The 70,572-nt window shown below is 44.7% G+C and overlaps 4 protein-coding genes and 2 pseudogenes across 4 annotated transcripts; all 6 read right to left on the bottom strand.

Annotated features, from left to right (window-relative positions):
* Window positions 1–4,803: 4,803 nt before the first annotated feature.
* Window positions 4,804–11,204, bottom strand: LOC128400759 (vomeronasal type-2 receptor 26-like; annotated as a pseudogene).
* A 2,924-nt stretch (window positions 11,205–14,128) lies between these two features.
* Window positions 14,129–23,008, bottom strand: LOC128399711 (vomeronasal type-2 receptor 26-like). The gene is made up of 5 exons (XM_053361400.1): window positions 22,632–23,008; window positions 20,833–21,687; window positions 20,037–20,264; window positions 15,651–15,777; window positions 14,129–15,027 (listed from the first exon to the last, which is right to left on the bottom strand). The coding sequence occupies exons 1-5, from the start codon at window positions 22,941–22,943 to the stop codon at window positions 14,129–14,131; spliced, it is 2,421 nt and encodes an 806-aa protein (XP_053217375.1). The 5' UTR covers window positions 22,944–23,008.
* A 3,567-nt stretch (window positions 23,009–26,575) lies between these two features.
* Window positions 26,576–32,411, bottom strand: LOC128400960 (vomeronasal type-2 receptor 26-like). Its single transcript, XM_053363712.1, has 5 exons — window positions 32,100–32,411; window positions 30,363–31,217; window positions 29,573–29,800; window positions 28,099–28,225; window positions 26,576–27,474 (listed from the first exon to the last, which is right to left on the bottom strand). The coding sequence occupies exons 1-5, from the start codon at window positions 32,409–32,411 to the stop codon at window positions 26,576–26,578; spliced, it is 2,421 nt and encodes an 806-aa protein (XP_053219687.1).
* Window positions 32,412–35,821: 3,410 nt separating this feature from the next.
* Window positions 35,822–43,354, bottom strand: LOC128400299 (vomeronasal type-2 receptor 26-like). Its single transcript, XM_053362452.1, has 5 exons — window positions 43,043–43,354; window positions 41,230–42,084; window positions 38,865–39,092; window positions 37,338–37,464; window positions 35,822–36,720 (listed from the first exon to the last, which is right to left on the bottom strand). The coding sequence occupies exons 1-5, from the start codon at window positions 43,352–43,354 to the stop codon at window positions 35,822–35,824; spliced, it is 2,421 nt and encodes an 806-aa protein (XP_053218427.1).
* A 10,258-nt stretch (window positions 43,355–53,612) lies between these two features.
* LOC128399710 (vomeronasal type-2 receptor 26-like) lies at window positions 53,613–59,996 on the bottom strand (annotated as a pseudogene).
* Window positions 59,997–62,936: 2,940 nt separating this feature from the next.
* LOC128399315 (vomeronasal type-2 receptor 26-like) lies at window positions 62,937–68,483 on the bottom strand. Its single transcript, XM_053360619.1, has 5 exons — window positions 68,172–68,483; window positions 66,442–67,296; window positions 65,660–65,887; window positions 64,457–64,583; window positions 62,937–63,835 (listed from the first exon to the last, which is right to left on the bottom strand). The coding sequence occupies exons 1-5, from the start codon at window positions 68,481–68,483 to the stop codon at window positions 62,937–62,939; spliced, it is 2,421 nt and encodes an 806-aa protein (XP_053216594.1).
* Between the last annotated feature and the right edge of the window lie 2,089 nt (window positions 68,484–70,572).

Below are 70,572 nucleotides of genomic sequence, written 5' to 3'. Positions count from 1 at the left end.
GTGACTAGCATGGAGAGAAAGGGCTTTGAACCCCCCTCCCCCAGACAATGATCTCAGTCGCTTGCCGGGACAGTAAGGAGGTGGGTCTGGACAGCAGGAGGCCTGTCCTCTGCAGGTGCACTGCTGTAACTCATCTCCATCACCACCCAGGTAATCCAGTGATAGAAAACCTCTGGCCCATGGGGCCATTTTTGCAAGTTACACCTACCGGCCCTGTATCTGATGTCATCTCTGATGTTAGGTGTAGGGCAGGTAACAGTGTGCTTTGTAAACCCCAACCATCATCTGATCATTCGGGCTTGCAAAGCACCTCTCTGAAAAAGCCGGGCCTCGTTGCTGGGCCATCAGCTGGTTGCAATGAAGAGCTCCAAGTTTGTGAACTTCAATTACTATGGAAATCAGAACTACATCAATAGCAGCAACTGTGACACTTTTCACATTGACACAGACCCTAATGTCTCCTACCTTTCTGGTATGAAATCTTGCCTTCTGAACACGGAGCACAGTCATAGCAGCAGAATTTCTCCCCTTCCTTCTTTTTTCTCCTAGTACCAGAAGGGCAATTTTTGTTGCATTGAGAGAGGGGTGGCACCTGTGAATTTTAATTAACCATTAGGAAATATTTAGCACAGGGGAAATAATGGACAACACCAAGGCCAGAATTTGCTGATAGTATTTTGGTACAACGCTGCAATGAGAGTTGGACATCAAAACGTTTTGCTGTGTACCATTTTTTGTCAATCTGTTTAAGGAAACTTAGGTTCCCTGCCTTTCTGTGCTAGGGAGCAACAAGGCAGCTTACAGGCAGATTTAATTAAAGCAATAAAGAATTTGGTTTAAATACACACACAGCAAAAACTGCATCACACCTTTGACTCAAGTGAAGCTTGAGTTCCACTAAGATTGCTAGATCCTAGTAAGCCATGTATCCTTCAGCTTATATTTGTGAGGTAGGTACTTCCTACCTAAGTGCAGAATCTTACATTTGTCCCTATTGAAATTTATTTTGTTAACTCAATTCTCCAAAATGTTAAAGTAATCTTGAATCCCGATGCAATAGTGCAATTGGTCGGACCTTACAGTCTTGGCAGAGTCTAAGTTCCAACAGATATTGGGGAAGTTGAGGTCTCCTATGACCACTATATCTCTTCTTTTGGAATGCTTCATAATCTACTCTAAGAAGGCATCATCCAAGTCTTCAGTCTGGCTTGGAGGTCACTGTTATTTCTCTCTCCTACAATGTTAACCATATACTTTCAATCTGTTTTCCATGCTCCAGGTCATGGATTTATTCACAAGTGTACACATCCTTTACATATAATGCTCCTCCTCCCATCCTGTTTGGTCTACACCTTCAAAACAGATTGCCCCTCAAGTCCTACATTTCAGTCATGAGTCTCATCCCACCAGTTTTCAGTAATGCCTACTAACCTACTAGGTCATATTTGCCATCCTGTATTAAAAGCTCCCATTCATCTTGCTTGTTTCCCATACTCTGTGCCTTTGTGTAGAGAAAAATGAAACTAGAAGTCATTCCCTCCAGCTGCTTCCTCCTTGTAGTTTGTTGCTCTCTTGCAGGTTTCTGGAGCCTCACCTCAGTATCCCATGCATCAATGAAGCTATTGTCCCCGATACCAAGCAACCTTCTGTTGCCTGTTATGTCTTGACAATTACTCTGTGTACTTTTGGGTGGGACGCAGGTGGCGCTGTGGGTTAAATCACAGAGCCTAGGACTTGCCAATCAGATGATAGGCGGTAAAGATTCTGAAAAAACCAATGGTAGAGCATCTGGTTACGATACAGGTGGGGCTGGGGCAGACGCCTGTCTGAAATCCTGGAGAGTCACTGCTACTCTGTGTAGACAGGCCTGAGCTAGGTAGCCCAATACTGGCCATTCATCCATTTCCTGTTGACATCAGAATGCTGGGCTCTCTAGATTATGACACCCCTGTGACTGGTCGTGGCCATGGCTCCTCCTCTCCGTTAAGCACTGCTCAGGAAAATGGGATGGGGGAGCTTGGGGGTGAGAGAGAAACACACCACCAAGAACATCCTGTCATATCTGACTGGAAGACTGCTCTTTCTATGCTTCAAAGCTGGATCCTAGATAATACACCTTCTTCCTACAAACCTGACTAGAAATTTATTGTCTGTCTTGATCATGTTAGATGTTAAAATTCAGGTGGTGGAGAGGGTTAAGTCTAAGACTGATGCTATGTTCTGTGGGAGGAGGGGATATTTTGCACCCCTCCCTATAAGTAATAAATCCCCATAGCGAAAATAAATATGAAGCATTTCTAAGCCCACATGGTAACTTAGGAATTAATATCACATGGGAATTGAAAAATTTAAATACTTACAATAGATTAAGAATCTGATGGATGGATGGCCATTGTATGAAGGTTTCATAGTCAACAGAGGACACGATGTGAGAAGCAAGTGCACCAATCATAAGGTCACCTGGCTGATAGTACTTGTGTGGGATATGGAGGTGACTGATGCTCCGATTGACATTTGACAGATTCACCATTTGAGGCAGCGAGAAGATTAACAGCATCAACCCTGCCATACTAGGAACAATACATTTTCATAGACAGAGATTTCCCTGTTTACAGCTAATCAGCATTGGCATTAGAAACAGCCTCAGTACAGCAGCTTGCCTTAAATGGCACTCTCCGAATGCACCAGCTAAATTCCCAAGACCTAGGATCCAACTCCAGGGGAAAGCTCACTAAACGAGTCAGCAGCACCTTAGCATTTGCTGGGGATGGCAGAGAGGATTTAATTCTTTTTAGACTGAATTCCTGAAAGTCTATGGAGGTCTAATCAGAAGCAGATTATTACCATGTAATTGATAATAACAGGGGAGAGAATAATGATCCCTTTGCCTCAGCTGGTCCATTGGAAGAAGCAGAGACAATGATCCACCCAGAATAATCCCTCAGCAGCCTCCTTCAAGTCTTTTCAAGGCATTGTAATGAGGGGGGAGCAGGAATAAGCCTGTTGCCCCTTCTCAACCATTGCATCCCTGCTGCCAGTTTCATCACCTACTGTGTTCTCAGAAGAGAGCCTCTGCAGTTTTCTCTACTTACTGTACTTTCTTACACAATCCAGAACCCTAAAAGTTGTAAATCACTCAAGATAGTCTGCGCAGGTAGAGAAAGCTCCTTGCGGGGAATCAACAAGGACCTCTGACCTGCAGCACTTAGGCCAACCAAGTCTCTCCATTGGGCTGATGGTCCAAACCACATTCACATGTCCATCAGCTGATGTTACGTGAGGCCAGGCATGGGGCAGGTAAACCCATGGGGCCAAGATGAATTCTAACCACTGGTAGAATTTGACTGGAAAGGAACAATTGTGAGCAGACTCTGAGTGACTTCAAGGCATGGCTGTGATGATAGACATACGGTCCGTTGGGCCTTGTCTTCAGGCCTTTTTAGGGCCCCTATATATTCACCTAAATAAACAGAGAATTGTAGGATTGAAAGGAGCCCCCAAAGGTCATCAAGCTTGACCCCCTTGAATGCAGGGGTCACAACTAAAGCATCCATGACAGGCTGGGTGGGTGACATGAGGAGGACGCAGCAGGAAGGGCACATGCCCATTACATTCTCCTGACGCCCTGCCAGCCCCATGCTGCTTTGAGGGGCTGGAATGTGGGATCGCACTTGAAAGGAGAAGAGGGCTGGCATGGGTGGTGTGAGGAGCAAAACATGCCCTGGAAAAAACTGTGCCCAGGGCAAAGACTACCCTTGTGATTTCACCTAAACCCTCTTTTCTCACATGCTGCTTTGTGAAGAGGAAAGTGCATTCAAGAGCAGAGTTTGAGACACAAAGGGTATTGTGAGCTCGGCCCTGACTCTCGGATTCCAAGGATGCAGCACTAGACTTCAGAACACAGGCCTGTAAGGGAGGCAAAATTTTAAAAAAAACTTGTGATAGGGAATTTCTGTCCTGGCTCTTCTGCAGGTACTCCTTCATACACACAGAGAGCTGCATGTACAATTCTGAGCTCAGAATATGTATATGTGAAATCTCTCACTCTTTCTGGGAAGATGGGTATTTTCCTCATTTTCATTTTCTCCTCATAGCATAGGGATACTATCTCTTGATGCCACAGATGTGCCAAAGGGTTCTGTCCTGAGCCTGTTGTTGTCATACCAGACCAATCTCATTCTTTTTCTTTTTTATGGCATTACAAGTGTGGTGGATCAGGAGAATGCTGTGGTCATAGTCTATTTAGAGTTTGGTCAGACTTTTCTCAAAGTCCACCATGATATTTTCATGAGGTAAAATGTGTGCTGAACATGTGCAGAAGAGGGCGACCAGGAAAATGATGGGTGGGAAACCAAGCCTTATGAGCAACGGTTGAGGGAGCTGGGTATGTTTAGCCTGGAAAAAGGAGACTGAGAGGAGATATGATACCCATCTTCAAATATCTCAAGGGCTGTCACATGGAAGATGCAGCAAGCTTTTCTCCTGCTACAGAGAGTAGGACCCAAACCAATGGATTCAAGTTACAAGAAAGGATGGAGGTGGAGTTTCTGGGCATCTCCACACTTTCTTCTGTGCAATTGGTGGTTTTTTGTGTCCACAAGAGTTCCTCAGTTTTCCAATTGTGCCCTTGGGCTCCCAAAGGTGGGGACCACATCTCAGGGTGGGGTAGAACCATCTGATTTTTTTTTTAATGCACATAGCAAGTTCAATAAACAAATAAAATGAAATTATATCAAGGAGTCAGCAGCAAAATCATTATCCATGTTCTGGGGTAACAGAAAAGAGTGACAACAGGGTACTTTGCTATTTCTTCTTTATTAACTGCTGTTTGTCATTCAGGTCAGGCCTCAATATGATAATGTAGCATTTGGGGAAAAAGATGGAACCCAGTAAACCAGCACTGGAGACCAAGATGGAGAAGATCTCCACAGCCACCATGTGTTTTCCCTTGGAGCTCAGGTAGACTGGAACAAAGGAGATCCAAACACTACAAAACAACAACATGCTGAAGGTGATGAATTTGGCCTCATTAAAGCTGTCAGGCAGTTTCCTGGCTAAAAATGCTACAACAAAACTGACAATGGCCAGGAGGCCCATGTAGCCCAGGACACAGTAAAACATGGCAGCTGACCCTTCATTACATTCCAGAATAATTTCTCCCGTCACAGAGTGCTTGTCAAAATGGGGAAATGGGGGAGAGGTTTCCAGCCACACAGTGCAAATACCAGCTTGGATAATAGTACAAGTCAACACAATGGCGCTTGCCAGTCTTTTCCCCACCCATTTCCTCATTCTGGATCCTGGTTTGGTGGCCATGAATGCCAGAACAACGGTAATGGTTTTGGCCAACACACAAGAAACAGTCACTGTGAAAACAAGTCCAAAAGCCATTTGTCGGACAAGGCAGGTCACTCTGTCTGGTCGGCTGAGGAAGATGAGGGGACAGAGAAAACAGAGAAGGAGAGACAGGAGGAGAACGTAGGTGAGGTCCCGATTATTGGCCCTGACAATTGGTGTGTCCTGATGCTTCATAAAGATGGCGAGGGACAATATGGTGAGGAAAGAGGAGAATACGGAGCCAAAAGCTAAGCTCATCCCAAGCGGTTCTTCCAAAGTCAAGAAGCTGATGGACTTTGGAATGCATTGTGTTCGGTTCCTGTTTGGATAGTAATCTTCTGAGCATCCGACACAGTCATTCATGTCTGAAAAGAAGAAAGGATTCCCTTCAAGGGTGCAACTTGAGAGTAGGTATGCATCCTCCTGGCAGTATGGGACTTACCAGTTGGATGTGGAAGAGACAATCCTTTTCAGACACAGGAGTGACTAGCATGGGGAGAAAGGGCTTTGGACGCCCCTCCCACAGACAATGATCTCACAGTCGCTTGCCGGGACAGTAAGGAGGTGGGTCTGGACAGCAGGAGTCCTGTCCTCTGCAGGTGCACTGCTGTAACTCATCTCCATCACCACCCAGGTAATCCAGTGATAGAAAACCTCTGGCCAGGGGGCCATTTTAGCAAGTTACACCTACCGGCCCTGTATCTGATGTCATCTCTAATGTTAGGTGTAGGGCAGGTAACAGTGTGCTTTCTAAACCCCAACCATCATCTGATCATTCGGGCTTGCAAAGCACCTCTTTGAAAATGCTGGGCCTCGTTGCTGGGCCATCAGCTGGTTGCAATGAAGAGCTCCAAGTCTGTGAACTTCAATCACCATGGAAGTCAGAACTCCATCATTAGCAGCAACTGTGACACCTTTCACTCTGCCACAGACCCTTCACAGGAATTCTAATATGGCACATATCTGAAAGCTACCTAATGTCTCCTACCTTTCTGGTATGAAATCTTGCCTTCTGAACACGGAGCACAGTCATAGCAGCAGAATTTCTCCCCTTCCTTCTTTTTTCTCCTAGTACCAGAAGGGCAATTTTTGTTGCATTGAGAGAGGGGTGGCACCTGTGAATTTTAATTAACCATAAGAAAATATTTAGCACAGGGGGAATAATGGACATTTGGAGAATCTGAACTCCATTTTCTGGGCTGCAAGGGATCAAGTGGATGGGAGAAATGGCCTGCTGAATATTAAGAGAATTTTGAAAGCAATGAGCTGTCAACAGCCATTAATGGCATCGAATGAGATAGAAGATGTTTTTGTGGCTCTGAAAGTGAAGTAATGGCCATTTTGATGTGTTTTTTAAAAAATAAAAATCAAAAGGAGGGAGGGAGGGATGGAGGGAGGGAGGGAGGCAGGGAGTCCAACTGTAGAGTAATATTATTATTTGGAAAAATACATTTCTTATAAAACTCAAAAGGATTTAAAGTAGAGTTGAAAAGGTGTTTTGACATTCTAAGTGATTTAAATAAGCAGCTACCACATACACTGTCAGGTTCCTTCAGTTTTTCCACCTGAAAAAACACAGATGTTGGGGACTGAAAACCCCAGACTAAATACACTGGGCCAAGAGACAATTGTCACACAAGTTAAGGTAAAGGGACCCCTGACCGTTAGGTCCAGTCACGGATGACTCTGGGGTAGCGGCGCTCATCTCGCTTTATTGGCAGAGGGAGCCGGCGTACAACTTCTGGGTCATGTGGCCAGCATGACTAAGCCGCTTCTGGCAAACCAGAGCAGCGCATGGAAACGCTGTTTACCTTCCCGCTGGAGTGGTACCTATTTTTCTACTTGCACTTTGACATTCTTTTGAACTGCTAGGTTGGCAGGAGCAGAGACCGAGCAATGGGAGCTCACCCTGTCACTGGGATTCGAACCGCCAACCTTCTGATCGGCCAGCCCTAGGCTCTGTGGTTTAGACCACAGCGCCACGCACATTCCACAACTTAAGCAGCCTCAAAAACAAGGATAGTGCTGGACTCTGCCAGACTTCTGCTACTATATCTTGAGAATTACTAGCCTCCAAACAAGCATTCTCTGCAGAATTCTGCCTCGTCTGTCTCCAGGGTCAGCTCCCTTTTCTTTCTCCCCAAAGAAGTTGGTTGGAGGTTAGGCTTAGGTCACACTCTGCTGGCCTAGAAATCTTTAAAGAATGTGCTAGACAGGGGAGTGGAAGACCAGGGTTCAAATGAAACTCATTGGGTGACCTTGGGCCAGTCACTGCTGCTCTCAGTCTACACTACCTTACAGGGCTGTTGGTTGTTAGGATAAGATGGGAAGTAAGCAAAGGAAAGGTGGAATAAAAATGCAATAAACAAACAAGTGTATAATAATGAACTATGTCCTGGCCTGCTTCAAGGCATCAGAGCCTGAAAACATTCATAGAGGTTTTCATAAACAACAAGTGAGAAAAAATACAGGATCCATGTCTCAGGTAGGCTTCCAAGATGCAAGCATCACATTTAGGACACACTGGAGTTGCAATTTCCTGAAATCATGCCCCACCTGGTCAAAACTCCTGTGCCACACCATTTTGTCTTCATTGATGGAAAACTCTTTTCCTGGGGGAGCATCCAAATTCATCCATCCAACCTTCATTCTGATGAAGGAGTTATTTGGGAAAGTGACCAAGTTGGTAATATCGAACCCAGCTTCTAATTCCCTCTTCTCACTAAAAGACACTTCTTCTCCCGCACTGTTGTTAAATGAGACACTCCTAAGAAATGGGTGGAGCTGCATCGAGATGGCAGGAAGAGGACAATTGTTTAAAACTCAAACGTATCTTATGTTCAGCATCACCTTTTAATGTGCCATTGCCTCTTCCAAGGCAGTAGACAAGATTTCATATAATCACAAAATAATAACAATAGCAATAATAACAGTAAATTTTGATCTCTCTTTCCTCTGTAGATTCCTCCGTATAGGACTAAGGCACACTGTATATGTATTTCAAAACTTAAACAGGACTTGCAAAATCATCATGCAAACATCCATGAAGTTCAATGCAGAAAGGGTATAAATGAAAGAACAGGAAAATGGGGAGAGGGTAAGACTAAGGGAGCAAAAAAGATGTTCCTGTTAAGACTCTAGTTGAGATACAAATTGCCATTGACAATATCACACCTAGCTGTTTTGAAGAGCTGAAGCTCAGGTGAGTGGGTTGTATCCGGTTTTCTCAGAAATGATCAGAAATGATAAATATTACTATAAAAAGATGGTTTGTTGTCCAAAATGAATGTCACTGTGTATTTCTGATGATACCATTGTAAATATGTTGCCAAAAAAATTGGCAAGATTAAAGTGGCAGCATTCATAGTAATTGCAACTCAATAGAACACAGCCCAAAAATCTGATGCTGGACACTTTGTACCACTCACTCTGGAATATAGCTATAACAAAGATAATCACAAATAATTTGAGATTTTGACAAGGACTAGACACGTTTCATATGATTTGGCATATACAGCAGAACCAACGTTTTCAAAACAACCCCCTCGCCCAAAACCTGGCAAATCTGGAACTATGCTTGGTGACCTGATACAATTGGACTTAATTTGGACTTTAAAGTCTTTATTTAACTCACGTGCAACTACACATCCTACCTGCCTATTTTTCAGTTTGGGTATTCTTCTTTCAATTTTTGTCTGTTATTAAAATTGCATTATCTTTGCTTTATCAACAATATAAAATGAAATAATTATTAAAAGATATACCCCCCAAAAAGAGCCATTACCTGCCAAGGCTGCAATTTCTGAAGCTGCGGTCTCCATCTTCTCACAATTCCTCTGTCTTTTGCCCTGGATCTGTACATGGCATCATGTAGGGCATGTGCCACAACATAGACAGCATTGTAGATGCTGTAGCTGTGGCCAGTCATGCTCATCCTCAAAGCCAGACGAGGGAAGGCTGTCCAGCTTCTCCAGTCCAGTGCAGGGTTCACTGAACTCAGTACTGGATTTTGAAAAGAAACAATAGAATGTCTGGAGCCAGAACTGCTGAAGAAAACCATCTTCACCTGCCATGAAAGGATTGAGGGAGTCAAGAAGGGTCTTGAATCCTTGCACCTCATTTGAGTGTACTGTGAAGCAGATGGAGCCATGAAATGGTTGCATACTCTGGCTCATTTGAAAGGCCAGTGCTGAGAAATCCAGTTGAGCAGTCATAATCCATACCTTCTCCATAGATGTCACGTTTTCTGCACCCCCTGCCGCTAGCCATAGTTGCAAAAAACCCATGGACTTGGCTTCTCCATAGACAATGACAGCATTGGCTTTGCTTTCCGCAATAGCAAGATAGGCTTGGAGCCACTGGGAGATCCTGTCATAATACTCTTCAAAATATGTGCCTTTTGAAATTCTCTCTGAAAAGGCCAAGCAAATGCCTCTCTGGAAAAGCAGAGTTTGCAGGATTTCCATAAATTTCTCTCCACTCTCACTATCCGCAGCGAGCAACCCAACCCACGTCCATCCAAACTGCAGAAGTAATTCAACAATCCCTGTGTACTGATGGGCTTCATTGGGCACCATCCGGTAGAAGGGAGTGGATTGGCTTTGAGCAGCATCCTCTGGCGCAAAGGAGCCATAAGTGAGCTAGAAGGAAACGGATACTTAATTCCCATTAATGCAGTAGAAACATTGATTATGTGTGGATAGCAATGATGAAACCATTGTGCTTTGGACGCACTGTCTTAGTAAGCCCGTCAGGGAATGGGCAGATGAGGAGGAGTGGTACCCCAATAACATTCCAGAGAGAAGGAAGGGGGGAGAGTATGGTATGGTGGTTTGAGATGGGTCACACCCGAGAAGGAAAAATGACCTGGGAAACAATAGGTGATGAAAAACAGGAGCAAGGTAGCAGTCAGATGCATTAGAAACAATACAGTAGCAAAGTGACATTCTCTCTCAAGAGAGTTTGTCAGAGCCCCCTCCTTCCACAAGGATCAGACATGCTCTGCAGAACCCAAAAGAGAATTGTCCTGAGCAGCCACCATAGGCAGCAGGAGGCGTCTGGTTTCTAGGCAGAAATTGTCAGGGGTTGGAGTGATACTCTGAGCAACATTAGCTCAAGGGTGAGAGCATACTTTCGTGTCTTCCTGTGAATTAAAATGAATCCATTGAAAAGCTCTCTCTGATTTCACTAGGTAGATAACCAGTGAGCTGTTGACGGCACCCCTGACAGCCCCAAATTGTCCAGGTCAAATTAATTAAGGTAATGTACAAGGGACTGATGAGCAGCCTCCGTAATTCATCCTGGTTGGAGTCTACCTGAGGCCGGCAGACCAAGCTGTTCGCATACATAGAATAGGTGTGTACAACTGTATACGCAAACTGCTCCATTCATACCCCCTGAAGAATATACACACGTTGGGAAATGGATGAAGACGGATGAAAGCTTTTATTGAATACAATCTGAAATTGTCAAGAGGGCTATTATGGAATTGAAAACTTTTCTCAACAGGACAGAGGAAAGAAGAATGAGGGGAAATCACCATGTTTGACTCTTACCTGGGGAATCTTGTAGACACCTAAGATGGCTGCCATGTGGAGGGAAACCTCAAAGTCAAGTCCCCCAATGACGGCCATCAGATATTTCTGTTTGTCACACTGGTAGTTGGGTACAAATCTATAGTGTGTAGAGAGCAGCTCCAAAGTGGCCCAGTAGGTCATCCTTTCACTGAAGTAACTATCAAAGATGTGGAATCCTAATGTGACATTAGGTAATAGATTGGAATTCTTGTTGATTTCCTTGACAGCAAACACCAAGGCCAGAATTTGCTGATAGTATTTTGGTACAACACTGCAATGAGAGTTGGACATCAAAGCGTTTTGTTGTGTACCATTTTTTGTGAATCTGTTTAAGGAAACTTAGGTTCCCTGCCTTTCTGTGCTAGGGAGCAACAAGGCAGCTTACAGGCAGATTTAATTAAACCAATAAAGAATTTGGTTTAAACACGGACACCGAAAACTGCATCACACTGTTCACTCAAGTGAAGCTTGAATTCCACTAAGATGGCGAGATCCTAGTAAGCCAGGTGTCCTTCAAGTTATATTTGTGAAGTTGGTGCTTCCTGCCTAAGTGCAGTACCTTACATTTGTCCCTATTCAAATTCATTTGTTAACCCAATCCTCCAATCTGTTAAAGAAATCTTGAACCCTGAGGCAATGCCTACTCGCCTTCTAGGTCATATTTGTCATCCTGTATTAAAAGCTCCAATTCATCTTGCTTGTTTCCCATACCCTGTGCCTTTCAGTAGAGACAACTGAAACTAGGAGTCATTCCCTCCAGCTGCTTCCTTCTTGTAGGTTGTTGCCCTTTTGCAGGTTTCTGGAGCCCCACCGCAGTTTCCCATGCATCAATGAAGCTATTGCCCCCAATACCAGGCAACCTTCTGTTGCCTGTAACGTTTTGACAATTGCTCTGTGTACTTTTTCTTTGAAGATTCTGTAAAACCCAATGGTAGAGCATCTGCTTAGCATACAGGTGGGGCTGGGGCAGACCCCTTTCTGAAATCCTGGAGAACCACTGCCACTCTGTGTAGACAGGTCTGAGCTAAGTAGACCAATGGTTCCTACTGGCCATTCACCCATTTCCTGTTGACATCAGAATGCTGGGCTCCCTAGACTATGACACCCATGTGACTGGTCGTGGGCATGGCTCCTCCACTCCGTTAAGCACTGCTCTGGAAAATGAGGTGGGGGATCTTGGGGGTGAGAGAGAAACACACCACCCAGAATACAATCTCCTATCTCACTGGCAGACTGCTCTTTCTTTGCTTCAAAGCTGGATCCTAGATAATCCACCTCGTTCCTATAAGCTTGACTAGAAAATTCAGGTGGTGGGGAGGGTTAAGTCTAAGACTGATCCTATATACGGGGGGGGGGGATATTTTGCATCCATCCCTATAAGTAATAAATCCCCATAGAGAAAATAAATAGGATGTATTTATGAGCCCACATGGTGACTTAGGAATTAATATGACATGGAAACTGAAAATTTGAAATACTTACAATGGATTAAGAATCTGATGGATGGATGGCCATTGTTTGAAGGTTTCATGGTCAACAGAGGACAGGATGTGAGAAGCAAGGGCACCAATGATAAGGTCACCTGGCTGATAGTACTTGTGTGGGATATGGAGGTGACTGATGCTCCGATTGACATTTGACAGATTCACCATTTGAGGCAGCGAGAAGATTAACAGCATCAACACTGCCATACTAGGAACAATACACTTTCCTAGACAGAGATTTCCCTGTTTACAGCTAATCAGCATTGGCATTAGAAACAGCCTCAGTACACCAGCTTGCCTTCAATGGCACTCTCCGAATGCACCAGCTAAATTCCCAAGACCTAGGATCCAACTCCAGCGGAAAGCTCACTAAACTTAGTATTTGCTGGGGATGGCAGAGAGGATTTAATTCTTTTTAGACTGGATTCCTGGAAGTCTATGGAGGTCTAATCAGAAGCAGATTATTACCATGTAAGTGATAATAACAGGGGAGAGAGTAATGATCCCTTTGCCTCAGCTGGTCCATTGGAAGTAGCAGAGACAATGATCCACACAGAATAATCCCTCAGCAGCCTCCTTCAAGTGTTTTCAAGGCATTGTAATGAGGGGGAGCAGGAATAAGCCTGTTGCCTCTTCCCCTCTATTGCACCCCTGCCGCGAGTTTCATCACCTACTGTGTTCTCAGAAGAGAGCATCTGCAGCTTGCTCTACTTACTTTACTTTCTTACACAATCCAGAACCCTAAAAGTTGTCAATCACTCAAGAGAAACTACACAGGTAAAGAAAGCTCCTTGTGGCGAATCAACAAGGACCTCTGACCTGCAGCATTTAGGCCAACCAAGCCTCTCCATTGGGCTCAACAAAACATGAGGTAGGGAATTTATTTCCTGGCTCTTCTTCAAGTACTGCTTCATACACACAGAGAGCTGCATGTACAATTCTGAGTTCAGAATAGGTATATTTGGCATCTGTCACTCTCTCTGGGAAGAGTGGTATTTCCCTCCTTTTCATTTTCTCCTCATAGCATAGGGATATTATCTCCTGATGCCACAGATATGCCAAAGGGTTCTGTCCTGGGCCTGCTCTTCTCATACCAGACCAATCTCATTTCTTTTCTTTTTTATGGCATTACAAATGTGGTGGATCAGGAGAATGCTGCGGTCATAGTCTATTTTGAGTTCAGTCAGGCTTTTGGCAAAGTACCCCATTCTATTTTCATGAGGTAAAATGTGTGCTGAACATGTGCAGAGGAGGGCAACCAGGAAGATGATGGGTGGGAAACCAAGCCTTATGAGCAACGGTTGAGGGAGCTGGGTATGTTTAGCCTGGAAAAAGGAGACTGAGAGGAGATATGATACCAATCTTCAAATACCTCAAGGGCTGTCACATGGAAGATGCAGCAAGCTTGTCTCTTGCTACAGAGAGTAGGACCCCAACGAATGGATTCATGTTACAAGAAAGGATGGAGGTGGAGTTTCTGGGCATCTCCACACTTTCTTCTGTGAAATTGGTGGTTTTTTGTGTCCACAAGAGTTCCTTAGTTTTCCAGTTGTGCCCTTGGGCTCCCAAAGGTGGGGACCACATCTCGGGGTCGGGGAGAACCATCTGATTGTTTTTTATGCACATAGCAAGTTCAATAAACAAATAAAATGAAATTATATGAAGGAGTCGGCAGCAAATTCATTACCCACGTTCTGCGGTAACAGAAAAGAGTGACAACAGGGTACTTTGCTATTTCTTCTTTATTAACTGCTGTTTGTCATTCAGGTCAGGCCTCAATATGATAATGTAGCATTTGGGGAAAAAGATGGAAGCCAGTAAACCAGCACTGGAGACCAAGATGGAGAAGATCTCCACAGCCACCATGTGTTTTCCCTTGGAGCTCAGGTAGACCGGAACAAAGGAGATCCAAACACTACAAAACAACAACATGCTGAAGGTGATGAATTTGGCCTCATTAAAGCTGTCAGGCAGTTTCCTGGCTAAAAATGCTACAACAAAACTGACAATGGCCAGGAGGCCCATGTAGCCCAGGACACAGTAAAACATGGCAGCTGACCCTTCATTACATTCCAGAATAATTTCTCCCGTCACAGAGTGCTTGTCAAAATGGGGAAATGGGGGAGAGGTTCCCAGCCACACAGTGCAAATACCAGCTTGGATAATAGTACAAGTCAACACAATGGCGCTTGCCAGTCTTTTCCCCACCCATTTCCTCATTCTGGATCCTGGTTTGGTGGCCATGAATGCCAGAACAACGGTAATGGTTTTGGCCAACACACAAGAAACAGTCACTGTGAAAACCACACCAAAAGCCATTTGTCGGACAAGGCAGGTCACTCTGTCTGGTCGGCTGAGGAAGATGAGGGGGCAGAGAAAACAGAGAAGGAGAGACAGGAGGAGAACGTAGGTGAGGTCCCGATTATTGGCCCTGACAATCGGTGTGTCCTGATGCTTCATAAAGATGGCGAGGGACAATATGGTCAGCAAAGAGGAGAATACGGAGCCAAAAGCTAAGCTCATCCCAAGCGGTTCTTCCAAAGTCAAGAAGCTGAGGGACTTTGGAACGCATTGTGTTCGGTTCCGGTTTGGATAGTGATCTTCTGAGCATCCGACACAGTCATTCATGTCTGAAAAGAAGAAAGGATTCCCTTTAAGGGTGCAACTTCTGAGTAGGTATACATCCTCCTGGCAGTATGGGACTTATCAGTTGGATGGGCAAGAGACGATCTTTTTGAGACACAGGAGTGACTAGCATTGGGAGAAAGGGCTTTGGACGCCCCTCCCCCAGATAATGATCTCACAGTCATTTGCCGGGACAGTAAGGAGGTGGGTCTGGACAGCAGGAGGCCTGTCCTCTGCAGGTGCACTGCTGCAACTCATCTCCATCACCACCCAGGTAATCCAGTGATAGAAAACCTCTGGCCCATGGGGCCATTTTAGCAAGTTACACCTACCGGCCCTTTATCTGATGTCAACTCTGATGTTAGGTGTAGGGCAGGTAACAGTGTGCTTTGTAAACCCCAACCATCATCTGATCATTCGGGCTTGCAAAGCACCTCTTTGAAAATGCTGGGCCTCGTTGCTGGGCCATCAGCTGGTTGCAATGAAGAGCTCCAAGTCTGTGAACTTCAATCACCATGGAAATCAGAACTCCATCATTAGCAGCAACTGTGACACCTTTCACTCTGCCACAGACCCTCACAGGAAATGTAATATGACACATATCTGAAAGCTACCTAATGTCTCCTACCTTTCTGGTATGAAATCTTGCCTTCTGAACATGGAGCACAGTCATAGCAGCAGAATTTCTCCCCTTCTTTCTTTACTCTCCTAGTACCAGAAGGGCAATTTTTGTTGCATTGAGAGAGGGGTGGCACCTGTGAATTTTAATTAACCATTAGGAAATGTTTAGCACAGGGGGAATAATGGACATCTGGAGAACCTGAACTCCATTTTCTGGGCTGCAAGGGATCAAGTGGATGGGAGAAATGGCCTGCTGAATATTAAGAGAATTTTGAAAGCAATGAGCTGTCAACAGCCATTAATGGCATCTAATGAGTCAGAAGATGTTTTTGTGACTCTGAAAATGACGTTATGGCCATTTCAATATGTGTTTTTTTTAAAAAAAAAAAGAAATCCAAGGGAGGGAGGGAGTCCACCTGAACAGTAATACAATCATTTGGAAAAATACTTTTCTTATAAAATTCAAAAGGTTTTAAAGGAGAGTTGAAAGGATGTTTTGACATCCTAAGTGATTTAAATAAGCAGCTACTGTATACACTTTCAGGTTCCTTCAGTTTTTCCAGCTGAAAAAGCACAAATGTTGGGGACTGAGAACCCCAGACTAAATACACTGGGCCAAGAGACAATTGTAAGACAACTTAAGCAGCCTCAAAACCAAGGATAGTGCTGGACTCTGCCAGAGTTCTGCTACTATATCTTGAGAATTACTAGCCTCCAAACCAGGCATTTTCTGCAGAAGTCTGCCTCGTCTGTCTCCAGGCTCAGCTCCCTTTTCTTTCTTCCCAAAGAAGTTGGTTGGAGATTAGGCTTAGGTCACACTCTGCTGGCCTAGAAATCTTTAAAGAATGTGCTAGACAGGGAAGTGGAAGACCAGGGTTCAAATCCCCACTTGGCCATGAAACTCATTGGGTGACCTTGGACCAGCGCTGCTTCTCTCAGTCTACACTACCTTACAGGGTTCTTGTTAGGATAAAATGGGAAGTAAGCACACAGCCTTGAGCTCCTTGGAGGAAAGGTGGAATAATAATAATAATAAATAATAATAAATTTTATTTATATCCCGCCCTCCCCAGCTAAAGCTGGGCTCAGGGCAGCTAACAACAATCAAAATAATCCAACATTAAGCAAAATTCTGTGCAGATTGCCAGGGGAGGGGGTCAGGCTGCGCCCTGACCAAAGGCCTTGTGGAACAGCTCTGCCTTGCAGGCCCTGCGGAAAGATGTCAGGTCTTGCAGGGCCCTAGTCTCTTGTGACAGAGCTTTCCACCAGATTGGAGCCGCAGCCGAGAAAGCCCTGGCTCTAGTTGAGGCCAGCCTAACCTCTCTGTGGACTGGGATCTTCAGGATGTTTTTATTTGCAGACCGTAAATTTCTCTGTGGAACATACTAGGAGAGGCGGTCCCGTAGGTACAAGGGTCCTAGGCTGTATAGGGCTTTAAAAGTTAAAACCAGCACCTTAAACCTGATCCTGTACTCCACCGGGAGCCAGTGCAGCTGGTATAGTACCAGATGAATGTGATCTCACAGCGAAGACCCCATAAGGAGTCTCGCCGCGGCATTCTGCACCCGCTGGAGTTTCTGGGTCAGTCTCAAGGGCAGCCCCACGTAGAGCGAGTTACAATAATCCAGTCTGGAGGCGACCGTCACGTGGATCACAGTGGCTAGGTCAGGGCGAGAGAGATAAGGAGCCAACTGCTTAGCTTGGTGGAGATGAAAAAATGCCGCCTTTGTTATAGCTGTAATCTGCGCCTCCATAGAGAGGGAGGTATCGAAGATTACACCCAAACTCTTAACGGACGATGCTGGCACTAATTGCACCTCCACAAGAGATGGAAGTTGCCCCCTCAATCCCATATTACCCCGTCCCAGCCAGAGGACCTCTGTCTTCGAAGGATTTAACTTCAACCGGCTCCCACGTAACCATCCAGCCACAGCTTCCAGACATCTGGTCAGTGTGTCTGGGGCCGAGTCAGGATGGCCATCCATCAACAGATAGAGTTGGGTGTCATCGGCATACTGATGGCAACCCAGCCCAAAACTCCGGACAAGCTGGGCGAGGGGGTGTTGGCTGTTTGCAGCATGGTAGCGCTGCAGAGAGCTTGCTTGGGAGACCATGCATTTAAAAAAAAGAACTCAAAAATAAATTAAACAAGGTTTTAATAAGAAAAACAAACTCCTTATACACTAAATACATCAACAACAAACCAGACCCAACCACCAACCCATCCCCCAGGGGAATGGGAGAGCTAGGTTCTGCTCCTTATATACTACACCCAAATGCTGACACACCTTAATCAAATACAACTCAGCAGCACCTGCTATGTTTCACAGCTGTAAAGCTGGGTCTCGTTATCTTGCTCTGGCCCTTGCTCTGGCCCCTTAAAGACATACACATCGGGTGGAACAATGATGAACCTTTACATTTAAAGAAACCATTCAACAGGGGGCGCATAAAGATGTTAAAAAGCATCGGGGAGAGAATCGCACCCTGAGGCACTCCACACACCAAGGAGTGGCGCTATGACAATTCCCCCCCAAGCACCACCCTCTGTCCCCGACCAGAGAGAAACGAGCGCAGCCATTGAAGGACTGTGCCCTGGATCCCCACGTCGGCAAGGCGGTGGTCCAGGAGTTTGTGATCGACCATGTCGAAGGCTGCTGACAGGTCTAGAAGAATCAGCAGCCCCGACCCGCCTCGATCCAGCTGCCTGCGGAGATCATCTGTTAGGGCGACCAGAGCTGTCTCAGTCCCATGACCAGCGCGGAAGCCGGACTGGAATGGATCAAGAGCCGATGTTTCATCCAGAAACCTACCAAGCTGTTCAGCAACCGCTCTCTCAATCACCTTACCCAGGAATGGTACCCAATAACCGGGCGGTAATTGGATAGATCTAAGGGATCTAATGATGTTTTCTTTAAGAGCGGACGCACCACTGCCTCCTTCAGTTCCCCTGGGAATATCCTGGTGCCAAGGGACAAATTGATGATATCACCCAGGGGGGCCCGCACCTCGTCTGGACACGCTCTAATCAGCCAAGACGGGCACGGGTCAAGAGGACAGGTGGTGGGCTTTCCAGCTCGGCGGAGTCTGTCCCCATCAGCTGGGGATATCCGGTCAAAGTGGTCCAATACTGGACCCGAGGACAGTCGAGGGGCCTCCAGTTCCTTTATTGTATCCAAATTGGCAGGGAGGTCATGGCAGAGCAACAGGACCTTCTCCGCAAAAAAGCTCGCAAATGCCTCACAGCTGTGTGTCAAATTGTTATTTAAATTTGGCTGTCCTTCAAGGGACGTTGAAGACCTAATTATACTAAATAATTGCGCCGGGCGAGAGCTAGCGGAGGCAATGGAGGCCGAGAAGTAGGACTTCTTAGCGGCCTTCACTGCCATCTCGTAGGTTTTCATAAAAACCCTTTAAGATGTTCTTGAGGCTCCGTCACGGGCACCCCGCCATACTCACTCTAGCCGTCTGAGGTCCCGCTTCATTTTCCGAAGCTCCTCGGTAAACCAGGGAGCCCGGTTTCTGCGGGTTTGCAGAGGGCGCCTAGGTGCGATCTCATCGATGGCTGCTAGGAGCTGGATATTCCAGCCCTCAACAAGCTCAGTCAATGAGTCGCCAGGGGGAGCAAGGTCCCGCAAGGCCTGACGGAATCTATCAGGGTCCATTAGCCTCTGCGGGCAAGCCCAAATTGGCTCGCCACCTAAGCAGGGTGGGGGTGGAAAATCAATCCTGGCTTTCAGAGCATAGTGATCAGACCATGGCACCTTCATCGAAGGAGACATGATCACATCTATACTGACGCCAAAGATCAAATCCAGCGTGTGGCCTGCTTTATGTGTGGGGCCCGAAACAAACTGGGAGAGCCCTAGTGTCGCCATGGAAGACACCAGGTCCAGAGCCTGTGAGGAGGGAGTGGCATCAACATGGATGTTGAATAAAAATGCAATAAACAAACAAGCATGTAATAAAAACAAAAAACATTTTTCTTTCCAGTAGCACCTTAAAGACCAACTAAGTTAGTTCTTGGTATGAGCTTTCGTGTGCATGCACACTTCTTCAGATACACTGTGTGTGTATCTGAAGAAGTGTGCATGCACACGAAAGCTCATACCAAGAACTAACTTAGTTGGTCTTTAAGGTGCTACTGGAAAGGGAAAAAAATTTTGTTTTGACTATGGCAGACCAACACGGCTACCTATCTGTAACTGAAGCATATAATAATGAACTATGTCCCAGCCTCCTTCAGGGCATCAGAGCCTCTTGATATTCATAGAGGTTTTCATAAACAACAAGAGAGAAAAAATACAGGATCCATGTCTCAGCTAGGCTTCAAAGATGCAAGCATCACATTTAGGACACACTGGAGTTGCAATTTCCTGAAATCATGCCCCACCTGTTGAAAACTCCTGTGCCACACCATGTTGTCTTCATTGATGGAAAACTCTTTTCCTGGGGGAGCATCCAAATTCATCCATCCAACCTTCATTCTGATGAAGGAGTTATTTGGGAAAGTGACCAAGTTGGTAATATCGAATCCAGCTTCTAATTCCCTGTTCTCACTAAAAGACACATCTTCTCCCGCACTGTTGTTAAATGAGACACTCCTAAGAAATGGGTGGAGCTGCATCGAGATGGCAGGAAGAGGACAATTTTTTAAAATCAAACTTATCTTATGTTCAGCATCACCTTTTAAAGCGCCATTGCCTCTTCCAAGGCAGTAGACAAGATTTCATATAATCACAAAATAATAACAATAGCAATATTAACGACAAATTTTGATCTATAGCTGCCCAAAAATCTAATGCTGGACACTTTGTACTGCTCACTCTGGAATATAGCTATAACAGAGATAATCACAAATAATTTGAGATTTCAACAAGGACTAGAACCTCCAGACACTTTCTATATGATTTGGTATATACAGCAGAACCAGCATTTCCAGAACAACCCCCCCACAAACCTGGCAAATCTGGAACTATGCTTGGTGATCTGATAAAATTGGACTTAATTTGGACTTTAAAGTCTTTATTTAACTCACATGCAACTACACATCCTACCTGCCTATTTTACAGTTTGGTTATTCATCTATCCAATTTTGTCTGTTGTTAAAATTGTTGCCTTTGCTTTATCAACAATATAAAATGAAATAATAACTAAAAGATATAAAACAACAACAAAAGAGCCATTACCTGCCAAGGCTGCAATTTCTGAAGCTGCAGTCTCCATCTTCTCACAATTCCTCTGTGTTTTGCCCTGGATCTGTACATGGCATCATGCAGAGCATGTGCCACAACATAGACAGCATTGTAGATGCTGTAGCTGTGGCCAGTCATGCTCATCTCAAAGCCAGACGAGGGGAGGCTGTCCAGCTTCTCCTGTCCAGTGCAGGGTTCACTGAACTCAGTACTGGATTTGGAAAAGAAACAGTAGAATGTTTGCAGCCAGAACTGCTGAAGAAAACCATCTTCACCTGCCATGAAAGGATTTAGGGAGCGAAGAAGGGTCTTGAATCCTTGCACCTCCTTTGAGTGCACTGTGAAGCAGATGGAGCCATGAAATGGTTGCATACTCTGGCTCATTTGAAAGGCCACTGCTGAGAAATCCAGTTGAGCAGTCATAATCCATATTTTCTCCATAGATGTCATGTTTTCTGCACCCGCTGCCGCTAGCCATAGTTGCAAAAAACCCATGGATTTGGCTTCTCCATAGACAATGACAGCTTTGGCTTTGCTTTCCGCAATAGCAAGATAGGCTTGGAGCCACTGGGGAATCATGTGATAATACTCTTCAAAATATGAGCCTTTTGGAGTTCGCTCTGAAAAGGCCAAGCAAATACCTCTCTGGAAAAGCCGAGTTTGCAGGATTTCCATAAATTTCTCTCCACTCTCACTACCTGCAGCGAGCAACCCAACCCACGTCCATCCAAAGTGCAGAAGTAACTCAACAATCCCAGTGTACTGATGGGCTTCATTGGGCACCATCCGGTAGAAGGGAGTGGATTGGCTTTGACCAGCATCCTCTGGGGCAAAGGAGCCAAAAGTGAGCTGGAAGGAAACGGATACTTAATTCCCATTAATGCAGCAGAAGCATTGATTATGTGTGGATAGCAATGACTAAACCATTGTGCTTTGGACCTGCTGTCTTAGTAAGCCCTTCATGGAATGGGCAGATGAGGAGGAGTGGAGGAGAGCAGCACCCTAAGAACCTTCCAGAAAGAAGGAAGGGGGAAGAGTATGGTGTGGTGGTTTGAGACGGGTCACACCCGAGAAGGAAAAAGGACCTGGGAAATAATAGGTGATGAAGATCCAGAGCAAGGTAGCAATGAACAAAGACAGGAGTCAGATTTCTTAGAAACAGTACAGCAGCCAAGTGACATTCTCTCTCAAGAGAGTTTGTCAGAGCCCCCTCCTTCCACAAGGTCAAGACACGCTCTGCAGAACCCAAAAGAGAATTGTTCTTAGCAGCCACCATAAGCAGCAGGAGGCGTATGATTTCTAGGAAGAAATTTTCGGTGCAGGGTGGAGTTGCAATCTGAGCAATATTAGCTCAAGGGTGAGAGCATACTTTCCAGTCTTCCTGTGGATTAAAATGAAACCATTGAAAAGCTCTCTCTGCTCCTCTGATTTCACTAGGTAGATAGCCAGTGACCTGTTGATGGCACCCCTGAGAGCCCCAAATTATCCTGATCAAATTAATTAAGGTAATGTGCAAGCAACTGATGAGCAGCCTCCATAATTCATCCTGGTTGGAGTCTACCTGAGGCCAGCAAACCAAGCTGTTCACATACATAGAGTAGGTGTGTACAACTGTATCTGCAAAATGTTCCATTCCTACCTTCTGAAGAACATGCACACGTTGGGAAATGGATGAAAGCTTTTATTGAATACAATCTGAAATTGTCAAGAGGGCTATGATGGCAAGAGGGCAAAACTTTTCTCAACAGGACAGAGGAAAGAAGAAAGGGGAAGTCACCATGTTTGACTCTTACCTGGGGAATCTTGTAGACACCTAAGATGGCTGCCATGTGGAGGGAAACCTCAAAGTCAAGTCCCCCAATGACGGCCATCAGATATTTCTGTTTGTCACACTGGTAGTTGGGTACAAATCTGTAGTGTGTAGAGAGCAGCTCCAAAGTGGCCCAGTAGGTCATCCTTTCACTGAAGTAACTATCAAAGATGTGGAATCCTAATGTGACATTAGGTAATAGATTGGAATTCTTGTTGATTTCCTTGACTGCAAACACCAAGGCCAGAATTTGCTGATAGTATTTTGGTACAACACTGCAATGAGAGTTGGACATCAAAACGTTTTGCTGTGTACCATTTTTTGTCAATCTGTTTAAGGAAACTTATGTTCCATGTCTTTCTGTGCTAGGGAGCAACAAGGCAGCTTACAGGCAGATTTAACTAAACCAATAAAGAATTTGTTTTAAATACACATACAGCAAAAACTGCACCGCACTGTTCACTCAAGTGAAGCTTGAATTCCACTAAGATGGCGAGATCCTAGTAAGCCAGGTGTCCTTCAAGTTATATTTGTGAAGTTGGTACTTCCTGCCTAAGTGCAGTAGCTTACATTTGTCCCTATTGAAATTCATTTGTTAACCCAGTTCTCCAATCTGTTAAAGAAATCTTGAACTCCAATGCAATGCCTACTCGCCTTCTAGGTCATATTTGCCATCCTGTATTAAAAGCTCCAATTCATCTTGCTTGTTTCCCATACTCTGTGCCCTTGTTTAGACACAACTGAAACTAGGAGTCATTCTCTCCAGCTGCGTCCTTCTTGTAGTTTGTTGCCCTTTTGCAGGTTTCTGGAGCCCCACCTCAGTTTCTCATACATCAATGAATCTATTGCCCCCTATACCAGGCAACCTTCTGCTGCCTGTAATGTTTTGACAATTACTCTGTGTACCTTTTCTTTGAAGATTCTGTAAAACCCAATGGTAGAGCATCTGCTTAGCACACAGGTGGGGCTGGGGCAGACCCCTGTCTGAAATCCTGGAGAGCCACTGCTACTCTGTGTAGACAGGCCTGAGCTAGGTAGACCAATGCTTCCTACTGGCCATTCACCCATTTCCTCTTGACATCAGAATGCTGGGTTCTCTAGATTATGACACCCATGTGACTGGTTGTGGCCATGGCTCCTCCTCTCCCTTAAGCACTGCTCTGGAAAGTGGGGTGGGGGAGCTTGGGGGTGAGAGAGAAACACACCACCAAGAACATCATGTCATCTCACTGGAAGACTGCTCTTTCTTTGCTTCCAGACTGGATCCTAGATAATCCACCTCGTTCCTACAGGCTTGACGAAAAAATTATTGTCTGTCTTGATCATGTTAGATGTTAAAATTCAGGTGGTGGGGAGGGTTAAGTCTAAGACTGATCCTATGTTGGGGGGGGATAATTTGCACCCCTCCCTGTAAGTAATAAATCCCCATAGCGAAAATAACTTAGGAATTAATATGACATGGAAAGTGAAAATTTGCAATACTTACAATGAATTAAGAATCTGATGGATGGATGGCCATTGTATGAAGGTTTCATAGTCAACAGAGGACACAATGTGAGAAGCAAGTGCACCAATGATAAGGTCACCTGGCTGATAGTACTTGTGAGGGATATGGAGGTGACTGATGCTCCGATTGACATTTGACAGATTCACCATTTGAGGCAGCGAGAAGATTAACAGGATCAACACTGCCATACTAGGAACAATACATTTTCCTAGACAGAGATTTCCCGGTTTACATCTACTAAGAGCCAGTGTGGTGGAGTGGTTAAGAGTGGGAGTCTCCTAATCTGGGGAACCGGGTTCGCGTCTCTGCTCCTCCACATGCAGCTGCTAGGTGACCTTGGGCTAGTCACACTTCTCTGAAGTCTCTCAGCCCCACTCACCTCACAGAGTGTTTGTTGTGGGGGAGGAAGGGAAAGGAGAATGTTAGCCGCTTTGAGACTTCTTAAAGGGAGTGAAAGGCGGGGTATCAAATCCAAACTCTTCTTCTAATCAGCATTGGCATTAGAAACAGCCTCAGTACAGCAGCTTGCCTTCAATGGCACTTTCCGAATGCACCAGCTAAATTCCCAAGACCTAGGATCCAACTCCAGAGGAAAACTCACTAAACGAGTCGGCAGCACCTTAGCATTTGCTGGGGATGGCAGAGAGGGTTTTAATTCTTTTTAGACTGGATTCCTGGAAGTCTATGGGGTCTAATCAGAAGCAGATTATTACCATGTAATTGATAATAACAGGGGAGAGAATAATGATCCCTTTGCCTCAGCTGGTCCATTGGAAGTAGCAGAGACAATGATCCACACAGAATAATCCCTCCGCAGCCTCCTTCAGTACAAGGCATTGTATTGAGGGGGGAGCAGAAACAAGCCTGTTGCCCCTTCCCCTCCATTGAATCCCTGCTGCCAGTTTCATCACCTACTGTGTTCTCAGAAGAGAGCCTCTGCAGCTTTCTCTACTTGCTGTACTTTCTTACACAATCCAGAACCCTAAAAGTTGTCAATCACTCAAGAGAGTCTACACAGGTAGAGAAAACTTCTTGCGGGGAATCAACAAGGACCTCTGACCTGCAGCACTTAGGCCAACCAAGCCTCTCCATTGGGCTGATGGTCCAAACCACATTCACATGTCCATCAGCTGATGTTATGTGTGGTCGGGCATGGGGCAGGTAAGCCCATGGGGCCAAGAGGAATTCTAGCCACTGGTAGAATTAGACTGGAAAGGAACAATTGTGAGCAGACACTGAGTGACTTCAAGCCATGGCTGTGATGATGGACATACGGTCCGTTGGGCCCTGTCTTCAGGCCTTTTTAGGGCCCATATATATTCACCTAAATACACAAAAAATTGTAGAATTGGAAGGATCCCTCAAAGGTCATCAAACTCAACCCCCTGGAATGCAGGGGTCACAACTAAAGCATCCGTGACAGGCTGGGTGGGTGACATGAGGAGGACGCAGTAGGAAGGGCACATGCCCATTCCATCGTCCTGACGCCCTACAAACCCCACGCTGCTTTGAGGGGCTGGGATGTGGGATCAGACTTGCAAAGCAGAACCGGGCTGGCATGGGTGGTGTGAGGAGCAAAACATGCCCTGGAAAAAACTGTGCCCAGGGCAAAGACTGCCCTTGTGATCTCACCTAAACCCTCTTTTCTCACATGCTGCTTTGTGAAGAGGAAAGTGCATTCAAGAGCTGAGTTTGAGACACAAAAGGGATTGTGAGCTCGGCCACGACTCTCGGATTCAAAGGATGCAGCACTAGACTTCAGACCACAGGCCTGTTGTTGTCATACCAGACCAATCTCATTTATTTTCTTTTTTATGGCATTACAAATGTGGTGGATCAGGGGAATACTGTGGTCATAGTCTATTTTGAGTTCAGTCAGGCTTTTGGCAAAGTCCCCCATATTATTTTCATGAGGTAAAATGTGTCCTGTACATGTGCAGAGGAGGGCAGCCAGGAACATGATGGGTGGGAAACCGAGCCTTACGAGGAACGGTTGAGGGAGCTGGGTATGTTTAGCCTGGAAAAAGGAGACTGAGAGGAGATATGATACCCATCTTCAAATATCTCAAGGGCTGTCACATGGAAGATGCAGCAAGCTTTTCTACTGCTACAGAGAGTAGGACCCAAACCAATGGATTCAAGTTACAAGAAAGGATGGAGGTGGAGTTTCTGAGCATCTCTACACTTTCCTCTGTAAAATTGGTGGCTTTTTCTGTCCACAACAGTTCCTTAGTTTTCCAATGGTGCCCTTGGGTTCCCAAAAGTGGGGACCACATCTCGGGGGGAGGGGGACCACCTAATTTTTTTTAATGTGCAAACAAGTTCAACAAATAAATACAATAAAATTATATCTTGAATTCAGCAGCAAAACTATTACCCATATTCTGGGGTAACAGAAATAGTGACAATGGGATATTTTGCTATTTCTTCTTTATTAATTGCTGCTTGTCATTCAGATCAGGCCTCAATATGATAATGTAGCATTTGGGGAAAAAGATGGAACCCAGTAAACCAGCACTGGAGACCAAGATGGAGAAGATCTCCACAGCCACCATGTGTTTTCCCTTGGAGCTCAGGTAGACCGGAACAAAGGAGATCCAAACACTACAAAACAACAACATGCTGAAGGTGATGAATTTGGCCTCATTGAAGCTGTCAGGCAGTTTCCTGGCTAAAAATGCTACAACAAAACTGACAATGGCCAGGAGGCCCATGTAGCCCAGGACACAGTAAAACATGGCAGCTGACCCTTCATTACATTCCAGAATAATTTCTCCCATCACAGAGTGCTTGTCAAAATGGGGAAATGGGGGAGAGGTTCCCAGCCACACAGTGCAAATACCAGCTTGGATAATAGTACAAGTCAACACAATGGCGCTTGCCAGTCTTTTCCCCACCCATTTCCTCATTCTGGATCCTGGTTTGGTGGCCATGAATGCCAGAACAACGGTGATGGTTTTGGCCAACACACAAGAAACAGTCACTGTGAAAACCACACCAAAAGCCATTTGTCGGACAAGGCAGGTCACTCGGTCTGGTCGGCTGAGGAAGATGAGGGGGCACAGAAAACAGAGGAGGAGAGACAAGAGGAGAACGTAGGTGAGGTCCCGATTATTGGCCCTGACAATCGGTGTGTCCTGATGCTTCATAAAGATGGCGAGGAACAATATGGTGAGGAAAGAGGAGAATACGGAGCCAAAAGCTAAGCTCATCCCAAGCGGTTCTTCCAAAGTCAAGAAGCTGATGGACTTTGGAATGCATTGTGTTTGGTTCCTGTTTGGATAGTGATCTTCTGAGCATCCGACACAGTCATTCATGTCTGAAAAGAAGAAAGGATTCCCTTCAAGGGTGGAACTTGAGAGTAGTTATGCATCCTCCTGGCAGTATGGGACTTATCAGTTGGATGGGCAAGAGACAATCCTTTTCAGACACAGGAGTGACTAGCATGGGGAGAAAGGGCTTTGGACGCCCCTCCTCCAGACAATGATCTCATAGTCGCTTGCCTGGACAGTAAGGGGGTGTTTCTGAACAGCAGGAGGCCTGTCCTCTGCAGGCGCACCGGTGCAACTCATCTCCATCACCACCCAGGAAATCCAGTGATAGAAAACCTCTGGCCCATGGGGCCATTTTAGCAAGTTACACCTACCGGCCCTGTATCTGATGTCATCTCTAATGTTAGGTGTAGGGCAGGTAACAGTGTGCTTTGTAAACCCCAACCATCATCTGATCATTCGGGCTTGCAAAGCACCTCTTTGAAAATGCTGGGCCTCATTGCTGTGCCATCAGCTGGTTGCAATGAAGAGCTCCAAGTCTGTGAACTTCAATGTCCCTGGAAATCAGAACTACATCAATAGCAGCAACTGTGACACCTTTCACACTGCCACAGACCCTTCACAGGAAATGTAATATGACACATATCTGAAAGCTCCCTAATGTCTCCTACCTTTCTGGTATGAAATCTTGCCTTCTGAACACGGAGCACAGTCATAGCAGCAGAATTTCTCCCCTTCCTTCTTTTTTCTCCTAGTACCAGAAGGGCAATTTTTGTTGCATTGAGAGAGGGGTGGCACCTGTGAATTTTAATTAACCATAAGGAAATGTTTAGCACAGGGGAAATAATGGATGTTTGGAGAAGCTGAACTCCATTTTCTGGGGTGCAAGGGATCAAGTGGATGGGAGAAATGGCCTGCTGAATATTAAGAGAATTTTGAAAGCAATGAGCTGTCAACAGCCATTAATGGCATCTAATGAGTCAGAAGATGTTTTTGTGACTCTGAAAATGGAGTAATGGCCATTTGAATGTGTTTTTTAAAAAAATCAAAAGGAGGGAGGGAGGGAGTTCACCTGACCAGTAATATTATTATTATTTGGACAAATACATTTCTTATAAAACTCAAAAGTATTTAAAGTAGAGATGAGAGGATGTTTTGACATCCTAAGTGATTTAAATAAGCAGCTACCATATACACTGTCAGGTTCCTTCAGTTTTTCCACCTGAAAAAACACAAATATTGGTGACTGAGAACCCCAGACTAAATACACTGGGCCAAGAGACAATTGTCACACAAGTTAAGCAGCCTCAAAACAAAGGATAGTGCTGGACTCTGCCAGACTTCTGCTTTATTGGCCGAGGGAGCCGGCGTACAGCTTCTGGGTCATCTGGCCAGCATGACTAAGCCTCTTCTGGCAAACCAGAGCAGCGCACAGAAACGCTGTTTACCTTCCCGCTGAAGCGGTACCTATTTATCTACTTGCACTTTGGCATGCTTTTGAACTGCTAGGTTGGCAGGAGCAGGGACCAAAAAACGGGAGCTCAGCCTGTCACTGGGATTCGAACCGCCAACCTTCTGATCGGCCAGCCCTAGGCTCTGTGGTTTAGACCACAGCGCCACGCACATTCCACAACTTAAGCAGCCTCAAAAACAAGGATAGTGCTGGACTCTGCCAGACTTCTGCTACTATATCTTGAGAATTACTAGCCTCCAAACCAGGCATTCTCTGCAGAAGTCTGCCTCCTCTGTCTCCAGGCTCAGCTCCCTTTTCTTTCTCCCCAAAGAAGGTGGTTGGAGGTTAGGCTTAGGTCACACTCTGCTGGCCTAGAGATCTTTAAAGAATGTGCTAGGCAGGGAAGTGGAAGACCAGGGTTCAAATGAAACTCATTGGATGACCTTGGGCCACACACGCCCTTGAGCTCCTTGGAGGAAAGGTGGAATAAAAATGCAATAAACAAACAAGCATATAATAATGAACTATGTCTCAGCCTCCTTCAGGGCATCAGAACCCCACAGCATTCATAGAGGTTTTCATAAACAGCAAGTGAGAAAAAATACATGATCCATGTCTCAGCTAGGCTTCCAAGATGCAAGCATCACATTTAGGACACACTGGAGTTGCAATTTCCTGAAATCATGCCCCACCTGGTGAAAACTCCTGTGCCACACCATTTTGTCTTCATTGATGGAAAACTCTTTTCCTGGGGGAGCATCCAAATTCATCCATCCAACCTTCATTCTGATGAAGGAGTTATTTGGGAAAGTGACCAAGTTGGTAATATCAAATCCAGCTTCTGATTCCCTCTTCTCACTAAAAGACACTTCTTCTCCCGCACTGTTGTTAAATGAGACACTCCTAAGAAATGGGTGGAGCTGCATCGAGATGGCAGGAAAAGGACAATTGTTTAAAACTCAAACTTATCTTATGTTCAGCATCACCTTTTCAGGTGCCATTGCCTCTTCCAAGGCAGTAGACAAGATTTCATATAATCCCAAAAAAATAATAACAATAGCAATAATAACGGCAAATTTTGATCTATAGGGGCTCCAAAAATCTAATGCTGGACACTTTGTACTGCTTACTCTGGAATATAGCTATAACAGAGATAATCACAAATAATTTGAGATTTTGACAAAGACTAGAACTTTTCTATATGATTTGGTATATGCAGCACAACCAGCATTTTCAGAACAACCCCCCACAAACCTGGCAAATCTGGAACTATGCTTGGTGATCTGATAAAATTGGACTTAATTTGGACTTTAAAGTCTTTATTTAACTCATGTGCAACTACACATCCTACCTGCCTATTTTACAGTTTGGTTATTCATCTATCCATTTTCGTCTGTTGTTAAAATTGTTGCCTTTGCTTTATCAACAATATAAAATGAAATAATAACTAAAGATATACAACAACAACAAAAGAGCCATTACCTGCCAAGGCTGCAATTTCTGAAGCTGCGGTCTCCATCTTCTCACAGTTTCTCTGTCTTTTGCCCTGGATCTGTACATGGCATCATGTAGGGCATGTGCCACAACATAGACGGCATTGTAGATGCTGTAGCTGTGGCCAGTCATGCTCATCTCAAAGCCAGACGAGGGGAGGCTGTCCAGCTTCTCCTGTCCAGTGCAGGGTTCACTAAACTCAGTACTGGATTTGGAAAAGAAACAGTAGAATGTCTGCAGCCAGAACTGCTGAAGAAAACCATCTTCACCTGCCATGAAAGGATTGAGGGAGTAAAGAAGGGTCTTGAATCCTTGCACCTCCTTTGAGTGCACTGTGAAGCATATGGAGCCATGAAATGGTTGCATACTCTGGCTTGTTCGAAAGGCCACTGCTGAGAAATCCAGCTGAGCAGTCATAATCCATACCTTGGCCATAGATGTAACATTTTCCGCTTCCCCTGCCGCTAGCAATATTTGCAAATAAAACATGGACTTGGCTTCTCCATAGACAACGACAGCATTGGCTTTGCTTTCCGCAATAACATGATAGGCTTGGAGCCACTGGGAATACATGTCATAATACTCTTCAAAATATGTGGCTTTTGGAGTTCTCTCTGAAAAGGCCAAGCAAATACCTCTCTGGAAAAGCAGAGTTTGCAGGATTTCCATAAATTTCTCTCCACTCTCACTATCCGCAGCGAGCAACCCAACCCACGTCCATCCAAAGTGCAGAAGTAACTCAACAATCCCAGTGTACTGATGGGCTTCATTGGGTACCATCCGGTAGAAGGGAGTGGATTGGCTTTGAGCAGCATCCTCTGGGGCAAAGGAGCCATAAGTGAGCTGGAAGGAAACGGACACTTATTTCCCATTAATGCAGTAGAAACATTATGTATGGATAGCAATGATGAAACCATTGTGCTTTTGTCCCACTGTCTTAGTAAGCCTGTCAGGCAATGGGCAGACAAGGAGTAGTGGTGGAGAGCAGCACCCCAAGAACCTACCAGAAAGAAGGAAGGGGGGAGAGTATGGTGTGGTGGTTTGAACCGGGGCAAGGTAGCAGTAAACAGAGACAGGAGTCAGATGCGTTAGAAACAGTACAGCAGCCAAGTGACATGCTGTCACTGAAGAGTTTGTCAGAGCCCCCTCCTTCCCAAAGGACCAGATGTGTTCTGTGTGTCTCAGAGCAGAACCCAAAAGAGAATTGTTCTTAGCAGCCACCATAGGCAGCAGGAGGGGTCTGATTTCTAGGAAGCAATGGCTAGCTGGGTGGCAGCTCAAGAGTGAGAGTGTACTTTCATGTCTTCCTGTGGATTAAAGTAAAAGAATATAAAAGCTCGCTCTGTGACTCGGATTTCACTAGGTAGATAACCAGTGAGCTGTTTACGGCACCAGTGACACCACCAAACTCTCCAGGTCAAATTAATTAAGGTAATGGGCAAGCGACTGATGAGAAGCCTCCGCAATTCATCCTGGTTGGGGTCTAACTGAGGCCAGCAGACCAAGCTGTTCACATACATGGACTAGGTGTGTTTAACTATCTGCAAAATGCTCCATTCTTAGCCTCTGAAGAACATGCAAAGGTTGGGGAAAGGATGAAGACGGATGAAAGCTTTTATTAAATACAATCTGAAATTGTCAAGGCGGCTATTATGGAATGCAAAACTTTTCTCAACAGGTCAGAGGAAAGAAGAATGAGGGGAAGTCACCATGTTTGACTCTTACCTGGGGAATCTTGTAGACACCTAAGATGGCTGCCATGTGGAGGGAAATCTCAAAGTCAAGTCCCCCAATGACGGCCATCAGGTTTTTCTGTTTGTCACACTGGTAGTTGGGTACAAATCTATAGTGTGTAGAGAGTAGCTCCAAAGTGGCCCAGTAGGTCATCCTTTCACTGAAGTAACTATCAAAGACGTGGAATCCTAATGTGACATTAGGTAATATATTGGAATTCTTGTTGATTTCCTTGACTGCAAACACCAAGGCCAGAATTTGCTGATAGTATTTTGGTACAACACTGCAATGAGAGTTGGACATCAAAGTGCTTTGCTGTGTACCATTTTTTGTCAATCTATTTAAGGAAACTTAGGTTCCCGGCCTTTCTGTGCTAGGGAGCAACAAGACAACTTACAGGCAGATTTAATTAAAGCAAAAAAGAATCTGGTTTAAACACACACGCCAAAAACTGTATCACGCTGTTCACTCAAGTGAAGCTTGAGTTCCACTAAGATGGCTAGATCCTAGTAAGCCAGGTGTCCTTCAGCTTATATTTGTGAAGTTGGTACTTCCTGCCTAAGTGCAGGACCTTACATTTGTCCCTATTGAAATTCATTTTGTTAACCCAGTTCTCCAATCTGTTAAAGAAATCTTGAACTCCAAGGCAATGCCTACTCACTTTCTAGGTCATATTTGTCATCCTGTATTAAAAGCTCCAATTCATCTTGCTTGTTTCCCATATTCTGTGTCTTTATTTAGAGACAAATGAAACTAGGAGTCATTCCCTCCAGCTGCTTCCTTCTTGTAGTTTGTTGCCCTTTGCAGGTTTCTGGAGCCCCACCTCAGTTTCCCATGCAACAATGAAGCTATTGCCCCCGGTACCAGGCAACCTTCTGCTCCCTGTAATGTTTTGACAATTACTCTGTGTACTTTTTCTTTAAAGATTCTGTAAAACCCAATGGTAGAGCATCTGCTTAGGTGGGGCTGGGGCAGACCCCTTTCTGAAATCCTAGAGAGCAACTGCTACTCTGTGCAGACAGGCCTGAGCTAGGTAGACCAATGGTTCCTACTGGCCATTCACCCATTTCCTGTTGACATCAGAATGCTGGGCTCTCTAGATTATGACACCCATGTGACTGGTCGTGGCCATGGCTCCTCCTCTCCATTAAGCCAGTGTGGTGTAGTGGTTAAGAGCGGTGGATTCGTAATCTGGTGAACCAGGTTCGATTCTCCGTTCCTCTATATGCAGCTGCTTGGTGACTTTAGTTTAATCATACTTCTCTGAAGTCTCTCAGCCTCACTCACCTCACAGAGTGTTTGTTATGGGGGAGGAAGGGAAAGGAGATTGTGAGCCGCTTTGAAACTCCTTAGGGTAGTGGTAAAGCAGGCTATCAAATCCAAACGCCTGTATTTCAAATTCAGGTGGAGGGGAGGGTTAAGTCTAAGACTGATCCTATGTTGTGTAAGAGGAGGGGATATTTTGCACCCCTCCCTATAAGTAATAAATCCCCATAGCAAAAATAAATAGGAAGTATTTCTGAGGTCACATGCTAACGTAGGTATTAATATCACATGGTAATTGAAAAATTGAAATACTTACAATGGATTAAGAATCTGATGGATGGATGGCCATTGTATGAAGGTTTCATAGTCAACAGAGGACAGGATGTGAGAAGTTAGTGCACCAATGATAAGGTCACCTGGCTGATAGTACTTGTGTGGGATATGGAGGTGACTGATGCTCCGATTGACATTTGACAGATTCACCATTTGAGGCAGAGAGAAGATTGACAGCATCAACACTGCCATACTAGGAACAATACTTTTTCCTAGACAGAGACTTCCCTGTTTACATCTAATCAGCATTGGCATTAGAAACAGCCTCAGTACAGCAGCTTGCCTTAAATGGCACTCTCCGAATGCACCACCTAAATTCCCAAGACCTAGGATCCAACTCCAGGGGAAAGCTCACTAAACGAGTCGGCAGCACCTTAGCATTTGCTGGGGATGGCAGAGAGGGTTTTAATTCTTTTTAGACTGAATTCCTGGAAGTCTATGGAGGTCTAATCAGAAGCAGATTATTACCATGTAATTGATAATAACAGGGGAGAGAATAATGATCCCTTTGCCTCAGCTGGTCCATTGGAAGTAGCAGAGACAATGATCCACACAGAATAATCCCTCCGCAGCCTCCTTCAAGTGTTTTCAAGGCATTGTACTGAGGGGGGAGCAGAAACAAGCCTGTTATCCCTTCCCCTTCATTGCATCCCTGCTGCCAGTTTCATCACCTACTGTGTTCTCAGAAGAGAGCCTCTGCAGCTTTCTCTACTTGCTGTACTTTCTTCCACAATCCAGAACCCTAAAAGTTGTCAATCACTCAAGGGAGTCAACGCAGGTAGAGAAGGCACCGTGCAGGGAATCAACAAGGACCTCTGACCTGCAGCACTTAGGCCAACCAAGCCTCTCCATTGGGCTCATGGACCAAACCACATTTACATGTCCATCAGCTGATGTTATGTGAGGCCAGGCATGGGGCAGGTAAACCCATGGGGCCAAGATGAATTCTAACCACTGGTAGAATTAGACTGGAAAGGAACAATTGTGAGCAGACACTGAGTGACTTCAAGCCATGGCTGTGATGATGGACATACGGTCCGTTGGGCCCTAAATACACAAAAAATTGTAGAATTGGAAGGAGCCCTCAAAAGTCATCAAACTCAACCCCCTGGAATGCAGGTGTTACAACTAAAGCATCCGTGACAGGCTGGGTGGGTGACATGAGGAGGACGTGGTAGGAAGGGCACATGCCCATTGCATCCTCCTGACGCCCTACAAACCCCACGCTGCTTTGAGGGGCTGGGATGTGGGATCGGACTTGCAAAGCAGAACCGGGCTGGCATGGGTGGTGTGAGGAGCAAAACATGCCCTGGAAAAAACTGTGCCCAGGGCAAAGACTGCCCTTGTGATTTCACCTAAACCCTCTTTTCTCACATGCTGCTTTGTGAAGAGGAAAGTGCATTCAAGAGCAGAGTTTGAGACACAAAGGGTATTGTGAGCTCTGCGACGACTCTCGGATTCAAAGGATGCAGCACTAGACTTCAGACCACAGGCCTGTTGTTGTCATACCAGACCAATCTCATTTATTTTCTTTTTTATGGCATTACAAATGTGGTGGATCAGGGGAATACTGTGGTCATAGTCTATTTTGAGTTCAGTCAGGCTTTTCTCAAAGTCCCCCATTATATTTTCATGAGGTAAAATGTGTCCTGTACATGTGCAGAGGAGGACAGCCAGGAACACGATGGGTGGGAAACCAAGCCTTATGAGGAACGGTTGAGGGAGCTGGGTATGTTTAGCCTGGAAAAAGGAAAAAGGGCTGTCACATGGAAGATGCAGCAAGCTTTTCTCCTGCTACAGAGAGTAGGACCCAAACTAATGGATTCATGTTACAAGAAAGGGTGGAGGTGGAGTTTCTGGACACCACCACACTTTTTCTGTGAAATTGGTATTTTTTTGTGTCCACAAAAGTTCCTTAGTTTTCCAATTGTGCCCTTGGGCTCCCAAAGGTGGGGACCACATCTCGGGGGGGTGGGGGAGAACCATCTGATTATTATTTTTATGCACATAAGAAGTTCAACAAACAAATAAAATGAAATTATATCAAGGAGACAGCAGCAAAATCATTACCCATATTCCAGGATAACAAAAAATAGTGACAACAGGATATTTTGCTATTTCTTCTTTATTAACTGCTGTTTGTCATTCAGATCAGGCCTCAATATGATAATGTAGCATTTGGGGGAAAAGATGGAACCCAGTAAACCAGCACTGGAGACCAAGATGGAGAAGATCTCCACAGCCACCATGTGTTTTCCCTTGGAGCTCAGGTAGACCGGAACAAAGGAGATCCAAACACTACAAAACAACAACATGCTGAAGGTGATGAATTTGGCCTCATTGAAGCTGTCAGGCAGTTTCCTGGCTAAAAATGCTACAACAAAACTGACAATGGCCAGGAGGCCCATGTAGCCCAGGACACAGTAAAACATGGCAGCTGACCCTTCATTACATTCCAGAATAATTTCTCCCGTCACAGAGTGCTTGTCAAAATGGGGAAATGGGGGAGAGGTTCCCAGCCACACAGTGCAAATACCAGCTTGGATAATAGTACAAGTCAACACAATGGCGCTTGCCAGTCTTTTCCCCACCCATTTCCTCATTCTGGACCCTGGTTTGGTGGCCATGAATGCCAGAACAACGGTGATGGTTTTGGCCAACACACAAGAAACAGTCACTGTGAAAACCACACCAAAAGCCATTTGTCGGACAAGGCAGGTCACTCGGTCTGGTCGGCTGAGGAAGATGAGGGGGCAGAGAAAACAGAGAAGGAGAGACAGGAGGAGAACGTAGGTGAGGTCCCGATTATTGGCCCTGACAATCGGTGTGTCCTGATGCTTCATAAAGATGGCAAGGGACAATATGGTCAGCAAAGAGGAGAATACGGAGCCAAAAGCTAAGCTCATCCCAAGCGGTTCTTCCAAAGTCAAGAAGCTGATGGACTTTGGAATGCATTGTGTTTGGTTCCTGTTTGGATAGTGATCTTCTGAGCATCCGACACAGTCATTCATGTCTGAAAAGAAGAAAGGATTCCCTTTAAGGGTGCAACTTCTGAGTAGGTATACATCCTCCTGGCAGTATGGGACTTATCAGTTGGATGTGCAAGAGACGATCCTTTTCAGACACAGGAGTGACTAGCAAGGGGAGAAAGGGCTTTGGACGCCCCTCCCACAGACAATGATCTCACAGTCGCTTGCCTGGACAGTAAGGTGGTGGGTCTGGACAGCAGGAGGCCTGTGCTTTGCAGGTGCACCGGTGCAACTCATCTCCATCACCACCCAGGTAATCCAGTGATAGAAAACCTCTGGCCCATGGGGCCATTTTAGCAAGTTACACCTACCGGCCCTGTATCTGATGTCATCTCTAATGTTAGGTGTAGGGCAGGTAACAGTGTGCTTTGTAAACCCCAACCATCATCTGATCATTTGGGCTTGCAAAGCACCTCTTTGAAAATGCTGGGCCTCGTTGCTGGGCCATCAGCTGGTTGCAATGAAGAGCTCCAAGTCTGTGAATTTCAATTACTATGGAAATCAGACCTACATCAATAGCAGCAACTGTGACACCTTTCACACTGCCACAGATCCCTCGCAGGAAACCTGAGTTATCTGAAAGCAACCTAATGTCTCCTACCTTTCTGGTATGAAATCTTGCCTTCTGAACACGGAGCACAATCATAGCAGCAGAATTTCTCCCCTTCCTTCTTTTTTCTCCTAGTACCAGAAGGGCAATTTTTGTTGCATTGAGAGAGGGGTGGCACCTGTGAATTTTAATTAACCATTAGGAAATATTTAGCACAGGGGAAATAATGGACATTTGGAGAAGCTGAACTCCATTTTCTGGGGTGCAAGGGATCAAGTGGATGGGAGAAATGGCCTGCTGAATATTAAGAGAATTTTGAAAGCAATGAGCTGGCAACAGACATTAATGGCATCTAATGAGACAGAAGATGTTTTTGTGGCTCTGAAAATGAAGTAATGGCCATTTCAATGTGTGTGTTTTTATTAAAAATCAAAGGAAGGGAGGGAGTCCACCTGAACAAAAAATACTATTATTTCCAAATAATACTATTATTTGGAAAAATACAAGATTTTAAAGTAGAGTTGAAAGGATGTTTTGACATCCTAAGTGATTTAAATAAGCAGCTACTTATTTCAGGTTCCTTCAGTTTTTCCAGCTGAAAAAGCACAAATGTTGGGGACTGAAAACCCCAGACTAAATACACTGGGCCAAGAGACAATCGTAACACAAGTTAAGGTATAGGGACCCCTGACCTTTAGGTCCAGTCTCTGGGGTAGCGGCGCTCATCTCACTTTATTGGCAGAGGGAGCCGGCCTACAGCTTCTGGGTCATGTGGCCAGCATGACAAAGCCGCTTCTGGTGAACCAGAGCAGCGCATGGAAACGCTGTTTACTTTTCCACTGGAGCGGTACCTATTTTTCTACTTGCACTTTGACATGCTTTTGAACTGCTAGGTTGGCAGGAGCAGGGACTGAGCAACAGGAGCTCACACTGTCACTGGGATTCGAACCGCCAACCTTCTGATCAGGCAACCCTAGGCTCTGTGGTTTAGACCACAGTGCCACGCACATTCCACAACTTAAGTAGCCTCAAAACCAAGGATAGTGCTGGACTCTGCCAGACTTCTGCTACTATATCTTGAGAATTAGTAGCCTCCAAACCAGCCATTCTCTGCAGAAGTCTGCCTCCTCTGTCTCCAGGCTCAGCTTCCTTTTCTTTCTCCCCAAACAATTTGGTTGGAGGTTAGGCTTAGGTCACACTCTGCTGGCCTAGAAATCTTTAAAGAATGTGCTAGACAGGGAAGTGGAAGACCAGGGTTCAAATGAAACTCATTGGGTGACCTTGGGCCAGTCACTGCTGCTCTCAGTCTACACTACCTTACAGGGTTGTTGGTTGTTAGGATAAGATGGGAAGTAAGCAAAGGAAAGGTGGAATAAAAATGCAATAAACAAACAAGTGTATAATAATGAACTATGTCCTGGCCTGCTTCAAGGCATCAGAGCCTCAAAACATTCATAGAGGTTTTCATAAACAATAAAAGGGGAAAAATACAGGATCTATGTCTCAGGTAGGCTTCCAAGATGCAAGCTTCACATTTAGGACACACTGGAGTTGCAACTTGCTGAAATCATGCCCCACCTGGTGAAAACTCCTGTGCCACACCATTTTGTCTTCATTGATGGAAAACTCTTTTCCTGGGGGAGCATCCAAATTCATCCATCCAACCTTCATTCTGATGAAGGAGTTATTTGGGAAAGTGACCAAGTTGGTAATATCAAATCCACCTTCTGATTCCCTGTTCCCACTAAAAGACACTTCTTCTCCTGCACTGTTGTTAAATGAGACACTCCTATGAAATGGGTGGAGCTGCATCGAGATGGCAGGAAAAGGACAATTGTTTAAAACTCAAACATATCTTATGTTCAGCATCGCCTTTTAAAGTGCCATTGCCTCTTCCAAGGCAGTAGACAAGATTTCATATAATCACAAAATAATAACAATAGCAATAATAACAGTAAATTTTAATCTCTCTTTCCTCTGTAGATTCCTCCATATAGGACTAAGCCACACTGTATATGTATTTCAAAGCTTAAAATCATCATGCAAACAGCCATGAAGTTCAATGCAGAAAGGGTATAAATGAAAGAACAGAAAAATGGGGGGGAGGGTAAGACTGAGGGAGGAACAGGCAAAACAGGTGTATCTGTTAAGACTCTAGTTGAGATAGAAATTGCCATTGACAATATCACATCTAGGGGGCCACTAGGGGGCGCATCGGAAGATGGCTGACAATAACATCTCTCCGACCCACACGAGGTAATTCGGAGGCTATGATGAGGGTAATTATCCGCCTTACCCCCCCCCAGGATGGTGGGGGGGACTGCCTTGCCTGCTGTGCCCTACACCACCCCCGATTTTGTGGGGGTGGGGGCACTAGGCACAAATCCCTCCTGTGGGATTCCGGCACTCCTGGACGCCGTCTCTGATCCGCGCCACTAGCTGCAAGAACTTCAAAAGAAACAATTTGGATGAAGCTAATTGCACATATTTCAACGAAGAAGGGGGAGTAAATACTGCTGACAGAAGAGATCTCTGATAAAACAAGACAAGAATAAATCATGAGAAGATACACTAAGATACGGTATGGCAAATGACTGGTGGGTGAGGGGAAAAAACTTTCCTTTCTTTCTTTATGTGATTAAACAAGAATCCCCTCCCCTCACGAGTCATAAATGTCGTTTTAAGGACTCAAGCTGTGGATTTAAGACTGTGTGGAGATAAACTTTCGAACCAAAGCATGTTTTAAGAAGAGCGTGGAATGTATAAGAGCTCTGGAATGACGCAGTTAAAATTGCCGTCGCCATATTGGGAAGTTCTGTCGGAGGTTTTGAGTCTGGGAGGAGAAATAGAGAAATAGAGCTGCTTCTATACAGTGGGTGAATCTCCTCAGAGGGACTCAAGAGCAACAGTTTTGAGAGATAAGGATGGAAAGAACGATGTTATCTATAAAGGTGATGATATATGGAAACCATCTCAATCTGAGGATTGGAAGAACGGAAAAATTCACACAGGATTAATATTGGTGTTTATCGGCTTAAGGAGACTATCAGAGGAGATCATAAAGAAATAAGAGAAAATATATGAACAAGATGTGATGAGGAAACAGCAAGATAAGACTGGATAGAATTATGAACTCTGTTTGGACTGATATGGTCTGATTTGGACATTAATGCAGTAGCAAGAAGATGATCAGAATCCCCCTTCGGATCTTGAAATATGGGACCCCCCAACAAAATTTGAAATTCGGCTTTGTAATTTGGAACTTATGTGATGTGATTTAATTTGATTTGATTGGCCAGTTAATAAAAATTATTTTTAAAAAAGAGACAATATCACATCTAGCTTTTTTGAAGAGCTGAAGCTCAGGTGAGTGGGTTGTGCTGTATCCGATTTTCTCAGAAATGATAAATATTACTATAAAAAGATGGTTTGTTGTCCAAAATGAATGTCACTGTGTATTTCTGATGATACCATTGTAAATATGTTGCCAGAAGAATTGGCAAGATTAAAGTGGCAGCATTCATAGTAATTGCAACTCAATAGAACACAGCCCAAAAATCTGATGCTGGACACTTTGTACCACTCACTCTGGAATATAGCTATAACAAAGATAATCACAAATAATTTGAGATTTTGACAAGGACTAGACACGTTTTATATGATTTGGCATATACAGCAGAACCAACGTTTTCAAAACAACCCCCTCGCCCAAAACCTGGCAAATCTGGAACTATGCTTGGTGACCTGATACAATTGGACTTAATTTGGACTTTAAAGTCTTTATTTAACTCACGTGCAACTACACATCCTACCTGCCTATTTTTCAGTTTGGGTATTCTTCTTTCAATTTTTGTCTGTTGTTAAAATTGCATTATCTTTGCTTTATCAACAATATAAAATGAAATAATAATTAAAAGATATACCCCCAAAAAAGAGCCATTACCTGCCAAGGCTGCAATTTCTGAAGCTGTGGTCTCCATCTTCTCACAATTCCTCTGTCTTTTTTGCTGGATCTGTACATGGCATCATGTAGGGCATGTGCCACAACATAGACAGCATTGTAGATGCTGTAGCTGTGGCCAGTCATGCTCATCTCAAAGCCAGAGGGGGGGAGGCTGTCCAGCTTCTCCAGTCCAGTGCAGGGTTCACTGAACTCAGTACTGGATTTCGAAAAGAAACAATAGAATGTCTGCAGCCAGAACTGCTGAAGAAAACCATCTTCACCTGCCATGAAAGGATTGAGGGAGTCAAGAAGGGTCTTGAATCCTTGCACCTCATTTGACTGCACTGTGAAGCAGATGGAGCCATGAAATGGTTGCATACTCTGACTCATTTGAAAGGCCACTGATGAGAAATCCAATTGAGCACTCATAATCCATACCTTCTCCATAGATGTCACATTTTCTGCACCCCCTGCTGCTAGCCATAGTTGCAAAAAATAGAAGGACTTGGCTTCTCCATAGACAACGACAGCATTGGCTTTGCTTTCCGCAATAGCAAGATAGGCTTGGAGCCACTGGGGAATCATGTGATAATACTCTTCAAAATATGAGCCTTTTGGAATTCTCTCTGAAAAGGCCAAGCAAATACCTCTCTGAAAAAGCAGAGTTTGCAGGATTTCCATAAATTTCTCTCCACTCTCACTATCCACCGCGAGCAACCCAACCCACGTCCATCCAAAGTGCAGAAGTAACTCAACAATCCCTGTGTACTGATGGGCTTCATTGGGCACCATCCGGTAGAAGGGAGTGGATTGGCTTTGACCAGCATCCTCTGGCGCAAAGGAGCCATAAGTGAGCTGGAAGGAAATGGATACTTATTTCCCATTAATAAAGTAGAAACATTGATTATGTGTGGATAGCAATGACTAAACCATTGTGTTTTGGACCTGCTCTCTTAGTAAGCCCTTCATGGAAGGGGCAGATAGGAGGAGTGGTGGAGAGCAGCACCCCAATATCTTCCAGAGAGAAGGAAGGGGGGAGAGTATGGTGTGGTGGTTTGAGATGGGTCACACCCGAGAAGGAAAAAGGACCTGGGAAATAAAAAGTGATGAAGAACCAGAGCAAGGTAGCAATGAACAAAGACAGGAGTCAGATTTCTTAGAAATAGTACAGCAGCCAAGTGACATTCTCTCTCAAGAGAGTTTGTCAGAGCCCCCTCCTTCCACAAGGTCAAGACACGCTCTGCAGAACCCAAAATAGATTTATTCTTAGCAGCCACCATAGGCAGCAGGAGGCGTATGATTTCTAGGAAGAAATTTTCAGTGCATGGTGGAGTTGCAATCTGAACAATATTAGCTCAAGGGTGAGAGCATACTTTCCCGTCTTTCTGTCTTCCTGTGCATTAAAATGAAACCATTGAAAAGCTCTCTATGCTCCTCTGATTTCACTAGGTCGATAGCCGGTGACTGTTGACGGCACCCCTGACAGCCCCAAATTATCCAGGTCAAATCAATTAAGGTAATGTACAAGCGACTGATGAGCCTCCATAATTCATCCTGGTTGGAGTCTACCTGAGGCCAGCAGACCAAGCTGTTCACATACATAGAGTAGGTGTGTACAACTGTATCTGCAAAATGTTCCATTCCTACCTTCTGAAGAAGATGCACACGTTGGGAAATGGATGAAGGCAGATGAAAGCTTTTATTGAATACAATCTGAAATTGTCAAGAGGGCTATGATGGCAAGAGGGCAAAACTTTTCTCAACAGGACAGAGGAAAGAAGAATGAGGGGAAGTCACCATGTTTGACTCTTACCTGGGGAATCTTGTAGACACCTAAGATGGCTGCCATGTGGAGGGATATCTCAAAGTCAAGTCCCCCAATGACGGCCATCAGATATTTCTGTTTGTCACACTGGTAGTTGGGTACAAATGTGTAGTGTGTAGAGAGCAGCTCCAAAGTGGCCCAGTAGGTCATCCTTTCACTGAAGTAACTATCAAAGATGTGGAATCCTAATGTGACATTAGGTAATATATTGGAATTCTTGTTGATTTCCTTGACTGCAAACACCAAGGCCAGAATTTGCTGATAGTATTTTGGTACAACACTGCAATGAGAGTTGGACATCGAAGTGTTTTGCTGTGTACAATTTTTTGTCAATCAGTTTAAGGAAACTTATGTTCCCGGCCTTTCTGTGCTAGGGAGCAACAAGACAGCTTAGAGGCAGATTGAATTAAAGAAATAAAGAATTTGTTTTAAATACACACACAGCAAAAACTGCATCGCACTATTCACTCAAGTGAAGCTTGAATTCCACTAAGATGGCTGGATCCTACTAAGCCATGTGTCCTTCACCTTATATTTGTGAAGTTGGTACTTCCTGTCTAAGTGCAGTAGCTTACATTTGTCCCTATTGAAATTCATTTGTTAACCCAGTTCTCCAATCTGTTAAAGAAATCTTGAACTCCAATGCAATGCCTACTCGCCTTCTAGGTCATATTTGCCATCCTGTATTAAAAGCTCCAATTCATCTTGCTTGTTTCCCATTCTCTGTGCCTTTGTGCAGAGACAACTGAAACTAGGAGTCATTCTCTCCAGCTGCGTCCTTTTGTAGTTTGTTGCCTTTTTGCAGGTTTCTGGAGCCCCACCTCAGTTTCCCATACATCAATGAATCTATTGCCCCCTATACCAGGCAACCTTCTGCTGCCTGTAATGTTTTGACAATTACTCTGTGTACCTTTTCTTTGAAGATTCTGTAAAACCCAATGGTAGAGCATCTGCTTAGCATACAGGTGGGGGTGGGGCAGACTCCTGTCTGAAATCCTGGAGAGCCACTGCTACTCTGTGTAGACAGGCCTGAGCTAGGTAGACCAATGCTTCCTACTGGCCATTCACCCATTTCCTGTTGACATCATAATGCTGGGCTCTCTAGATTATGACACCCTTGTGACTGGTTGTGGTTATGGCTCCTCCTCTCCCTTAAGCACTGCTCTGGAAAGTGGGGTGGGGGAGCTTGGGGGGTGAGAGAGAAATACACAACCCAGAACATCATGTCATCTCACTGGAAGACTGCTCTTTCTTTGCTTCCACGCTGGATCCTAGATAATCCACCTCGTTCCTACAGGCTTGACGAAAAATTTATTGTCTGTCTTGATCATTTTAGATGTTAAAATTCAGGTGGTGGGGAGGGTTAAGTCTAAGACTGATCCTATGTTGGGGGGGGATAATTTGCACCCCTCCCTGTAAGTAATAAATCCCCATAGCGAAAATAACTTAGGAATTAATATGACATGGAAACTGAAAATTTGCAATACTTACAATGAATTAAGAATCTGATGGATGGATGGCCATTATATGAAGGTTTCATAGTCAACAGAGGACACAATGTGAGAAGCAAGTGCACCAATGATAAGGTCACCTGGCTGATAGTACTTGTGTGGGATATGGAGGTGACTGATGCTCCGACTGACATTTGACAGATTCGTCATTTGAGGCAGCGAGAAGATTAACAGGATCAACACTGCCATACTAGGAACAATACATTTTCCTAGACAGAGATTTCCCGGTTTACATCTACTAAGAGCCAGTGTGGTGGAGTGGTTAAGAGTGGGAGTCTCCTAATCTGGGGAACCGGGTTCGCGTCTCCGCTCCTCCACATGCAGCTGCTGGGTGACCTTGGGCTAGTCACACTTCTCTGAAGTCTCTCAGCCCCACTCACCTCACAGAGTGTTTGTTGTGCGGGAGGAAGGGAAAGGAGAATGTTAGCCGCTTTGAGACTTCATAAAGGGAGTGAAAGGCGGGATATCGAATCCAAATTCCTCATCTAATCAGCATTGGCATTAGAAACAGCCTCAGTACACCAGCTTGCCTTCAATGGCATTCTCCGAATGCACCAGCTAAATTCCCAAGACCTAGGATCCAACTCCAGCGGAAAGCTCACTAAACTTAGTATTTGCTGGGGATGGCAGAGAGGATTTAATTCTTTTTAGACTGGATTCCTGGAAGTCTACGGGGGTCTAATCAGAAGCAGATTATTACCCTGTAATTGATAATAACAGGGGAGAGAATAATGATCCCTTTGCCTCAGCTGGTCCATTGGAAGAAGCAGAGACAATGATCCACACAGAATAATCCCTCCGCAGCCTCCTTCAAGTGTTTTCAAGGCATTATACTGAGGGGGGAGCAGAAACAAGCCCCTTCCCTTCCATTGCATCCCTGCTGCCAGTTTCATCACCTACTGTGTTCTCAGAAGAGAGCCTCTGCAGCTTTCTCTACTTGCTGTACTTTCTTACACAATCCAGAACCCTAAAAGTTGTCAATCACTCAAGAGAGTCTACACAGGTAGAGAAAGCTCTTTGTTGGGAATCAACAAGGACCTCTGACCTGCAGCACTTAGGCCAACCAAGCCTCTCCATTGGGCTCATGGTCCAAACCACATTCACATGTCCATCAGCTGATGTTATGTGTGGTCGGGCATGGGGCAGGTAAGCCCATGGGGCCAAGAGGAATTCTAGCCACTGGAATGGAACAATTGTGAGCAGACACTGAGTGACTTCAAGCCATGGCTGTGATGATGGACATACGGTCCGTTGGGCCCTGTCTTCAGGCCTTTTTAGGGCCCATATTCACCTAAATACACAAAAAGTTGTAGAATTGGAAGGAGCCCTCAAAGGTCATCAAACTCAACCCCCTGGAATGCAGGGGTCACAACTAAAGCATCCATGACAGGCTGGGTGGGTGACATGAGGAGGACGCGGTAGGAAGGGCACATGCCCATTCCATCCTCCTGACGCCCTACAAACCCCACGCTGCTTTGAGGGGCTGGGATGTGGGATCGGACTTGCAAAGCAGAACCGGGCTGGCATAGGTGGTGTGAGGAGCAAAACGTGCCCTGGAAAAAACTGTGCCCAGGGCAATGACTACCCTTGTGATTTCACCTAAACCCTCTTTTCTCACATGCTGCTTTGTGAAGAGGAAAGTGCATTCAAGAGCAGAGTTTGAGACACAAAAGGGATTGTGAGCTCAGCCCTGACTCTCGGATTACAAGGATGCAGCACTAGACTTCAGACCACAGGCCTGTTGTTGTCATACCAGATCAATCTCATTTATTTTCTTTTTTATGGCATTACAAATGTGGTGGATCAGGGGAATACTGTGGTCATAGTCTATTTTGAGTTCAGTCAGGCTTTTGGCAAAGTCCCCCATAATATTTTCATGAGGTAAAATGTGTCCTGTACATGTGCAGAGGAGGGCAGCAAGGAAGATGATAGGTGGGAAACCAAGCCTTATGAGCAACGGTTGAGGGAGCTGGGTATGTTTAGCCTCGAAAAGGGAAAGTGAGAGGAAATAGGATACCCATCTTCAAATATCTCAAGGACTGTCACATGGAAGATGCAGCAAGCTTTTCTACTGCTACAGAGAGTAGGACCCAAACTAATGGATTCAAGTTACAAGAAAGGGTGGAGGTGGAGTTTCTGAGCATCTCTACACTTTCCTCTGTAAAATTGGTGGCTTTTTGTGTCCACAAGAGTTCCTTAGTTTTTCAATTGTGTCCTTGAGTTCCCAAAAGTGGGGACCACATCTCGGGGGGAGGGGGACCACCTAATTTTTTTAATGTGCAAACAAGTTCAACAAATAAATACAATAAAATTATATCATGAATTCAGCAGCAAAACTATTACCGATATTCTGGGGTAACAGAAGTAGTGACAACGGGATATTTTGCTATTTCTTCTTTATTAACTGTTGCTTGTCATTCAGATCAGGCCTCAGCATAATAATGTAGCATTTGGGGAAAAAGATGGAGCCCAGTAAACCAGCACTGGAGACCAAGATGGAGAAGATCTCCACAGCCACCATGTGTTTTCCCTTGGAGCTCAGGTAGATCCAAACACTACAAAACAACAACATGCTGAAGGTGATGAATTTGGCCTCATTGAAGCTGTCAGGCAGTTTCCTGGCTAAAAATGCTACAACAAAACTGACAATGGCCAGGAGGCCCATGTAGCCCAGGACACAGTAAAACATGGCAGCTGACCCTTCATTACATTCCAGAATAATTTCTCCCGTCACAGAGTGCTTGTCAAAATGGGGAAATGGGGGAGAGGTTCCCAGCCACACAGTGCAAATACCAGCTTGGATAATAGTACAAGTCAACACAATGGCGCTTGCCAGTCTTTTCCCCACCCATTTCCTCATTCTGGATCCTGGTTTGGTGGCCATGAATGCCAGAACAACGGTGATGGTTTTGGCCAACACACAAGAAACAGTCACTGTGAAAACCACACCAAAAGCCATTTGTCGGACAAGGCAGGTCACTCTGTCTGGTCGGCTGAGGAAGATGAGGGGACAGAGAAAACAGAGAAGGAGAGACAGGAGGAGAATGTAGGTGAGGTCCCGATTATTGGCCCTGACAATCGGTGTGTCCTGATGCTTCATAAAGATGGCGAGGGACAATATGGTGAGCAAAGAGGAGAATACGGAGCCAAAAGCTAAGCTCATCCCAAGCGGTTCTTCCAAAGTCAAGAAGCTGATGGACTTTGGAATGCATTGTGTTTGGTTCCTGTTTGGATAGTGATCTTCTGAGCATCCGACACAGTCATTCATGTCTGAAAAGAAGAAAGGATTCCCTTCAAGGGTGGAACTTGAGAGTAGTTATGCATCCTCCTGGCAGTATGGGACTTATCAGTTGGATGGGCAAGAGACAATCCTTTTCAGACACAGGAGCGACTAGCATGGGGAGAAAGGGCTTTGGACGCCCCTCCTCCAGACAATGATCTCATAGTCGCTTGCCTGGACAGTAAGGGGGTGTTTCTGAACAGCAGGAGGCCTGTCCTCTGCAGGTGCACCGGTGCAACTCATCTCCATCACCACCCAGGTAATCCAGTGATAGAAGACCTCTGGCCCAGGGGGCCATTTTAGCAAGTTACACCTACCGGCCCTGTATCTGATGTCATCTCTAATGATAGGTGAAGGGCAGGTAAAAGTGTGCTTTGTAAACCCCAACCATCATCTGATCATTCAGGCTTGCAAAGCACCTCTTTGAAAATGCTGGGCCTCGTTGCTGGGCCATCAGCTGGTTGCAATGAAGAGCTCCAAGTCTGTGAACTTCAATCACCATGGAAATCAGACCTACATCAATAGCAGCAGCTGTGACACCTTTCACACTGCCACAGACCCTTCACAGGAAATGTAATATGACACATATCTGAAAGCTCCCTAATGTCTCCTACCTTTCTGGTATGAAATCTTGCCTTCTGAACACGAAGCACAGTCATAGCAGCAGAATTTCTCCCCTTCCTTCTTTTTTCTCCTAGTACCAGAAGGGCAATTTTTGTTGCATTGAGAGAGGGGTGGCACCTGTGAATTTTAATTAACCATAAGGAAATGTTTAGCACGGGGAAATAACGGATGTTTGGAGAAGCTGAACTCCATTTTCTGGGGTGCAAGGGATCAAGTGGATGGGAGAAATGGCCTGCTGAATATTAAGAGAATTTTGAAAGCAATGAGCTGCCAACAGCCATTAATGGCATGTAATGAGACAGAAGATGTTTTTGTGGCTCTGTAAATGGAGTAATGGCCATTTGAATGTGTTTTTAAAAAAAATCAAAAGGAGGGAGGGAGGGAGTTCACCTGACCAGTAATATTATTATTATTTGGACAAATACATTTCTTATAAAACTCAAAAGGATTTAAAGTAGAGATGAGAGGATGTTTTGACATTCTAAGTGATTTAAATAAGCAGCTACCATATACACTGTCAGGTTCCTTCTGTTTTTCCACCTGAAAAAACACAAATATTGGTGACTGAGAACCCCAGACTAAATACACTGGGCCAAGAGACAATTGTCACACAAGTTAAGCAGCCTCAAAACGAAGGATAGTGCTGGACTCTGCCAGACCTCTGCTTTATTGGCCGAGGGAGCCGGCGTACAGCTTCTGGGTCATCTGGCCAGCATGACTAAGCCGCTTCTGGCAAACCAGAGCAGTGCACAGAAACGCTGTTTACCTTCCCGCTGAAGCGGTACCTATTTATCTACTTGCACTTTGGCATGCTTTTGAACTGCTAGGTTGGCAGGAGCAGGGACCAAAAAACGGGAGCTCAGCCTGTCACTGGGATTCGAACCGCCAACCTTCTGATCGGCCAGCCCTAGGCTCTGTGGTTTAGACCACAGCGCCACGCACATTCCACAACTTAAGCAGCCTCAAAAACAAGGATAGTGCTGGACTCTGCCAGACTTCTGCTACTATATCTTGAGAATTACTAGCCTCCAAACCAGGCATTCTCTGCAGAAGTCTGCCTCCTCTGTCTCCAGGCTCAGCTCCCTTTTCTTTCTCCCCAAAGAAGTTGGTTGGAGGTTAGGCTTAGGTCACACTCTGCTGGCCTAGAAATCTTTAAAGAATGTGCTAGGCAGGGAAGTGGAAGACCAGGGTTCAAATGAAACTCATTGGATGACCTTGGGCCACACACACCCTTGAGCTCCTTGGAGGAAAGGTGGAATAAAAATGCAATAAACAAACAAGCATATAATAATGAACTATGTCCGGGCCTGCTTCAAGGCATCAGAGCCTCAAAACATTCATAGAGGTTTTCATAAACAATAAACGGGGGGAAATACAGGATCTATGTCTCAGCTAGGCTTCAAAGATGCAAGCATCACATTTAGGACACACTGGAGTTGCAACTTTCTGAAATCATGCCCCACCTGGTGAAAACTCCTGTGCCACACCATTTTGTCTTCATTGATGGAAAACTCTTTTCCTGGGGGAGCATCCAAATTCATCCATCCAACCTTCATTCTGATGAAGGAGTTATTTGGGAAAGTGACCAAGTTGGTAATATCGAATCCAGCTTCTAATTCCCTGTTCTCACTAAAAGACACATCTTCTCCCGCACTGTTGTTAAATGAGACACTCCTAAGAAATGGGTGGAGCTGCATCAAGATGGCAGGAAAAGAACAATTGTTTAAAACTCAAACGTATCTTATGTTCAGCATCACCTTTTCAGGTGCCATTGCCTCTTCCAAGGCAGTAGACAAGATTTCATATAATCACAAAATAATAACAATAGCAACAATAACAGTAAATTTTGATCTATAGGGGCTCCAAAAATCTAATGCTGGACACTTTGTACTGCTCACTCTGGAAAATACTATGACAGAGATAATCACAAATAATTTGAGATTTCAACAAGGACTAGAACTTTTCTATATGATTTGGTATATGCAGCACAACCAGCATTTTCAAAACAACCCCCCACAAACCTGGCTAATCTGGAACTATGCTTGGTGATCTGATAAAATTGGACTTAATTTGGACTTTAAAGTCTTTATTTAACTCATGTGCAACTACACATCCTACCTGCCTAGGTAGACCAATGGTTCCTACTGGCCATTCACCCATTTCCTGTTGACATCAGAATGCTGGGCTCTCTAGATTATGACACCCATGTGACTGGTCGTGGCCATGGCTCCTCCTCTCCATTAAGCCAGTGTGGTGTAGTGGTTAAGAGCGGTGGATTCGTAATCTGGTGAACCAGGTTCGATTCTCCGTTCCTCTACATGCAGCTGCTTGGTGACTTTAGTTTAATCATACTTCTCTGAAGTCTCTCAGCCTCACTCACCTCACAGAGTGTTTGTTATGGGGGAGGAAGGGAAAGGAGATTGTGAGCCGCTTTGAAACTCCTTAGGGTAGTGGTAAAGCAGGCTATCAAATCCAAATGCCTGTTCTTCAAATTCAGGTGGAGGGGAGGGTTAAGTCTAAGACTGATCCTATGTTGTGTAAGAGGAGGGGATATTTTGCACCCCTCCCTATAAGTAATAAATCCCTATGGCGAAAATAAATAGGAAGTATTTCTGAAGTCACATGCTAACTTAGGTGTTAATATCACATAGGAATTGAAAAATTGAAATACTTACAATGGATTAAGAATCTGATGGATGGATGGCCATTGTATGAAGGTTTCATAGTCAACAGAGGACAGGATGTGAGATGCAAGTGCACCAATCATAAGGTCACCTGGCTGATAGTACTTGTGTGGGATATGGAGGTGAGTGATGCTCCGATTGACATTTGACATATTCACCATTTGAGGCAGCGAGAAAATTAACAGCATCAACACTGCCATACTAGGAATAATACTTTTTCCTAGACAGAGACTTCCCTGTTTACACCTAATCAGCATTGGCATTAGAAACAGCCTCAGTACAGCAGCTTGCCTTAAATGGCACTTTCCGAATGCACCAGCTAAATTCCCAAGACCTAGGATCCAACTCCAGAGGAAAGCTCACTAAACGAGTCGGCAGCACCTTAGCATTTGCTGGGGATGGCAGAGAGGGTTTTAATTCTTTTTAGACTAATTCTTGGAAGTCTATGGAGGTCTAATCAGAAGCAGATTATTACCATGTAATTGATAATAACAGGGGAGAGAATAATGTTCCCTTTGCCTCAGCTGGTCCATTGGAAGTAGCAGAGACAATGATCCACACAGAATAATCCCTCCGCAGCCTCCTTCAAGTGTTTTCAAGGCATTGTAATGAGGGGGGGAGCAGGAATAAGCCTGTTGCCCCTTCCCCTCCATTGCATCCCTGCTGCCACTTTCATCACCTACTGTGTTCTCAGAAAAGAGCATCTGCAGCTTTTTCTCCTTACATTATTTTCTTACACAATCCAGAAGCCTAAAAGTTGTCAATCACTCAAGAGAGTCTACACAGGTAGAGAAAGCTCTTTGTTGGGAATCAACAAGGACCTCTGACCTGCAGCACTTAGGCCAACCAAGCCTCTCCATTGGGCTCATGGTCCGAACCACATTCACATGTCCATCAGCTGGTGTTACATGAGGACAGGCATGGGGCAGGTAAAGCTATGGGGCCAAGATGAATTCTAGCCACTGGTAGAGTTTGACTGGAAAGGAACAATTGTGAGCAGACTCTGAGTGACTTCAACGCATGGCTGTGATGATGGACAAAGGGTACGTTGGGCCCTGTCTGCAGGCCTTTTTAGGGCCCCTATATATTCACCTAAATAAACAAAAAAAATGTAGAATTAAAAGGATCCCCCAAAGATCATCAAGCTTGACCCCCCTGGAATGCAGGGATCACAACTAAAGCATCCGTGACAGGCTGGGTGGGTGACGTGAGGAGGACGCAGCAGGAAGGGCACATGCCCACTACATCCTCCTGACGCCCTGCCAGCCCCACGCTGCTTTGAGGGGCTGGGATGTGGGATCGGACTTGCAAAGCAGAACCAGGCTGGCATGGGTGGTGTGAGGAGCAAAACATGCCCTGGAAAAAACTGCCCAGGGCAAAGACTGCCCTTGTGATTTCACCTAAATCCTCTTTTCTCACATGCTGCTTTGTGAAGAGGAAAGTGCATTCAAGAGCAGAGTTTGAGACACAAAGGGTATTGTGAGTTCGGCCCTGACTCTTGGCCCTGACTCTCGGATTCCAAGGATGCAGCCTTAGACTTCAGACCACAGGCCTGTAAGGGAGGCAAAATTTAAAACAAAACTTGAGGTAGGGAATTTCTGTCCTGGCTCTTCTTCAAGTACTTCTTCATACACACAGAGAGCTGCATGTACAATTCTAAGCTCAGAATAGGTATATGTGGCATCTCTCACTCTCTCTGGAAAAAGGGGTATTTACCTCCTTTTCATTTTCTCCTCATAGCATAGGGATATTATCTCCTGATGCCACAGATGTGCCAAAGGGTTCTGTCCTGGGCCTGTTGTTGTCATACCAGACCAATCTCATTTATTTTCTTTTTTATGGCATTACAAATGTGGTGGATCAGGAGAATGCTGTGGTCATAGTCTATTTTGAGTTCAGTCAGGCTTTTGGCAAAGTCCCCAATGATATTTTCATGAGGTAAATGTGTCCTGCACATGTGCAGAGGAGGGCAGCAAGGAAGATGATAGGTGGGAAACCAAGCCTTATGAGCAACGGTTGAGGGAGCTGGGTATGTTTAGCCTGGAAAAAGGAGACTGAGAGGAGATATGATACCCAGATACCTCAAGGGCTGTCAGATGGAAGATGCAGCAAGCTTTTCTCTTGCTACAGAGAGTAGGACCCAAACCAATGGATTCAAGTTGCAAGAAAGGATGGAGGTGGAATTTCTGGGCATCACCACACTATCTTCTGTGAAATTGGTGTGTGTTTTTATTGTGTGTGTGTGTGTTTGTGTGTGCACAAGAGTTCCTTAGTTTTCCAATTGTGCCTTTGGGCCCCCAAATATGGGGATCACATCTCAGGGTGGGGGAGAACCATCTGATTTTTTTTTATGCACATAAGAAGTTCAACAAACAAAATGAAATTATATCAAGGAGCCAGCAGCAAAATCTTTACCCATATTCTGGGGTAACAGAAAATAGTGACAACGAGCTATTTTGCTATTTCTTCTTTTTTAATTGCTGTTTGTCATTCAGGTCAGGCCTCAATATGATAATGTAGCATTTGGGGGAAAAGATGGAACCCAGTAAACCAGCACTGGAGACCAAGATGGAGAAGATCTCCACAGCCACCATGTGTTTTCCCTTGGAGCTCAGGTAGACCGGAACAAAGGAGATCCAAACACTACAAAACAACAACATGCTGAAGGTGATGAATTTGGCCTCATTAAAGCTGTCAGGCAGTTTCCTGGCTAAAAATGCTACAACAAAACTGACAATGGCCAGGAAGCCCATGTAGCCCAGAACACAGTAAAACATGGCAGCTGACCCTTCATTACATTCCAGAATAATTTCTCCCTTCACAGAGTGCTTGTCAAAATGGGGAAATGGGGGAGAGGTTCCCAGCCACACAGTGCAAATACCAGCTTGGATAATAGTACAAGTCAACACAATGGCGCTTGCCAGTCTTTTCCCCACCCATTTCCTCATTCTGGATCCTGGTTTGGTGGCCATGAATGCCAGAACAACGGTGATGGTTTTGGCCAACACACAAGAAACAGTCACTGTGAAAACCACACCAAAAGCCATTTGTCGGACAAGGCAGGTCATTCTGTCTGGTCAGCTGAGGAAGATGAGGGGGCAGAGAAAACAGAGAAGGAGAGACAGGAGGAGAACGTAGGTGAGGTCCCGATTATTGGCCCTGACAATCGGTGTGTCCTGATGCTTCATAAAGATGGCGAGGGACAATATGGTGAGGAAAGAGGAGAATACGGAGCCAAACGCTAAGCTCATCCCAAGCGGTTCTTCCAAAGTCAAGAAGCTGATGGACTTTGGAATGCATTGTGTTCGGTTCCTGTTTGGATAGTTGTCTTCTGAGCATCCGACACAGTCATCCATGTCTGAAAAGAAGAAAGGATTCCCTTTAAGGGTGCAACTTGAGAGTAGGTTTGCATCCTCCTGGCAGTATGGGACTTACCAGTTGGATGTGCAAGAGACGATCCTTTTCAGACACAGGAGTGACTAGCATGGGGAGAAAGGGCTTTGGACGCCCCTCCCCCAAACAATGATCTCAGTCTCTTGCCGGGACAGTAAGGGGGTGGGTCTGGACAGCAGGAGGCCTGTCCTCTGCAGGCGCAAAGTTGCAACTCATCTCCATCACCACCCAGGTAATCCAGTGATAGAAAACCTCTGGCCCAGGGGGCCATTTTAGCAAGTTACACCTACCGGCCCTGTATCTGATGTCATCTCTAATGTTAGGTGTAAAGCAAGTAACAGTGTGCTTTGTAAACCCCAACCATCATCTGATCATTCGGGCTTGCAAAGCACCTCTTTGAAAATGCTGGGCCTCGTTGCTGGGCCATCAGCTGGTTGCAATGAAGAGCTCCAAGTCTGTGAACTTCAATCACCATGGAAATCAGAACTCCATCATTAGCAGCAACTGTGACACCTTTCACTCTGCCACAGACCCTTCACAGGAATTCTAAAATGGCACATATCTGAAAGCTACCTAATGTCTCCTACCTTTCTGGTATGAAATCTTGCCTTCTGAACACGGAGCACAGTCATAGCAGCAGAATTTCTCCCCTTCCTTCTTTTTTCTCCTAGTACCAGAAGGGCAATTTTTGTTGCATTGAGAGAGGGGTGGCACCTGTGAATTTTAATTAACCATTAGGAAATGTTTAGCACAGGGGAAATAATGGACATTTGGAGAAGCTGAACTCCATTTTCTGGGCTGCAAGGGATCAAGTGGATGGGAGAAATGGCCTGCTGAATAGTAAGAGAATTTTGAAAGCAATGAGCTGTCAACAGCCATTAATGGCATCGAATGAGACAGAAGATGTTTTTGTGGCTCTGAAAGTGAAGTAATGGCCATTTCGATGTGTTTTTTAAAAAATAAAAATAAAAAGGAGGGAGGGAGGGAGGGAGGGAGGGAGTCCAACTGTACAGTAATATTATTATTTGGAAAAATACATTTCTTATAAAACTCAAAAGGATTTAAAGTAGAGTTGAAAAGGTGTTTTGACATTCTAAGTGATTTAAATAAGCAGCTACCACATACACCGTCAGGTTCCTTCAGTTTTTCCACCTGAAAAAACACAGATGTTGGGGACTGAAAACCCCAGACTAAATACACTGGGCCAAGAGACAATTGTAACACAGGTTAAGGTAAAGGGACCCCTGACCGTTAGGTCCAGTCACGGATGACTCTGGGGTAGCGGCGCTCATCTCGCTTTATTGGCAGAGGGAGCCGGCGTACAACTTCTGGGTCATGTGGCCAGCATGACTAAGCCGCTTCTGGCAAACCAGAGCAGCGCATGGAAACGCTGTTTACCTTCCCACTGGAGTGGTACCTATTTTTCTACTTGCACTTTGACATTCTTTTGAACTGCTAGGTTGGCAGGAGCAGAGACCGAGCAACGGGAGCTCACCCTGTCACTGGGATTCGAACCGCCAACCTTCTGATCGGCCAGCCCTAGGCTCTGTGGTTTAGACCACAGTGCCACGCACATTCCACAACTTAAGCAGCCTCAAAAACAAGGATAGTGCTGGACTCTGCCAGACTTCTGCTACTATATCTTGAGAATTACTAGCCTCCAAACAAGCATTCTCTGCAGAAGTCTGCCTCGTCTGTCTCCAGGCTCAGCTCCCTTTTCTTTCTCCCCAAAGAAGTTGGTTGGAGGTTAGGCTTAGGTCACACTCTGCTGGCCTAGAAATCTTTAAAGAATGTGCTAGACAGGGAAGTGGAAGACCAGGGTTCAAATGAAACTCATTGGGTGACCTTGGGCCAGTCACTGCTGCTCTCAGTCTACACTACCTTACAGGGTTGTTGGTTGTTAGGATAAGATGGGAAGTAAGCAAAGGAAAGGTGGAATAAAAGTGCAATAAACAAACAAGTGTATAATAAGGAACTATGTCCTGGCCTGCTTCAAGGCATCAGAGCCTCAAAACATTCATAGAGGTTTTCATAAACAACAAGAGAGAAAAAATACAGGATCCATGTCTCCGCTAGGCTTCCAAGATGCAAGCATCACATTTAGGACACACTGGAGTTGCAATTTACTGAAATCATGCCCCACCTGGTGAAAACTCCTGTGCCACACCATTTTGTCTTCATTGATGGAAAACTCTTTTCCTGGGGGAGCATCCAAATTCATCCATCCAACCTTCATTCTGATGAAGGAGTTATTTGGGAAAGTGACCAAGTTGGTAATATCGAACCCAGCTTCTGATTCCCTGTTCTCACTAAAAGACACTTCTTCTCCCGCACTGTTGTTAAATGAGACACTCCTAAGAAATGGGTGGAGCTGCATCGAGATGGCAGGAAAAGAACAATTGTTTAAAACTCAAACGTATCTTATGTTCAGCATCACCTTTTAATGTGCCATTGCCTCTTCCAAGGCAGTAGACAAGATTTCATATAATCACAAAATAATAACAATAGCAATAATAACAGTAAATGTTGATCTCTCTTTCCTCTGTAGATTCCTCCGTATAGGACTAAGGCACACTGTATATGTATTTCAAAACTTAAACAGGACTTGCAAAATCACCATGCAAACATCCATGAAGTTCAATGCAGAAAGGGTATAAATGAAAGAACAGGAAAATGGGGAGAGGGTAAGACTGAGGGAGCAAAAAAGATGTTCCTGTTAAGACTCTAGTTGAGATACAAATTGCCATTGACAATATCACACCTAGCTGTTTTGAAGAGCTGAAGCTCAGGTGAGTGGGTTGTATCCGGTTTTCTCAGAAATGATCAGAAATGATAAATATTACTATAAAAAGATGGTTTGTTGTCCAAAATGAATGTCACTGTGTATTTCTGATGATACCATTGTAAATATGTTGCCAAAAAATTTGGCAAGATTAAAGTGGCAGCATTCATAGTAATTGCAACTCAATAGAACACAGCCCAAAAATCTGATGCTGGACACTTTGTACCACTCACTCTGGAATATAGCTATAACAAAGATAATTACAAATAATTTGAGATTTTGATGACTAGACACGTTTCATATGATTTGGCATATACAGCAGAACCAACGTTTTCAAAACAACCCCCTCGCCCCAAACCTGGCAAATCTGGAACTATGCTTGGTGACCTGATACAATTGGACTTAATTTGGACTTTAAAGTCTTTATTTAACTCACATGCAACTACACATCCTACCTGCCTATTTTTCAGTTTGGGTATTCTTCTTTCAATTTTTGTCTGTTGTTAAAAATGCATTATCTTTGCTTTATCAACAATATAAAATGAAATAATTATTAAAAGATATACCCCCAAAAAAGAGCCATTACCTGCCAAGGCTGCAATTTCTGAAGCTGCAGTCTCCATCTTCTCACAATTCCTCTGTCTTTTGCCCTGGATCTGTACATGGCATCATGTAGGGCATGTGCCACAACATAGACAGCATTGTAGATGCTGTAGCTGTGGCCAGTCATGCTCATCTCAAAGCCAGACGAGGGAAGGCTGTCCAGCTTCTCCAGTCCAGTGCAGGGTTCACTGAACTCAGTACTGGATTTGGAAAAGAAACAATAGAATGTCTGGAGCCAGAACTGCTGAAGAAAACCATCTTCACCTGCCATGAAAGGATTGAGGGAGTCAAGAAGGGTCTTGAATCCTTGCACCTCATTTGAGTGTACTGTGAAGCAGATGGAGCCATGAAATGGTTGCATACTCTGGCTCATTTGAAAGGCCACTGCTGAGAAATCCAGTTGAGCAGTCATAATCCATACCTTCTCCATAGATGTCACATTTTCTGCACCCCCTGCCGCTAGCCATAGTTGCAAAAAACCCATGGACTTGGCTTCTCCATAGACAATGACAGCATTGGCTTTGCTTTCCGCAATAGCAAGATAGGCTTGGAGCCACTGGGAGATCCTGTCATAATACTCTTCAAAATATGTGCCTTTTGAAATTCTCTCTGAAAAGGCCAAGCAAATGCCTCTCTGGAAAAGCAGAGTTTGCAGGATTTCCATAAATTTCTCTCCACTCTCACTATCCGCAGCGAGCAACCCAACCCACGTCCATCCAAACTGCAGAAGTAATTCAACAATCCCTGTGTACTGATGGGCTTCATTGGGCACCATCCGGTAGAAGGGAGTGGATTGTCTTGGACCAGCATCCTCTGGCGCAAAGGAGCCATAAGTGAGCTAGAAGGAAACGGATACTTAATTCCCATTAATGCAGTAGAAACATTGGTTATGTGTGGATAGCAATGACGAAACCATTGTGCTTTGGACGCACTGTCTTAGTAAGCCTGTCAGGGAATGGGCAGATGAGGAGGAGTGGTACCCCAATAACATTCCAGAGAGAAGGAAGGGGGGAGAGTATGATATGGTGGTTTGAGATGGGTCACACCCGAGAAGGAAAAATGACCTGGGAAACAATAGGTGATGAAAAACAGGAGCAAGGTAGCAGTCAGATGCATTAGAAACAATACAGTAGCAAAGTGACATTCTCTCTCAAGAGAGTTTGTCAGAGCCCCCTCCTTCCACAAGGATCAGACATGCTCTGCAGAACCCAAAAGAGAATTGTCCTGAGCAGCCACCATAGGCAGCAGGAGGCGCCTGGTTTCTAGGCAGAAATTGTCAGGGGTTGGAGTGATACTCTGAGCAACATTAGCTCAAGGGTGAGAGCATACTTTCGTGTCTTCCTGTGAATTAAAATGAATCCATTGAAAAGCTCTCTCTGATTTCACTAGGTAGATAACCAGTGAGCTGTTGACGGCACCCCTGACAGCCCCAAATTGTCCAGGTCAAATTAATTAAGGTAATGTACAAGGGACTGATGAGCAGCCTCCGTAATTCATCCTGGTTGGAGTCTACCTGAGGCCGGCAGACCAAGCTGTTCGCATACATAGAATAGGTGTGTACAACTGTATATGCAAACTGCTCCATTCATACCCTCTGAAGAACATGCACACGTTGGGAGATGGATGAAGACGGATGAAAGCTTTTATTGAATACAATCTGAAATTGTCAGGAGGGCTATTATGGAATGGAAAACTTTTCTCAACAGGACAGAGGAAAGAAGAATGAGGGGAAATCACCATGTTTGACTCTTACCTGGGGAATCTTGTAGACACCTAAGATGGCTGCCATGTGGAGGGAAACCTCAAAGTCAAGTCCCCCAATGACGGCCATCAGATATTTCTGTTTGTCACACTGGTAGTTGGGTACAAATCTATAGTGTGTAGAGAGCAGCTCCAAAGTGGCCCAGTAGGTCATCCTTTCACTGAAGTAACTATCAAAGATGTGGAATCCTAATGTGACATTAGGTAATAGATTGGAATTCTTGTTGATTTCCTTGACAGCAAACACCAAGGCCAGAATTTGCTGATAGTATTTTGGTACAACACTGCAATGAGAGTTGGACATCAAAGCGTTTTGTTGTGTACCATTTTTTGTGAATCTGTTTAAGGAAACTTAGGTTCCCTGCCTTTCTGTGCTAGGGAGCAACAAGGCAGCTTACAGGCAGATTTAATTAAACCAATAAAGAATTTGGTTTAAACACAGACACCGAAAACTGCATCACACTGTTCACTCAAGTGAAGCTTGAATTCCACTAAGATGGCGAGATCCTAGTAAGCCAGGTGTCCTTCAACTTATATTTGTGAAGTTGGTGCTTCCTGCCTAAGTGCAGTACCTTACATTTGTCCCTATTCAAATTCATTTGTTAACCCAATCCTCCAATCTGTTAAAGAAATCTTGAACCCTGAGGCAATGCCTACTCGCCTTCTAGGTCATATTTGTCATCCTGTATTAAAAGCTCCAATTCATCTTGCTTGTTTCCCATACCCTGTGCCTTTCAGTAGAGACAACTGAAACTAGGAGTCATTCCCTCCAGCTGCTTCCTTCTTGTAGGTTGTTGCCCTTTTGCAGGTTTCTGGAGCCCCACCGCAGTTTCCCATGCATCAATGAAGCTATTGCCCCCAATACCAGGCAACCTTCTGTTGCCTGTAACGTTTTGACAATTGCTCTGTGTACTTTTTCTTTGAAGATTCTGTAAAACCCAATGGTAGAGCATCTGCTTAGCACACAGGTGGGGCTGGGGCAGACCCCTTTCTGAAATCCTGGAGAACCACTGCTACTCTGTGTAGACAGGTCTGAGCTAAGTAGACCAATGGTTCCTACTGGCCATTCACCCATTTCCTGTTGACATCAGAATGCTGGGCTCCCTAGACTATGACACCCATGTGACTGGTCGTGGGCATGGCTCCTCCACTACGTTAAGCACTGCTCTGGAAAATGAGGTGGGGGATCTTGGGGGTGAGGGAGAAACACACCACCCAGAATACAATCTCCTATCTCACTGGCAGACTGCTCTTTCTTTGCTTCAAAGCTGGATCCTAGATAATCCACCTTGTTCCTATAAGCTTGACTAGAAAATTCAGGTGGTGGGGAGGGTTAAGTCTAAGACTGATCCTATATACGGGGGGTGGGGATATTTTGCATCCATCCCTATAAGTAATAAATCCCCATAGCAAAAATAAATAGGATGTATTTATGAGCCCACATGGTGACTTAGGAATTAATATGACATGGAAACTGAAAATTTGAAATACTTACAATGGATTAAGAATCTGATGGATGGATGGCCATTGTTTGAAGGTTTCATGGTCAACAGAGGACAGGATGTGAGAAGCAAGGGCACCAATGATAAGGTCACCTGGCTGATAGTACTTGTGTGGGATATGGAGGTGACTGATGCTCCGATTGACATTTGACAGATTCGCCATTTGAGGCAGCGAGAAGATTAACAGCATCAACACTGCCATACTAGGAACAATACTTTTCCCTAGACAGAGATGGCCCTGCTTACACCTAATCAGCATTGCCATTAGAAACAGCCTCAGTACAGCAGCTTGCCTTAAATGGCACTCTCCGAATGCACCAGCTAAATTCCCAAGACCTAGGATCCAACTCCAGGGGAAAGCTCACTAAACGAGTCAGCAGCACCTTAGCATTTGCTGGGGGTGGCAGAGAGGGTTTTAATTCTTTGTAGACTGGATTCCTGGAAGTCTATGGAGGTCTAATCAGAAGCAGATTATTACCATGTAATTGATAATAACAGGGGAGAGAATAATGATCCCTTTGCCTCAGCTGGTCCATTGGAAGAAGCAGAGACAATGATCCACACAGAATAATCCCTCAGCAGCCTCCTTCAAGTGTTTCCAAGGCATTGTAATGAGGGGGAGCAGGAATAAGCCTGTTGCCTCTTCCCCTCTATTTGCACCCCTGCCACGAGTTTCATCACCTACTGTGTTCTCAAAAGAGAGCATCTGCAGCTTGCTCTACTTACTTTACTTTCTTACACAATCCAGAACCCTAAAAGTTGTCAATCACTCAAGAGAAACTGCACAGGTAAAGAAAGCTCCTTGTGGGGAATCAACAAGGACCTCTGACCTGCAGCATTTAGGCCAACCAAGCCTCTCCATTGGGCTCAACAAAACATGAGGTAGGGAATTTATTTCCTGGCTCTTCTTCAAGTACTGCTTCATACACACAGAGAGCTGCATGTACAATTCTGAGTTCAGAATAGGTATATGTGGCATCTGTCACTCTCTCTGGGAAGAGGGGTATTTCCCTCCTTTTCATTTTCTCCTCATAGCATAGGGATATTATCTCCTGATGCCACAGATATGCCAAAGGGTTCTGTCCTGGGCCTGCTCTTCTCATACCAGAACAATCTCATTTCTTTTCTTTTTTATGGCATTACAAATGTGGTGGATCAGGAGAATGCTGCGGTCATAGTCTATTTTGAGTTCAGTCAGGCTTTTGGCAAAGTACCCCATTCTATTTTCATGAGGTAAAATGTGTGCTGAACATGTGCAGAGGAGGGCAACCAGGAAGATGATGGGTGGGAAACCAAGCCTTATGAGCAACGGTTGAGGGAGCTGGGTATGTTTAGCCTGGAAAAAGGAGACTGAGAGGAGATATGATACCAATCTTCAAATACCTCAAGGGCTGTCACATGGAAGATGCAGCAAGCTTGTCTCTTGCTACAGAGAGTAGGACCCCAACGAATGGATTCATGTTACAAGAAAGGATGGAGGTGGAGTTTCTGGGCATCTCCACACTTTCTTCTGTGAAATTGGTGGTTTTTTGTGTCCACAAGAGTTCCTTAGTTTTCCAGTTGTGCCCTTGGGCTCCCAAAGGTGGGGACCACATCTCGGGGTGGGGTAGAACCATCTGATTTTTTTTTATGCACATAGTAAGTTCAATAAACAAATAAAATGAAATTATATGAAGGAGTCGGCAGCAAATTCATTACCCATGTTCTGCGGTAACAGAAAAGAGTGACAACAGGGTACTTTGCTATTTCTTCTTTATTAACTGCTGTTTGTCATTCAGATCAGGCCTCAATATGATAATGTAGCATTTGGGGGAAAAGATGGAACCCAGTAAACCAGCACTGGAGACCAAGATGGAGAAGATCTCCACAGCCACCATGTGTTTTCCCTTGGAGCTCAGGTAGACTGGAACAAAGGAGATCCAAACACTACAAAACAACAACATGCTGAAGGTGATGAATTTGGCCTCATTAAAGCTGTCAGGCAGTTTCCTGGCTAAAAATGCTACAACAAAACTGACAATGGCCAGGAAGCCCATGTAGCCCAGGACACAGTAAAACATGGCAGCTGACCCTTCATTACATTCCAGAATAATTTCTCCCGTCACAGAGTGCTTGTCAAAATGGGGAAATGGGGGAGAGGTTCCCAGCCACACAGTGCAAATACCAGCTTGGATAATAGTACAAGTCAACACAATGGCGCTTGCCAGTCTTTTCCCCACCCATTTCCTCATTCTGGATCCTGGTTTGGTGGCCATGAATGCCAGAACAACGGTAATGGTTTTGGCCAACACACAAGAAACAGTCACTGTGAAAACCACACCAAAAGCCATTTGTCGGACAAGGCAGGTCACTCTGTCTGGTCGGCTGAGGAAGATGAGGGGACAGAGAAAACAGAGAAGGAGAGACAGGAGGAGAACGTAGGTGAGGTCCCGATTATTGGCCCTGACAATCGGTGTGTCCTGATGCTTCATAAAGATGGCGAGGGACAATATGGTGAGCAAAGAGGAGAATACGGAGCCAAAAGCTAAGCTCATACCAAGCGGTTCTTCCAAAGTCAAGAAGCTGATGGACTTTGGAATGCATTGTGTTTGGTTCCTGTTTGGATAGTGATCTTCTGAGCATCCGACACAGTCATTCATGTCTGAAAAGAAGAAAGGATTCCCTTTAAGGGTGGAACTTGAGAGTAGGTATGCATCCTGGCAGTATGGGACTTACCAGTTGGATGTGGAAGAGACAATCCTTTTCAGACACAGGAGTGACTAGCATGGGGAGAAAGGGCTGTGGACGCCCCTCCCCCAGACAATGATCTCACAGTCATTTGCCGGGACAGTAAGATGGTGGGTCTGGACAGCAGGAGGCCTGTGCCCTGCAGTTGCACCGGTGCAACTCATCTCCATCACCACCCAGGTAATCCAGTGATAGAAAACCTCTGGCCCAGGGGGCCATTTTAGCAAGTTACACTTACCGGCCCTTTATCTGATGTCATCTCTTATGTTAGGTGTAAAGCAGGTAACAGTGTGCTTTGTAAACCCCAACCATCATCTGATCATTCGAGCTTGCAAAGCACCTCTTTGAAAATGCTGGGCCTCGTTGCTGGGCCATCAGGTAGTTGCAATGAAGAGCTCCAAATCTGTGAACTTCAATCACCATGGAAATCAGAACTCCATCAATAGCAGCAACTGTGACACCTTTCACACTGCCACAGACCCTTCACAGGAAATGTAATATGACACATATCTGAAAGCAACCTAATGTCTCCTACCTTTCTGGTATGAAATCTTGCCTTCTGAACACGAAGCACAGTCATAGCAGCAGAATTTCTCCCCTTCCTTCTTTTTTCTCCTAGTACCAGAAGGGCAATTTTTGTTGCATTGAGAGAGGGGTGGCACCTGTGAATTTTAATCAACCATTAGGAAATGTTTAGCACAGGGGAAATAATGGACATTTGGAGAAGCTGAACTCCATTTTCTGGGCTGCAAGGGATCAAGTGGATGGGAGAAATGGCCTGCTAAATATTAAGAGAATTTTGAAAGCAACGAGCTGTCAACAGCCATTAATGGCATCTAATGAGACAGAAGATGTTTTTGTGGCTCTGAAAATGGAGTAATGGCCATTTCAATGTGTTCTTTAAAAAATATAAATCAAAAGGAGGGAGGGAGGGAGTTCACCTGAAGACTAATATTATTATTATTTCGAAAATTAATTTCTTATAAAACTCAAGAGGATTTAAAGTAGAGTTGAAAGGATGTTTGACATCCTAAGTGATTTAGATAAGCAGCACCTGTATACACTGTCAGGTTCCTTCTGTTTTTCCACCTGAAAAAACACAAATATTGGGGACTGAGAACCCCAGACTAAATACACTGGGCCGAGAGACAATTGTAAGACAAGTTAAGCAGCCTCAAAACCAAGGATAGTGCTGGACTCTGCCAGACTTCTGCTACTATATCTTGAGAATTACTAGCCTCCAAACAAGCATTCTCTGCAGAAGTCTGCCTCGTCTGTCTCCAGGCTCAGCTCCCTTTTCTTTCTCCCCAAAGAAGTTGGTTGGAGATTAGTCTTAGGTCACACTCTGCTGGCCTAGAAATCTTTAAAGAATGTGCAAGGCAGGGAAGTGGAAGACCAGGGTTCAAATGAAACTCATTGGGTGACCTTGGACCAGTCACTGCTGCTCTCAGTCTACACTGCCTTACAGGGTTCTTGTTAGGATACAACAGGAAGTAAGCACACAGCCTTGAGCTCCTTGGAGGAAAGGTGGAATATAAATGTAATAAACAAACAAGCATATAATAATGAACTATGTCCTGGCCTGCTTCAGGGCATCAGAGCCTCTTGATATTCATAGAGGTTTTCATAAACAACAAGTGAGAAAAAATACAGGATCCATGTCTCCGCCAAGCTTCCAAGATGCAAGCATCACATTTAGGACATACTGGAGTTGCAATTTCCTGAAATCATGCCCCACCTGTTGAAAACTCCTGTGCCACACCATTTTGTCTTCATTGATGGAAAACTCTTTTCCTGAGGGAGCATCCAAATTCATCCATCCAACCTTCATTCTGATGAAGGAGTTATTTGGGAAAGTGACCAAGTTGGTAATATCGAACCCAGCTTCTAATTCCCTGTTCTCACTAAAAGACACTTCTTCTCCCGCACTGTTGTTAAATGAGACACTTCTAAGAAATGGATGGAGCTGCATTGAGATGGCAGGAAAAGGACAATTGTTTAAAACTCAAACGTATCTTAGATTCAGCATCGCCTTTTAATGTGCCATTGCCTCTTCCAAGGCAGTAGACAAGATTTCATATAATCATATAATCACAAAATAATAACAATAGCAGTAATAACAGCAAATTTTGATCTATAGCAGCCCAAAAGTCTAATACTGGACAGTATAGCTATAACAGAGTTAATCACAAATAATTTGAGATTTCAACAAGGACTAGAACCTCCAGACAATTTCTATATGTTTGGTATATACAGCAGAACCAGCATTTTCAAAACAACCCCCCACAAACCTGGCAAATCTGGAACTATGCTTGGTAATCTGATAAAATTGGACTTAATTTGGATTTTAAAGTCTTTATTTAACTCACGTGCAACTACACATCCTACCTGCCTATCTTACAGTTTGGTTATTCTTCTTTCAATTTTTGACTGTTGTTAAAATTGTTGTCTTTGCTTTATCAACAATATAAAATGAAATAATAGTTAAAAGATATACAACAACAACAAAAGAACCATTACCTGCCAAGGCTGCAATTTCTGAAGCTGCGGTCTCCATCTTCTCACAATTCCTCTGTCTTTTGCCCTGGATCTGTACATGGCATCATGTAGGGCATGTGCCACAGCATAGACGGCATTGTAGATGCTGTAGCTGTGGCCAGTCATGCTCATCTCAAAGCCAGACGAGGGGAGGCTGTCCAGCTTCTCCAGTCCAGTGCAGGGTTCACTGAACTCAGTACTGGATTTGGAAAAGAAACAATAGAATGTCTGGAGCCAGAACTGCTGAAGAAAACCATCTTCACCTGCCATGAAAGGATTTAGGGAGCGAATAAGGGTTTTGAATCCTTGCACCTCATTTGAGTGCACTGTGAAGCATATGGAGCCATGAAATGGTTGCATATCCTGGCTCATTTGAAAGGCCAGTGCTGAGAAATCCAGTTGAGCAGTCATAATCCATACCTTCTCCATAGATGTCACGTTTTCTGCACCCCCTGCCGCTAGCCATAGTTGCAAAAAACACAAGGACTTGGCTTCTCCGTAGACAATGACAGCATTGGCTTTGCTTTCCACAATAGCAAGATAGGCTTGGAGCCACTGGGGAATCATGTCATAATACTCTTCAAAATATGAGCCTTTTGGAGTTCTCTCTGAAAAGGCCAAGCAAATACCTCTCTGGAAAAGCCGAGTTTGCAGGATTTCCATAAATTTCTCTCCACTCTCACTATCCGCCGCGAGCAACCCAACCCACGTCCATCCAAAGTGCAGAAGTAATTCAACAATCCCAGTGTACTGATGGGCTTCATTGGGCACCATCCGGTAGAAGGAAGTGGATTGGCTTTGACCAGCATCCTCTGGGGCAAAGGAGCCATAAGTGAGCTAGAAGGAAACAGACACTTATTTCCCATGAATGCAGTAGAAACATTGATTATGTGTGGATAGCAATGATGAAACCGTAGCTCTTTGGACCCACTGTCTTAGTAAGCCCGTCAGAGAATGGGCAGATGAGGAGTAGTGGTGGAGAGCAGCACTCCAAGAACCTTCCAGAAAGAAGGAAGGGGGGAGAGTACAGTGTGGGGGTTTGAGATGGGTCACACCTGAGAAGGAAAAAGCAGCCAAGTGACATTCTCTCTCAAGAGAGTTTGTCAGAGCCCCCTCCTTCCACAAGGACCAGACATGCTCTGCAGAATCCAAAGGAGAATTGTTCTTAGCAGCCACCATAGGCAGCAGGAGGGGTCTGATTTCTAGGAAGAAATTGTCAGTGCAGGGTGGAGTGGGACTCTGAGCAACATTAGCTGAGGGGTGAGAGCATACATTCCCATCTTCCTGTCTTTCTGTGGATTTAAATGAAACCATTGAAAAGCTCTCTCTGCTCCCCTGATTTCACTGGGTAGATAGCCGGTGACCTGTTGACGGCACCCCTGACAGCCCCAAATTATCCTGATCAAATTAATTAAGGTAATGGGCAAGCGACTGATGAGAAGCCTCCATAATTCATCCGGGTTGGAGTCTACCTGAGGCCAGCAGACCAAGCTGTTCACATACATAGAGTAGGTGTGTACAAGTGTATCTGCAAAATGTTCCATTCATACCCCCTGAAGAACATGCATACGTTGGGAAATGGATGAAGGCGGATGAAAGCTTTTATTGAATACATTCAGAAATTATCAAGAAGGCTACTATGGAATGCAAAACTTCTCTCAACAGGACAGAGGAAAGAAGAATGAGGGGACGTCACCATGTTTGACTCTTACCTGGGGAATCTTGTAGACACCTAAGATGGCTGCCATGTGGAGGGAAACCTCAAAGTCAAGTCCCCCAATGACGGCCATCAGATTTTTCTGTTTGTCACACTGGAAGTTGGGTACAAATCTGTAGTGTGTAGAGACCAGCTCCAAAGTGGCCCAGTAGGTCATCCTTTCACTGAAGTAACTATCAAAGATGTGGAATCCTAATGTGACATTAGGTAATAGATTGGAATTCTTGTTGATTTCCTTGACTGCAAACACCAAGGCCAGAATTTGCTGATAGTATTTTGGTACAACGCTGCAATGAGAGTTGGACATCAAAACGTTTTGCTGTGTACCATTTTTTGTGAATCTGTTTAAGGAAACTTAGGTTCCCTGCCTTTCTGTGCTAGGGAGCAACAAGGCAGCTTACAGGCAGATTTAATTAAAGCAATAAAGAATTTGGTTTAAATACACACACAGCAAAAACTGCATCACACCTTTGACTCAAGTGAAGCTTGAGTTCCACTAAGATTGCTAGATCCTAGTAAGCCATGTATCCTTCAGCTTATATTTGTGAGGTAGGTACTTCCTGCCTAAGTGCAGAATCTTACATTTGTCCCTATTGAAATTCATTTTGTTAACTCAATTCTCCAAAATGTTAAAGTAATCTTGAATCCCGATGCAATAGTGCAATTGGTCGGACCTTACAGTCTTGGCAGAGTTTGAGTTCCAACAGATATTGGGGAAGTTGAGGTCTCCTATGACCACTATATCTCTTCTTTTGGAATGCTTCATAATCTACTCTAAGAAGGCATCATCCAAGTCTTCAGTCTGGCTTGGAGGTCACTGTTATTTCTCTCTCCTACAATGTTAACCATATACTTTCAATCTGTTTTCCATGCTCCAGGTCATGGATTTATTCACAAGTGTACACATCCTTTACATATAATGCTCCTCCTCCCATCCTGTTTGGTCTACACCTTCAAAACAGATTGCCCCTCAAGTCCTACATTTCAGTCATGAGTCTCATCCCACCAGTTTTCAGTAATGCCTACTAACCTACTAGGTCATATTTGCCATCCTGTATTAAAAGCTCCCATTCATCTTGCTTGTTTCCCATACTCTGTGCCTTTGTGTAGAGAAAAATGAAACTAGAAGTCATTCCCTCCAGCTGCTTCCTCCTTGTAGTTTGTTGCTCTCTTGCAGGTTTCTGGAGCCTCACCTCAGTATCCCATGCATCAATGAAGCTATTGTCCCCGATACCAAGCAACCTTCTGTTGCCTGTTATGTCTTGACAATTACTCTGTGTACTTTTGGGTGGGACGCAGGTGGCGCTGTGGGTTAAATCACAGAGCCTAGGACTTGCCAATCAGATGATAGGCGGTAAAGATTCTGAAAAAACCAATGGTAGAGCATCTGGTTACGATACAGGTGGGGCTGGGGCAGACGCCTGTCTGAAATCCTGGAGAGTCACTGCTACTCTGTGTAGACAGGCCTGAGCTAGGTAGCCCAATACTGGCCATTCATCCATTTCCTGTTGACATCAGAATGCTGGGCTCTCTAGATTATGACACCCCTGTGACTGGTCGTGGCCATGGCTCCTCCTCTCCGTTAAGCACTGCTCAGGAAAATGGGATGGGGGAGCTTGGGGGTGAGAGAGAAACACACCACCAAGAACATCCTGTCATATCTGACTGGAAGACTGCTCTTTCTATGCTTCAAAGCTGGATCCTAGATAATACACCTTCTTCCTACAAACCTGACTAGAAATTTATTGTCTGTCTTGATCATGTTAGATGTTAAAATTCAGGTGGTGGAGAGGGTTAAGTCTAAGACTGATGCTATGTTCTGTGGGAGGAGGGGATATTTTGCACCCCTCCCTATAAGTAATAAATCCCCATAGCGAAAATAAATATGAAGCATTTCTAAGCCCACATGGTAACTTAGGAATTAATATCACATGGGAATTGAAAAATTTAAATACTTACAATAGATTAAGAATCTGATGGATGGATGGCCATTGTATGAAGGTTTCATAGTCAACAGAGGACACGATGTGAGAAGCAAGTGCACCAATCATAAGGTCACCTGGCTGATAGTACTTGTGTGGGATATGGAGGTGACTGATGCTCCGATTGACATTTGACAGATTCACCATTTGAGGCAGCGAGAAGATTAACAGCATCAACCCTGCCATACTAGGAACAATACATTTTCATAGACAGAGATTTCCCTGTTTACAGCTAATCAGCATTGGCATTAGAAACAGCCTCAGTACAGCAGCTTGCCTTAAATGGCACTCTCCGAATGCACCAGCTAAATTCCCAAGACCTAGGATCCAACTCCAGGGGAAAGCTCACTAAACGAGTCAGCAGCACCTTAGCATTTGCTGGGGATGGCAGAGAGGATTTAATTCTTTTTAGAC

The sequence above is a fragment of the Podarcis raffonei genome, chromosome 13, assembly GCF_027172205.1.
Source record: "Podarcis raffonei isolate rPodRaf1 chromosome 13, rPodRaf1.pri, whole genome shotgun sequence".
Taxonomy (NCBI): domain Eukaryota; kingdom Metazoa; phylum Chordata; class Lepidosauria; order Squamata; family Lacertidae; genus Podarcis; species Podarcis raffonei.
The sequence above is the reverse complement of the archived record's forward strand: the minus strand, read 5'-3'. Positions and strand labels throughout refer to the sequence as shown.

What these genes read in the sequence shown, in the direction of transcription:
- LOC128399315 (XM_053360619.1), bottom strand. Translation starts at nt 68,483, where the DNA reads ATGTCCAACTCTCATTGCAGCGTTGTACCAAAATACTATCAGCAAATT. An exon ending in AGAAATTGCAGCCTTGGCAG is followed by an intron (nt 65,888 to 66,441) that starts GTAATGGTTCTT and finishes ATCTCAATGCAG; the next exon opens with CTCCATCCATTTCTTAGAAG. An exon ending in CAAGATTTCATACCAGAAAG is followed by an intron (nt 63,836 to 64,456) that starts GTAGGAGACATT and finishes TCTTCTTTTCAG; the next exon opens with ACATGAATGACTGTGTCGGA.
- LOC128399711 (XM_053361400.1), bottom strand. Translation starts at nt 22,943, where the DNA reads ATGTCCAACTCTCATTGCAGTGTTGTACCAAAATACTATCAGCAAATT. An exon ending in GTGTCTACAAGATTCCCCAG is followed by an intron (nt 21,688 to 22,631) that starts GTAAGAGTCAAA and finishes GTTTCCTTCCAG; the next exon opens with CTCACTTTTGGCTCCTTTGC. An exon ending in AGAAATTGCAGCCTTGGCAG is followed by an intron (nt 20,265 to 20,832) that starts GTAATGGCTCTT and finishes ATCTCGATGCAG; the next exon opens with CTCCACCCATTTCTTAGGAG.
- LOC128400299 (XM_053362452.1), bottom strand. Translation starts at nt 43,354, where the DNA reads ATGTCCAACTCTCATTGCAGTGTTGTACCAAAATACTATCAGCAAATT. An exon ending in AGAAATTGCAGCCTTGGCAG is followed by an intron (nt 39,093 to 41,229) that starts GTAATGGCTCTT and finishes ATCTCGATGCAG; the next exon opens with CTCCACCCATTTCATAGGAG. An exon ending in CAAGATTTCATACCAGAAAG is followed by an intron (nt 36,721 to 37,337) that starts GTAGGAGACATT and finishes TCTTCTTTTCAG; the next exon opens with ACATGAATGACTGTGTCGGA.
- LOC128400960 (XM_053363712.1), bottom strand. Translation starts at nt 32,411, where the DNA reads ATGTCCAACTCTCATTGCAGTGTTGTACCAAAATACTATCAGCAAATT. An exon ending in GTGTCTACAAGATTCCCCAG is followed by an intron (nt 31,218 to 32,099) that starts GTAAGAGTCAAA and finishes GTTTCCTTCCAG; the next exon opens with CTCACTTATGGCTCCTTTGC. An exon ending in CAAGATTTCATACCAGAAAG is followed by an intron (nt 27,475 to 28,098) that starts GTAGGAGACATT and finishes TCTTCTTTTCAG; the next exon opens with ACATGAATGACTGTGTCGGA.